This window comes from Micromys minutus (assembly GCF_963924665.1).
Source record: "Micromys minutus genome assembly, chromosome: 12".
In the NCBI taxonomy this organism is placed as follows: Eukaryota; Metazoa; Chordata; class Mammalia; order Rodentia; family Muridae; genus Micromys; species Micromys minutus.
This window is the reverse complement of record NC_137981.1, coordinates 16,375,823-16,447,911: the sequence shown is the minus strand read 5'-3', so window position 1 is coordinate 16,447,911 and position 72,089 is coordinate 16,375,823. Positions and strand designations below refer to the sequence as shown.

The following is a 72,089-nucleotide window of genomic DNA, read 5'->3' as shown; positions in this document are numbered from 1 at the left end:
GTTTTAAGAAGGGCATAGTCTATGGTGCAAGGAAAACATGACAGCAAGCTCCTGGGGTAACAGGACTCTGCAGTCAAAAAGAGTGAAGAGTGCAAGCACCCCATTGGCTGGCTCCTTTCTGTTTAGTTTGTAGGGTGCTCAGTGGGACCCTTTTATCTCACCTAACACAATCAAGAAACACCAGAGGCTTCTCAGTTGATTCCACACCCTGCCAAGCTGACAAAGAATATTGATTGTCAACTGTTTTGTTTCTTCTTCCTCTTCCTCCTCCTCCTCCTCTTCTTCTTTTTCTTCTTCTTCTTCTTCTTCTTCTTCTTCTTCTTCTTCTTCTTCTTCTTCTTCTTCTTCTTCTTCTTCTTCTTCTTCTTCTTCTTCTCCTTCTCCTTCTTCTCTTCTCCTTTTCCTTCTTCTCCTCCTCCTCCTTCTTCTTATTATTATATTTTGACAACAATGATCTTTCCAACTGAGATAATGTGAGGGTTTTTTCCCATTCTAGAGATTATATGGGGAAAAAAAGAAAACATGATTAGAGTATATTTTATGAAAAAAATTCATTTTCAATAAAAAAAAAACACTAGATAAAGGAAATAAGCCTTTTAGAAGAAACAGAGTATTTTTGATACCCTGTGTTTTGCCATGAGACAGCTTAAGGATTTTCTGGACTCATCTTCTATTTACCCATCTGATGCCGGGTAAATAGAAGTCTCAAGATACAGTCTCTTGACCTAACTTTCTGGGGGTAAAAAAAAGGTTAGCAACACAGCATGAAACCTCTGGAAAAATCACGGGTGAAGCAGAAATTTCTGGTTTCTTTGGAGACTCAGTTGTGTCTTGTGATGCTTTTCTGGAAACTATCTTACGAGAGGTTTTACTGAAGCAGACACCTGGAAGATGTTTTCCTGAAAACAGAGATGTGGTGTTTTTCTGGAAGTTGTCTGGAAAAGGGGCATGTGATGTTTTGATGGAGCAGATGCTTGAGAGGTCATGTAATGTTTGGAAAGGATGTAAATGTAACCCAAGTGACAGTGGCACTGGCTCACCTTGCCACTGTTTGCTGGTCTTCCGGCAGCTTCATGACACTTCCGCAAACTCAAGACAATTGGCAGTCTCAAGGTTTCTTTTGGATCCAACTGCTGTCGCTGATCTGTAAATGGTGTTTGCAAGTGGATCCAGCTACTGACGCTAATTCATGTAAACTGAACCGTTGATATCCTGACAATGAAGATTGGAACCCTCCCCCCAAGAACTATTTCTAAACAGGTCCACACCCTCCTTTGCCCTACTAGCCTTTCATTTTCACTACCTCTGATGGGTGGTGGGCTAGAAGAGAGGTCAAAGCATTTAAGAACCCTTAATAAAATAGGTTTATGAAAAAAATAATCTAAGCCTACACATAGGTTGTCTTTTAGTTCTTCGGAAGTCTCGGAGACAGAAACACTTGCCTAGACATAGTCGCATGTCACAGGCAGTAGAGAGAAACAGGCACAATTAGACACCCTGTAAATGACAAGACTGAGTCCTGTACAGAAAACATGGGCCACTCAAATTTATAATACTCAGGAAGTACCTGGAGTCCTAAACCTCTTTGTTTACCGAGCCCAGTAGACTAGGTGCATGTCTTTCTCCTGCTTGCTTGGAAGATGTCTACAATTCTATTCTTAATGCCATAAAAAAGTAATCAACATTTTGGGATGAAGAAATAAGAGTTGAGACTTTCTTTTCATTATTACCGACACCAAATGTTAACACAGTCCTTCAAGAGCCACAATGTCAGCAGTGGGTACAAGGGACAGTACCAGCACTGATTTGAGAAATAAACTGGCTTGAGATTTAAGGCAGGGAGATTTCTTAAAGGGTCTGTTGGGCTTTCAGAAAATAATACCACAGACAAGGCATCTGAAAGTATGTGAAGCAATTCCCTCACAATTTTGGAATCTGGAAGTCCAAGATCAACAAGGCACTGTCAGAATTTGTTTCTTCTGAGGTCTATCCTTGGCTTTATGATGCCCAGATTCAATCTTTCCTCTGTGCATGCTTGTGGCGGGTGTTGGGATTCTGTAAACCCCATCATTCAATTACCTGGCAGTAGCCAGGTATGTTCTGCTCTAGTGACCTGACACTATAAAAGGGACTGCTTGCCCCCTCCTCTCTCTCTTAGGCTTTCTTTCCTTCTGGCTCTCTTGCTCTCCCACCCCATCGCTCCTTTTCCCCTTCCCTTCTCCCCTCCCTCCACGTGTTCATGGCCAGCCTCTACTTTTCTATCCCCCCCCCCCACATCTACTACCCTCTTAACTCTCCCATGACCTGAATAAACTCTATTCTGTAATAAACCATCATCATGTGGCTGGTCCCTCAGGGAGAAGGGATTCCCAACATGGACCCCCAAGAGGCATCTCCCTTGCCCCCAGGCCTTGCCGCACCTCTATAAGCTATATGCCCCCCACTCTCTTCATCCTTCCCCTAACAGTGGTGCTGAAACCTGTGATGTCATCTTTTCACAACATTGGTGCCCCGTGACTTTTCCTTTCAGTGATTTTTTTCTTTCATTGGTGCCCCGTCATCTTTTCCTTTTAGCGGGTACCTCTCTTTGTGTCCTAACTCCCTCCTCTTATCAGACACCATCTGCTTTGATCAGGCCTTCCTCACCTAATTTTAATCTAATCACCTTTTAAAGGCTCTATTTCCAAACACAGTCATATTCTTTGGTACTGTGTGTCAAGGTTTCAACATATGAGCTTTGAAAGACCATGAATTAGCCCACAGTAAAGGGAGTAAGGCAAAGATAGATAAAATAACAATGTTTGCAACAGATTAGAACTACCTTTTTCCAGAGCCAAGAGTATACTGTGAAATGCTTGGGAAGTGAGCTTTGCTTCTTGTGAGAAGAAGAAAAAAAAACATATTTTTCTTCTTTTGAATAAGTTGATCAGTTATATTCTTCCAATCCAGTTAGTTAAAAGAGCCAAGGAAACTGCTCAACTAGACCATCCTTCTGGTTCCTTGCCTCACCCGCTACACCCCATTTATATTGACTTGATTCTTGATATCATATCCCTAATTACCTCAAACGTTCTTTTAATTATGTCTGTTCTTTTATTTACCTGCTCAGTTCGATTCCCAAGGATTCAGTCAGTAGCTGGCCTTAGGTCTTGATGCTGGTCCAGGACTTAGAATCACATTGCAGGACTTTTCACTGTTACAATGCTGCGTATACAAGGGAACTGAGAGGAGGAGGGCAGGAAGAAGAGGAAGAAAAAGAAAAAGAAGAGGAAGAAAGAGGAGGAGAGGAAAAAAGAGGATGAAGAAAAAGAAGAGTAAGAAATAGATGAAGGAGTAGAAAAAGGAGGAAGAGGAGGAGGAGGAGGAGGAGGAGGAGGAGGAGGAGGAGGAGGAGGAGGAGGAGGAAGTCGGAGCCTGTAAGTGTTTCTGCTCAGATAAGAGGGTATCCTGGGACTGGGAAGCCCAGGAACCATACAACTCTGAAGGGAAACGGTATCCCAGTGGAAGAACACCCTGAGACATAGGGGCCCAGGAACCTTACTTACAACTCTGAGGCTGGGACAGTGTCCCAATGGAGAGCATCTTGAGACATAGGTTCCAGGAACTACACAGCTCTGAGGATGCCCCTCAGTAGAAGCGTTGCAGCTCCCTGGTAGGGTGACCCCAGCTGAGCTCAGGAGCTCAGGAGCTGCTGCCCTGGTTCTTCTCTTTGATTCTTCTCTTCCTCTTTGACTTGCTTCTTTTATTCTTGGCTTCTTCCCATGAGAGAGTCACAGCAGCTTTTGTGGTGCAGCGTGTTTTGGGGTGTGTGCCTCAGGGACTACAGAGCCAGTGTCTGGAAGCTTATCATATTTATATATTCAACTGCTTCAACAACAGTATAGTCAAAATGTAAATGCGATAAACAAAACCACTATTCTTCAATTTCACCGTGTGATACTCTTTGAATATTGAAGATAGATCCCTGGAGCAGGGCATAGGAGCACACTCCAGGAATCAACAAGCCTCGCTCTCTTTAGCTCATACCCGATTTCATGCCTCAGTTTACCTATATTTAAGCTCCAGGTTATTTGTTGTCTCACATTAATAACCACGCGCAGCTGGCCATGTGCATACCGTGTGCTCATTTTCCCCATGTAAACTGTTTTCCAAATAGTCCCAGGTCTCCCCTTAAAGAAATCATTTGGGGTGTTTGTGGGATGCAGGCATTGACGCACAAAGGGATGAGTGTAAAAACTCGCATCAGATTGACTTTGTCAACCCGGATCAGAACCGAGGAGTCGGGTGCCACGCAGTTCATTGCCAGCGCATTTAAAACACCGTATGGTTTTGGAAAAAGTCTCCACTCATTCTGGGCGACAAACATCCCAATTCCAGGAGCACAATAGAGCTCAAGGTGTGGGGCGGACTGGAAGGTGGGAATAGAAACCACCCGGTGTGAGCACCATTACAGTGACTCAATGTGTGATAAAGAGGTGGGAAAAATAGAAAAACAGATCGGAAGTGTGGGGGCATGAGAGGATTGGGGGGGTGAGTGGGCATGATGTGAGATTTCCAAATAATCAATGGAAATGTATACATGCTTTAAATGTGCGTGTGACCATGAGGGGGAGTTCCATAGCTCTAGGGTCTAATGTGCTCAATGGTCACCCAACTATGAATTATGTGACATCTCCCCTCAGGATGGGTTCTATGAACTAGGAACTAAAGATAAAGGGGCAGGGGTGGGGGAAGACCTTGGCTAAACATTCTGGAGGATGTGGGTGAGTTCTGCCTCCACAGATAGCAAAAAGGTCACTAGGTCATTTTCGATATCCACTTCCAGCCTTCGGGGCAGAAACTAAGTAATTCCTCCTTTGAGGAGAGGCTTCTGAACGTTGCGTGTTTAACACGTCTGGCTCCCCAGTGTAAACACAAAGACATTGATTGTGTCTCTAAGAGTGGGAGGGTAAGGGAAATGGAAAGGCTGTCAGGCTGGTCTGATCATCTGTTGTCCAATGTGGGACCATGAAAGGCAGCTTGGTTCCTGGTTGAGCAAAGGCTAGAAACCTCACTGACCCTGAAGGGACGGTAGGCATTTCTCCTGACTCCTGGGAAATCAGGCCCCTGTCGCTAGCCACATCATCTATAGATTTGTGGCCATCAGTCATGTAAGGGCAACGCCCCAATCCCTGCCACAGGGAGAGGACATGACCACAAGTCACTTAGGCTTAAGACGGATCTCCTTTCCTCCCCAGACACTCTTCCCTGCAAAAGTTATTTAACCTCAGGCCCACCCTGAGAAGTGGGCTAAGAAGTGAGGTATGGTTTTACTCATTTACTTTCTGCCATGACAATAAATGCCTTAAAACCATGGACTGCCTCCTTTCCTTGGGACCCGCTATGGGGAGTCATGAAGAAGGCCTTTGCCTACAGAGCCGCTGTCTCACCTCCCATAGAAGTCCTTTCTGCACTCCCAGCCATAGCTGCTACCAAGCCCAATCATCAAGCTGCTGAGCCAAAGACTCCACAAGAGGGACCAGCCAGAGCTCCCCTCTCCCACCCCACCCCTGCCTGGTCTTGGGCTAGACCCAGCCCTCAGGCCTCCACTCTGTTCTCAGCTCTTCTGTGGCATCCAATGTCACCTGGGTGTCTGAGAGCCGAGAACCAGCAGACCCTGGCCTCCTTGCAGGCCCTGGGACTCCCGAGCCAGCTCCTGCTGTCCCTAGGACCTCAGGCATGTTTTCTCATTCCCAGAGCACTGTTCCACAGCTTCCCTATAGCCCGACGCCCAGCTGGTGATGGTGTGGGGTAAGAGCTGTCAAATTTCCAGCGTCCTGCCTACGGTGGCCATGCCCTGTGGTAGAGCAGACCAAAAACCCAACAGTCCAGTACCATACCTTCATCAGACATGTTTCCATAAAGCCAAGGAAACTGCTGACCACACTCCAGCAGTTCGTTACTACCCCTGTGCTATCAGCTCCAGGCCCACCGCCTGCTCTGTGCACTCTGAACCAAATGGAACATTGCCCTGGGTTCTGAGGGATCAGGAAGGGACGTGAGTCTGGGAGAAGGTTTACTCTCACAGACCGCTTATGAATTCCAAAAGGAAAAACTTCCTAGGAAGGATACGGGAGTAGGCTAGGATAGTAAAAACCTCTGAAGTGCTTGTGTTGGGGAGGCTCTCTCTGAAGTAGCTCAGATTTCAATTCTGGAACTTTCCTAGAGATGATAATAATGATAACAGTAACAATAACAATCAGAGTCAGACTAAGGAGGCAAGAGAAAGGAGCCCCTGGAAGACAAGACTGGCTGCAACCTTTCCCTCACACTGAGAAAGCAAGTGTGGAATGAAACACTGCAGGAAGACCACTCGAAGGCAGAGGCAAAGGCAACTTTCTTCTGCTTTCTTAATGGAAGGCTCTCTTTAGTGGCTGTGACTGATCGGTGTTGATATGAGGAGCGGATGCACTTGAGAACCAGGGCTGGCTACTGGGTGCTGAAATAGATGTTTGGCTTTATTGTAGAGAAGAACATATGAGAAAAGCGAATAATCACTGGGGAAGCAGAAAATTTTACTTTCAGGAATGGGGATGATCTGAGCCAATGAATGGGGCGACTTGCCCATTGTCCCTATTCCCTGCCCTAAAAGAACACCTCCGAGTGGGCAGCTTATAATGGACAGCGTTTGATGTGGTTCTTAAGAAAGTCTAAGGCTGAAGGGACATGTTCTGGTGAGGACCGTCTGGCTTCACTGGTCTTCACGGCAAGAGAGGGGTCTGGGAGCATGACACAGGCCAGGGACGCATCTTTGTTGGATGGATGTCCTAACATGAGTTATTTCTTTCAGGGAAAAAAGAAAAGAGAGAAGACACGGACTTCTCACTGGTTTGGCCTAAGTGAAGCTTTACGCGGAAGCATCGAAGTGGACCGGGACGGAAGGGTTCCCTTCACAGGCCACAATGATGCGCTTCTCGTGGCGACTGGTCTGGTAGTCGCAATTGGGATACTTGGAGTTGCCCTTGAGACGGCAGTCAGTGATGTGCACGGTGGAGTTGCTCTTGTAGCAGTTGTTCTTGCCGTTCTTGCAGGTGACTTTTTCCTGGGAGCAGACAGCCTGGACATCTTTCAAGGATTCGTGCACGAAGGTGTTCACGGGCTTGCAGGACCCCTCGGTCATCTTCCGGCGCTTCATCATCTGGTTACAGTAGGTGGGCCCGCTGCTGGAGGAGCCAGCAGTGTCCATGTGCTGCCGCTCGAACTTCTGGGCCGAAGACTCCCTGCCCAGGGAAGGCTGGACCCATCCCAGCACCAGGATTAACAGTGGAAACAGAATGAGGGACTTCTCCAGACCCATGGTAGCTTTGCTGCTCCGAGGAGCCCGACAGGAAAGGAAGAGAAAAAAGGACAAATGCTCAGAAGAGCTGCAACACCCACCTCCGACTCCATAGCTGACTCTTAACTCAGGTTCCCCCCTAGCTTCCCCAGCACACTCCTCCCCAACCTCCCCAGCACACTCCCCCCATCCTCCCCAGCACATCTCCCCCACAGCCTTCCCAGCACACTCCCCTCAGTCACCCCAGCACACTTTCCCCAGTCTCCCCAGCACACTCCCCCAGTCTCCCCAGCACACTCCCCCAGTCTCCCCAGCACACTCCCCCCAGTCTCCCCAGCATGCTCCCCCCAGCCTCCCCAGCACACTAACCCCCAGTCTCCCCAGCACATTCCCCCACAGCCTCCCCAGCACATCCCCAGCCTCCCCAGCACACTACCCCCCAGACTCCCCAGCACCCCCCCCCAAGCTTAGGAGTTCTGCTTTCCTTACTCCATTAGTTCTTTATCTCTGACTCTGCTGCCCCTCCACCCCTGCCTCCAGCTGTTTTCAGGGCCCAGCTTTTCTGGAGTTGGTGTCTGTCAGGAGTCACTGGCCTTGACTTTCTCAGGTCTGACTCTCAAGCAGGAAGAGTTACCGAGGCCACCTCTAGACCACTTACCTAAACTTTTAGTTTGAACTCCAGAGCAAATTGGAAGCCAGTTTCTTCAGTAACACAGTCTCTGTGGTGTGGAATTTTAAAGGATTTCAAGAGGGTTGGCTTCCAGAAAAGGGGGCGGAGTAAATCTGGGTCAATATTGTCTGAATGATAAAAACAAGGGCCTTGTAAACTTGGATGGGAAATGCCCCCAGGCTGCCAAGGAAAGAGAGAACTGAACCTCTCTCAGATTTGAACCTCTTGTGCTGATTCCCAAGGGGCAGCAGAGCAGTCACAGGGACAATGACACATACACTTCACATTCCTTCACAAAGCCTTGTAACTTATGAACATGCTGCTTGTACCAGTACAACCTGGAGTGAACAAAGAACTCACAGAGATCCTGGGAATCGTGGAGGAGAGAAACCCTCCTTCTCTATGGTGTTGAATCAAGTTGATGGTAGCCAGAATTCCGTATCTCCCAGCAGTCCCTCTTTTGGAGAGGGAATAAGAGGGCTTCCCATCTGCAGCCCGAAGGGTTCCAGTACTAGTGAAGTGGTTAGGGTAAAAATATGGGTTATGGTCGGTTTACCAAGCCAAACCCAGCCACTCATCCTCAATAGACCAATCCAAAAGGCAAATAATATCAAAAAGCAGAGAAATGCAGGTGGGTAATTGGGGAAAGGAATAAAGAGAGTTCAGTGACCCTAAATCCATCCTCAGAGTCCTGACATGAACTTTAGGCTTAAATGAAGGACAAAAGGCAATACATAAATAAGCAACCCTGATCAAAGTGTGGTTCCAACCATCACTGACCCATCTCTGACTTGGCTCCAGTCTGTCCTGCAAGGTGGTCAAACAAGTTGTCAGACTGGTATGAAGCCTCTTCCTTCCAGGAGACTAGCACAAGGCACCACTCAGCCTTTCTTTCCCCAGCACGAGACTCCTGTGGAAATTCTTTTTGATGTTGTTTGCTCTTGGTTGTTTTTACAGGTTCAGCCTTTAGTTAAACATGTTAACAAAGAGGCTTATCCAAAAGGACCAGAGCCCATGTCATCATTGTCACTGGACTCTTGATTGCTTCCTTCCTTCCTTCCTCTTTCTTCTCAGCTGGTGTAATAATCCTGGAGGGGGCAGGGGCAGCCTACCAGCTCCTACACTGCAGATGAGGCTTCATGTTGACCTTGGCCCGGGCCTTTGCAAAGGAGCCAGACCGGTCAACATGAACACTGGGCGCTTTAATAATGGGGCTGTTGATGTTATCCTGTGACTGTCACCTCATCTCCATGCAGGATGAGAGAGAGAGAAGCCACAGGAGAGCTCAGAGACTCATGTGTGTTGGAATTCTGTAAACCTCACCCCACAGTTACCTGGCAATAGCCAGGTATGCTCTGCCCCAGTTACCTGACATTATAAAGGGGTCTACTTGCCCCCTCATCTCTCTCTTGCTCTCTTGGCCTCTTGCTCTCTCCCTGTGTTTCCCCTCCGCTTTCCACACCCCCTAACTCCAGGTGCTCATGGCTGGCCTCTACTTCTCTATTCTCCTCTTCTCTCTTTCTGCCTCTACTACCCTTTTAACTCTGCCCATGACCTGAATAAACTCTATTCTGTACTATACCATTGTGTGGCTGGTCCCTCAGGAGGAAGGGATTTTTAACATGGGCCCCCCAGAGGCATCTCCCTTGCCCCCAGACCTTGCCGCACCTCCATGGGCCATATCCACTCCCACCCCACTTTCTTCATTTTTTCCCTAACATTGGTGCTGAAACCTAGGACATTATCTTTTCTTTTTTATATGCACATTATTGGTACCCCTTGTGAGGAGGACATTAGATTTCCTCACGACTAGACATCTCTTTTTCCTTTCATTGGTGCTGAGACTCGGAATTAAACGAAGGTTGTTGCAGCCACAGTGCAGAGTACTAACCACTATCTCTGGGGGTAGGAGCTGTCCTAATGCCAACAGTGTGACTATGAGGACCACTAGTGTGGAGCTAGTCTCTGCATTAAGTGAGAGTCTCATCCAAAGGCAGTCTTAGTTTCCCTGAAGCTATGGACTACCTAGGGAAATTCTAGTTCATTGAGGTCTGTATCAGATCATTTTATGCCAACTTGACACACACTAGAGTTATTTAAAAGGAGGCAACCTCAGTTGAGACATTGCCTCCATAAGATCCAACTGAAGGGCACTTTCTTTATGATTGAAGGAGGATCACAATGCAGTCTCCAATGCCCTCTGCTTTAGCTCCTGCCTCCAGGTTTTTGCCCTGTTGAGTTCCTGTCCTGAGTTCCTGCAATGACGACAGTGATATGGATGTGTAAGCCAAATGAACTTTTTCCTCCCCAACTTGTCTCAGTAATAGTAACCTTAACACAGGGTCCATTGTCTCAATAGTTTGGTAGCCAAGGAGTGGGGTACAACTGTTTTTTTTTTTTTTTTTTTTTTTTTTTTTTTTTTTTTTAAGAGTATCTCCCAGAATGGTTACGGGAGGATTGGAAAATGTAGAGAATATGCCTGGCCAGAGAGGAGGCCTCCAGTGTGAGCTCTACCACTTCTGGCCACTTTCTACCATGCCTTCCCTGGAGTATTTAAGGTAGGAACAGAACAGAGCTAAAGATAAACCAAAGCTACAAACGTTTTCTGGAGAAAATACACAATGAAATGGCTTAGGGGAGACAAGGTTACCATGACTGTACACCTCTCCTAGGAAGCCCCATCCCGACCTGTAAAAAAAGTTTCTTGAGGTGTTTATAAGGTTATAGATCAAAGGGTTCCTCTTTCCCAGCTGGGAAGTGATCCCTGGTGTTGGGATTCTGCAAACCCCACCCCTCAGTTACCTGACAATTCCTAGGTATGCTCTGCCCCAGTGACCTGACATAATAAAGAGAACTGCTTGACCCCTCCTCTCTCTCTTGCTCTTGTTCTTTTGCTCATGCTCTCTGCTTACCCCTCCTCTTTCTCTTCCTTTCCCCACTCTCTCTCCACTTGCTCGTAGCCAGCCTTTACTCCTCTACTCCTCTTCCTCTCTCCTCTCTCTGCCTCTACTACCCTCTTAACTCTCCTATGACTTGAATAAACTCTATTCTGTACTATACCGTTGTGTGGCTAGTCCCTCAGGAGGAAGGGATTCCTAACATGGGCCCCTCAGAGGTATCCCCCTTTCCCCCAGGCCTTGTCAAACATCCACAGGCCATACCCCCCCCCACTATCTTCACCCTTTTCCTAACATTGGTGCTGAAACCCGGGACGCCATCTTCTAACAACATTGGTGTCCCGTGACTTTTAACAACAGAAGGTGATTGTTGCTGGGATAGTAATAGGGAGACACTGGGGAGTTCTGTTGTCACAGAACAGATGATCACCATCACCCTCCACAGGCTACATTCTTCTTCTAGCACCAGGCACATAAACTGAGCACTTTGGTACCACATGTAAAGGCCGAGGATGTGACCAGGTATGGGCAAGAGGAGGGTTTTTATTGTAGGTATGAGAACAGCCAGAGACACCTAGAAGTGTCCAGATCAGAGAAAGTAGTAGGGTGAACAGAAGACTGGACTGGGCCATGAGGAGCAGATGAGACAGGAGGAGAAGGAGATAACCAGGAGAGAGGGGTAAGATAGAGGGGCCTAAGAGAGGAAGATAGAGAGCACATGGCCAGAGCTCAGGGGTATATGGGAACGGGATGGGAAGCTCATGAGCTGGAGAAGTTTAGGGTAGGGTGTGGGGTGAGAAGAGCAACAGGTAGTTGTGATACGAAGGGATCCTGGAGGCTACCATGCACTTTGATAGCCATAAGCACCAGAGATAATGATTACTTCCTCCTGATAGTGATGAGTTTTTTGGCAGAGGGGAATGGGGCCCAGACTGCAGGAGAGTAGAGCTTGTGTTGGACCCGACGTTCTGCTGAGGGGATTTTGAGCTACAGGCTGGCTTTTACACATGTCCATTTTTAAAAAGTGTGTGTGCATGTGTGTGCATGTGTATGTGTGTGTGTGTGTGTGTGTGTGTATGTATGCATATGTCAAAACACTTCCTGTCATACACCCTTTCCTATGACATTATTCTAGGCATTGTCATCAGGATTTTCACCAGGGAGATCTTGTCTGGAAGGAAGATCAGAGAAAAAAGTACACTTGAATGTTATTGGAATGGATGTTTATCATGTTCTGTGATCAAACACAGCGGCAAATTGCACAGGGATCAATCCTTAGCATCATGCTTCCCAACCAAGGAATGGTGAGAGTTCTCCATTGTCGGACAGCCGTGTCTTTACCATTGCTAATTCTTTCCGTGGTACTCAGATTAGAAACAAACAAAAAAGGGCTGGAGTGAGAGGGATGGCTCAGAAGTTAATAACACTGGCGGATCTTCCAGAGGGCCAGGTGGGACTTCTATTCCCTGCACCTTCATGGCAGCTCACAACTGTCTGCAACACCAGTCACACATGATCCAAAGCCTTCTTCTAGTCTCTGAGGACACTGCCACATCTGGTGTGCAAAATGCATACTGGCAAAACACATTTATTTGTTTGTTTGTTTACACGTGCACACCTGCATAATAAACTAATAAGCAAGAAAAGTAAAGAAAACTTAAAGAAAGAGTTATTCGTCTAGGCAGGGTGGTTCCCCCCACAATCTCAGCACTGGGAGACAGGAAAAGGAAACTTGACAACTTGATCTATATCATGAAGGAGGTGAGTGGGCATCTCCGTTTTCACAGCCCACCTTCTGAGAATCGACTCCTTTCTTCCCACCACCTCAACAACAATAGAGCTGATTCTCAGTTATATGTGAGTAAATATTGACAAGTTTAATATTTACATCCAGGGGCATGTGAAAAGTAAAGGAGGGGCTGTGAAGGTTGAGGAGGAAGGGAGCCCATTGCAACGATGGGAGGAGTGAGGGAGGTGTCGTAGGGTTTCTGTTGCTTAGACAAAAACACCATGACAAGCAAGATGGGGAGGAGAGGGTGTATTATGCTTGCAGTTCCAGATCATAGTCCCTGACTGGAGGAAGCCAGGACAAGGACCTCCAGCAGGGCTGAAACCTGGATGCAGGAGCTGATGCAGAGGCAATGGAGGAGTGCTGCTTACTGGCCTGCTTCCCATGGCTTGCTCAGCCTGATTTCTTATAGATGCTAGGACCACCAGCCCAGGGATGGCACCACCCACAGTGGGCTGGGTGCTGCTCCACTGATCACTAGCTGAGAAAATGCCTTACAGCTGGAGCTCGAGGAAGCCTTTCCTCAACTCAGGATTCTATCTCTCTGATGACTCTCCTGTGTGTCAAGTAGACAAACAAAACCAGCCAGTATAGAAGGGAACTGTGAAGGTGTAAAGGTTAAAGGGAGGTGTTATGGGGTGTGAGGACTAAGAGGGACATTGTGGGGGTATGAGGGGTAAGAAGGGCATTGTGGGGGTGTGAGGTGTAAGGGTGTAGCTTCAACATAGCTGGGCTTTGTCTTGAGGGTTATGTATCTCCACTCTGAGCTTTTGTCTCAATTCTTCTGAATGTTATGCAAATGGTCTTGCTCTTCCCATCTTCTCCTTCCCTTTCTCTCTCTCCCCTTTTACTCTTTTTTTTAAAAAGTCCAGATGGTTTGTAGCCCAGTCACCTTGAATATTTGTTCTGCCTCTTACTTCCAAGGATAGAATAACATGTTTTTTTGTTTTGTTTTGATTTTTGTTTTGTTTTGTTTTTTCTGTTAAAGACTTTGAGTCACAGACAAGAATAGGAATGAGGTCATTTTCTGTGAAAGTGTGGGAAGCATTTCTGCACGTCCAAAAGCTCTCTGGGGAGACTTGATGAGTCTGAGTGAGACAGGGGGATGAGGGGATTGTATGCTTGTGGGCCCGTGAGAAGCCAGAAGATGGATCTCAGTGGTCCGGAATGGTTCAAACAACCAACTTCAAAATCATGGAGGCCACATCCCTCTTGATCACCCCCATCTCATAACTCCCCACCTCTCCTCTCACCCCTCTCTACCCCTGCATGAACTCTGATGGTTCAAACATGCAGGCCCTGGGTTGAGGTTGAGCAGGCACACAGTCTCTTTTTGCAGATGGTTGTCTGACTTGCCTGTGAGTTCAGCAGGTGCAGTCAACAGCCCAGGATCCAGAACAAACAGGCCATATCTCCTACACTCCCCAGACGACTGACACTATTTTCTTCAGTCCCAGGGACAAGGCTCATTCCCCAGACACCCTTTCCCAATTCGGCAGTTCTAAGTCTCCCTAAATGAATCTGGTGTTGCCCAGTATTCCAGAAGAAAAACATGTGGTACTTCCTCTTCTCCTCCCCCTCCCTCCCTCTCCCCCTCTCTCTTTTTCTTTGTCTCATACACACACACATTCTCTTTGTGTGTGTGGTATTATTGTTGTTGTTGTTACAGCAGACCAAACTATCTTTCAACCTGGTTATTTCCAGGTCTCTTTCAGTCACTGTAGGAAATGTTAGCCCATCTCTGTCAGGATTCCCCTCCAGAGCAGACACCAATGCTCCCAACCCAAAGCTGAGAGGCAATGCATTTGTCTCAGGTCATTCTCTGCAGCCTTCTCCCCCAGGATTTCTGTGTGAAATGACCTCAGGTTAAGAGAAACCAGGAGGAGGGAGGATGCTGGCAGGTGGAACCCCCCTTTCTTTCTCTTGAGAAGCAATTAAATTCTGAATGTAAAACTGATTAAAGTTGAGCATTCTGAACAACAGAGCACAGCTAGACCATGGTGGGGTCTAGAGCAGAATCCAGAACGGTTCTTAAAAGCAGAAATAGGGTGGATCAAGCAGGGGAAATCATAGAGCAAATGGTGTTGAGGAGACTCCCATGAGAAAAAAACAAAACAAAACAAACCCACCCATGCGCCTGAAATAACTTTTAGTGACAAAGACAGGAGAATTTGGACAGCAAAAGTTTAAAGGGGAAGCACCCATGCTGGGCACTGCACACATAACACTCAAGTGTCTGCATGTGACCTCAATAAACGTTAATGTCAAAGAAAAAAGGAAATCTGGTTCAGTGTAGCAAGGTCTTGACTGCCTTAAAAAAACAACTTCCACAGGAAAAAGACAAATAAATGTTGACCTCTAAACTTCTTCCCATGCCAGGGCCACAGAGACTTGGCAGCAGAAGCAAAGCCCAGCTCTGGCTACTTAGCTTTGGGCACACACAGCTTGTCACAGTACTGGGCACCTCGTCCTTGGGACTGAAGAAAACAGATAGTGTCAGTCATCTGGGGAGTGTAGGAGATAAGGCCTGTGTGTTCTGAATTCTGGGCTGTTGACTGCACCTGCTGAACTCACAGGCAAGTCAGACAACCATCTGGAAAAGAAGACCGTGTGCCTGCCCAACCTCAACCCAGGGCCTGGATGTTTGAACCATCTCTTCTCAGAGTACATGCAGGGGTGGGAGGAGAAGTGGGGAGTTATGAGATGCGGGTTATCAAGAGGGATGTGGCCGCCATAACTATGAAGTTGATTGTTTGCTCTCTTCAGGACCACTGAGATCCATCTCCTGGCTTCTCCCAGGCCCACAAGCATACAATCCCCTCATCCCCCTGTCTCACTCAGACTCATAAAGTCTTCCCAGAGAGCTTTTAGATATTCAGAAATACTTCTCACCTGATACAACCTTTCTGGAAATCAGTCTGGCAGTTCCTCAGAAAAATGGACATAGTACTACCTGTAGACCCAGTTATTCCACTTCTGGGCATTTACCCCAGAGATGCTCCAACACACAACAAAGATTCATGCACCACAATGGTCATTGCAGCTCTATTTATAATAGCCAGAAGCTGGAAAGAACCTAGATGTCCTTCAGTGGATGAATGGATACAAAAATTGTGGTACATTTACACAAAGGACTACTACTCAGCTATTAGAAACAATGGCCTAATGAAATTCTTAAGAAAATGGATGCATCTAGAGAATATCATCCTGAGTGAGATAACCCAGTCACAAAAGAACAGACATAATATGAAGTCACTGATAATGGGATACTAACCCCAGAAAGCTCTGAACACCTCAGAAACAACCCACAGACTGTGTGAAGTTCAAGAAGAAAAAAAAAGAATATATTTTAATTCAAATAGAACTGTATCACATCCCCCTTTCTTTCCTACAGCTCCTCCCAGTTTCTCTCCTATCCCCTCAAACTAATAACCTCTTTTCCTATATCATTGTTACATATATACATATGTGTATATATATGTACCCACAAATACTTAATTACAACCTTAAAAATGTATTCGTATACTTTGATGCAAAAATGCTTAAAAATTTGTACATTTATCTTTGCCTTTTAAAATAAAGTATAAAAAAAAGGCAAAAAAAAAAAAAAAGAAAAAGAAATGCTTCTCACACTGCCACAGAAATCATGTATACACACACACATGGGGGGGGGGGAGAAAAATGAAGGAACAAAATGGAAGAAAGGGAGGGAGGGAGGGACTCCTAGGAAGACAACTTCTTCAAGCACACCTCTTTCCTCCCGAGAGGCGGCACAGGATGGTTCCACCCAGGAAGCAGGCTCTGGAGGACCGTGTGCATCCTCTAGTCATGCACACGGTCCAGCAACTGCCTTCAGTTCACCAGTGTTACTTCACTAGCAAATGGAATGGAAGGCTTTGTCGGGGCAGCAGCCACCTGAGGGAGTCAATGAAGAGGCACAGAGAGAGCTCAGCCTGTCACCTTCTCAGAGCAGGACTCCCAGCAGCCAACATGGGTCCTTCTATTAACCAACTTCAGTCTTGGCCGGCTGTCCCCAGACATGCATAGGGCTTTAGAGTCCTGACACTTTCCCGTTTATCTGTCCCTGAGGATGACTCTCACGTCTCTAGAAAGGCCAGCCTTTAACTGCTGTGTAGCTCACTGCTTCTGTTTGAGGAGTGTCTCAAAATCTTCTCTCTCTCCCTCTGCCCTGCTTTAAAAAATGAGTTTGATGTCACAATAGAAGAGACTGCCACTCTACATGACGTTTCTGGACAATGGCAAACTTTCCTCTCTATCAGGGGTGTGCTCTGAAGAACGAGATTGTGGTGACTGTGTGAGGAAAAAAAGTCAGCCTCAGTCCACTCTCACAGGAACTAGGTTCAAAAGTATCATCTGCACAAAGGAAATGAAGGGAAGAGGAAGGCATCAGCTTCTTTAGTGGCTGAAATTCTGAGAATGTACCTGGGATTTTGGGTAAACAGAGGCAGGGTGGGGTTTTACATTAAAGTCTTTAAGCTGGGAGAAAATTAAAAAAATAATTTCCCTGTCATTAAGGTAAGTTTTATAGTGTTTGTTAAAAAAAAAAAAAAAAAAAAACTAATGGTGTCTCTTATACTCTCAACCCCACCTGCCCTCCTCCCTCTCTGACCCTTTCTTCTTCCTGTATTCATTTCTAGTATCTGACAGAGGAATAGGAAAGCAGTGCTCAGCAGGGCTCTGGTTAATTACAGTTAACAGAAGAGAGTTTCCCACACAGAGCAAAGAGGCTCACAGGGCCTTAGTCAGAAGACAGATGTCTTGTAAGGTAATTCTTTAAATGTTATTGTTTGATTGTTTGTATTATTTTAAAAAAATGTTTTGCTTTTGCTTTTGGATTAGCTTTGAGATTTTTGTTGACTTTGTTAGTTTCAGTTTTGTCTTGCTTGCATTTTGATGTAATCTTAGCTGAGCCTCCACCACTAAACAACACTTTCAGCCCCAGAGTTTTCTTCTTCTAAAGGTTTTCCTCTCAGTGATGGTGCCCGGCCTCAGTAGTTAGGTTCTACCTAAGACCCTGACCTGCCAAGACAAAGGAAGAGGGCAAAACCAGAGGAGGCCAGTAAATAACAGTCAAAGTTAGTAAGGACTATTTTTGACAAACCTCTGGGTATTGTTGGGAGCAGATGAAGTCCTGAGCGAATTATAGAAATAGGTATGTTACAGAAATATCCAAGACCCATGGAAACAGAGGAACCTTTGCTAACCTCTGTGTGTGGAAACTGTTAGCCACAGCTTCCTCTTCCAAGTAGACTGCTCCCCTACAGAGACCTCCTACCCAGACTGGCCACCCTGCTCCCTCCTGCAGATGTGCACATCAGTGCATGCTGCTCCAGGTGGCTGCAGGCATTTGCATCAGAGCACAGGGACACTTGAGCCCAGCTTTTCTGTATTGAGTCTGTGAACCTGTTCTTCCTTCATTCCCTTGTGACTACAGTCAGCTCTCCAGGACCAGGCTGTGCAGGTCAAAGCAGGACAAGCCTGAAACCAGGACACACACACACACACAAATATACACACACATCATTTAAAAAATACATTGGGCTAGAGAAATGGTTCAACAATTAAGAACACTGATTGCTCTTCCAATAAGACCCAGGTTTTATTCCTAGTACTCTTGTTGTTAAAAACCATCTATAACTGTAGTTCTAGGGATTCATTTCTCTCTTCTACCCTCTGCTGATTCCAGTCATATATATTGTGAATATATTATGTAGAAAAAACATTGATACATGGAAAATAAAAAATTAAAAATATAAAAGATCTGCACATAAGAAAAAAGACAGGATTGTCTGAGTCTGACTTATCCCATTTGACAGGATAATTTCCACCCTTCCTCACTTTCCTGAAAATGTCAACACTTCATTTTCCTTATGGTTGGTAAAATTCTGCTGTGCATGTTTGATCCATCTGGTGTTCTTAGACATCAGGGTGAACCCTTCCTGACTCTCTACATAGGTCAACAGTAGTTATTGCTGAGCTGACCAAGTATCTCTGTAGTGTGTCCTCAGGGCACAGACACAGGCACACACCAGCTGGGGAATAGAGTTTGTGTTTCTTCACTTCTTTCTGTTGCCCACAGTGCTTCCACAAGTGGGCATTCCCACAAGCGGTGAACACAAGTCCCCCTCTCCCTTCATCATTATCCTTAAACCTTGACAGCAGTAGTATTGGCAGCTTCTTTCCTTCTGACAGGCCTGCCAACTGGGAAAAATTACATTAAGAAAATGTAATTAAGACAACCTTGAGGATCTCTGAGTTGGATCCCAGCCTGACTACAGAGTGAGTTCTAGGACAACCAGGATGACATAGAGATTCTGTTCCAAAAACAAAACAAAGCAAAGCAAAACAATAAACAAAGTAGCTCCTCACACTCAACAGCTTACAGTCCATCCCAGCCCAGTCAGCATGGCTGCATCAAGAAAACACTGACCACAAATGCTGGCAAGGATCCAGGGAAAGCCTAACCCTTGTTTCGTACAGGCAGGAGTGTTGGCTGGTGTGGTCACATAGAATTCAGTGTGGCAGTTTCTCCACCATCTACCATCTACTGTCCAGCATGTGCCCGTTCATCAGTAGATGAATCGAGGGTGAATATAGGACACATTTACAGGACAGAGTTGCTTTAGGTGGAAAGAAGGCAACGATTCAAGAAGTGGTAGGACCTGGACGATATCTTACATAAAGTTCTCCAGGCTCAGTGTGACAAGGGTCATGTGCTCTCTGAGATGGAGCCCTTAGCTTCTCTTGTTAAGTGTGAGGACTTATGTCATTGCATGTGGGTAGACAACGAAAGGCAGAAAATGATCACCAGGAAAGAAGGCTTTGAGAATGAGAGTGCTAGAAAGGTCCTTGTCACCGGAGAGTGCCATTGTCAACAGTGCACTTCTCTAGAGCATGGGGTGTCTGTGGTGCTGACTGGAAGACAACGCAAGTCTTACATGACTGTTTCCAAGGGATGGTGAGCCCAGTCTCAGTGTTCTGATGGCACATTGCCTTCCTAGTTTGGCTCTGAGTCACCCTGCTCCCAGGCAGAAAAGGCTGTGGATATTGTGTCTTGAGGATGTGATGGAGAGTTTAGACATGGCAGAGAGAATGTGATCACAGAATGCAGGAAGGGGAAATGCCATGGCCCACAGTGTTGCTGGTGATGTTAGTTTTGTTTGGTTTTCACTTTTGTGTTTGTAGACAAGGACTCAGGTATTCAGAGCTAGCCTCAGATTCACAGTGTAGCTCAGGCTGGACTCATACTCCCCATTCTCTTGTCTCTACCTCAAGACACTGGGATTATGAGACGCTCTGTCTAGTGCTAGGGACTGGACCTAGGACTCTCTACATGGCAGACAAACGCTGCCAACTGGACAAAAGCTTCAGCATTTGCATGCCTTTGTCACTCAGGACCATCATGCCTGCTCTCCTGTATTGCATGGATCCAGATTTTATTAGGCTTGGAGAGTGAGTTCCTGACTGGAACCCACACATCCAGTCATGCTTCCCAGTAGTCACTTCCTGGTCAGCAGAGTGGGTATCTTAGGTAGCATCAGCCTCTGATATAGCACCTTCCTCTGAGCAGGCCAGAAAATCATTCCTTCTGAACCTCCCTAAGCCAGGGTCTGAACCTCTTGGAGTCCTGTCACTTACCCTGCTGCTTCTGTCAGAGGATGGCCTGGAGGCCTGAGACTGGTCTGCACAAAACACATAGACTCCCCTTTGTGTTAGGATTCTTTCTGTCTCTAAACACTCTGTAGGATGCTTGACTTCTGAATTTCCTGCTGTTTAAGTTTTGATGGTAATTAAATAATTTACTGCACTTTGGATTCCTGTTTCTCCTGTGTTTGTTTTGCTATGTTTGATGGCAAATCTAACCTGGGAGAATTAACGTAAACTTAAGATTTATATCAGCCCTGAAAGATTCCTGAGCAGACAAAAACTTGTTTCTCACCTGATCTTAAAAATAGCCTTGGGCTACAAAATTAATAGCAAAATTTGAAAAGTTTTGTGAGTTCAAAACCAGCTTGCTCTACATAGCAAGTTCCAGGACAGCCAGAGCTACATATGGATTCCTCAGGGTGTACCGAATTTCATCTGAAGTCAGTAGATTATGTCAACCCCTGATAGTCCCTAAATTTAAAATTCATGTGAAAAGTGCAAAGGAATAACCTTTGAGTGGTGAGGGGTTCTGAGAGAAGGGTTTCTGAGAGATGCAAAAACAAACCACTCGAATGTTCTGCTGGACACAGCTTTGCAACCTGTTTTCTCAGTGTTCTACATTCTCTCTCTCTCTCTCTCTCTCTCTCTCTCTCTCTCTCTCTCTCTCTCAGATCTGCTTTTTCTGGAAATCTCTAGACAGCTCTCTAGGATTTCTTTTGATTATTCTATGAATCAGCATCCCATGACCTCAACTTCTTAATTCTTAGGGAAAGACAAGAACATATTTTCTTTTAACATTGAAAAAGAGTTGAGAGATCCTCCTGCCTCTGAGAAGCAGACTTGCTGTGTCCCAGGCTAACTCTGAGCTCAGGAATCTGCATACCATTGTCTCTTGCTGACAATCTGGCCTATAGTGTAGCTGCCTTTGTTTCTTCATCTCCGGAATGACCCATGTTATCCTTAATTTCTACATAGTTGAGACATTATATTTTCTCAAACTCATCTGTTTAGAGTTTTTTTCCACAGCCTACTTGGCAGTCCTGGGGCTCATGCTGTCTCAGATCCTAAAGGAGTCATTGAGGTTAACTGGAGGACATTGCTCTAAGGACTGTGGAAATATGTGCTTTGTTATACAAAGAATCCTATTGCCATGGCAGTCCACATCTGCTGATCCTCTCCTAGAAGTAGGAACCCTGTCATTCTGTCCCCACTAAGGTCATGCCAGACTCTGAAGAATTCCACACCAAGCCAGACGTGCAGAGTCCACAAATAAGCCGATTTGCAGCTCCAGAGGAGTGGCTTCCGTGCAGCCCTGACTGTGTCCACTGAAAGCAAGAAGTACCAAAGTCAAGTTGGGAAAAGAGGCCAAGAATCCCATAAGGGGCCCAGAAAGGAAGAGCAAATTGAAGGTGGGACTGCAGACTAAAACACAGAGGTACAGACCTGAGGAGTCATGTGCCCCTCTGCTCCATTCTGCATCTGACACTGCATGAAGGGTCCCTGCCACATCTGCTGATGCTGGGCTCACCCACATCTTTAAGTGATGGCACCGTCCTGTCTGAAACTGATTCCTGACTACAGTTCTGTCCTCAAGAGTCAGGACAGGACCTCCGATTATTCCTCTGTTTCCTGTGTTGATTCTGGTTCCCTTATCTTGGACTCTGTCCTTCCTGGTTTCTGTTGAAAGGTCTCACAATTGACCCCTGTGGACAGCCATGCAGGGAGAAGGCAAGAAATTGTCTCACTGAGAGATCCCAATTCCCCGGTCTCCTCTGCCAGCCACTTCCTCCCCACAGATAAACATCAGAGAAGATGTCTGTAGGAATGTTCTGGAAAGATGCCCATTTCTTCTCAGATTTATTTGTTTCCAGGGTCTGGGTAGATGCCTCAATTGGTACGAGGCCCTTCCTCAAAATACACACACACTTACATAGACACACACAAATGTGCACACACACAATTCTGTGTGTGTCCCTCCCCCTACATTCACCCCTTTTCTGTCAGACACAGAGATACCAGAGACCTAGATGAGTATGTGGAACTGTTTATTGATTAGAAAATTTCTAAAGGTTAATTAAATGGGATCAGGAACTAGTTTCATGAGGACAGGAGCTGAAGTCAGCGCAGACAGAGGAGCTGGTTCTTCACCACTATGACAATGACCTGGGCAGTAGCAGCTGAGCTGAGGGACAAACTGCTGGCACTGGAGCTAAAATGTCCTGTCCAGGTGCACTGGAACCACTGGGTAACTGGGACTGTCCTGTGGAGATCTGTTGTTACAGCCAACTGAGTAGAACTTCTTCGATGTTGTACTTTGGTATCTGCACTGGGTATAATCAACTCCTACCAATGTGAGTCTACAATCAGTCACAGAAACAGGAGATAAACTATCATGACAATTTGTACTTATCCCATCTCTGCAGGTAGTACTTGCATTGCCACACACACTGACAACATCATCAAAGGTTGTATGAAGGAAAGTATTTAGGTCCTTACAGGTTCCTGTATAACTGTTAACGACACGCATTGCATCATCACATCGGGGATAGGCCATGTTATAGATGTGTTGGATGGCAAACAACTGAGACCGGGTTGGTGGCTGGCACGAAACAGGCTTTAAGACAATTCCCAGCAGCAGCAGGAGACAAAGTCTGGACTCAAGCAGCTTCAGACCCATGTTTCCTGTGAGAACAGAAGAGAAGTGACTACTCCTGCCTTGGCTCAGTTTCCCTATCTCTTCCTGAAGGCCCTTTGATGTCACTATAGCCACTTCTCCTGGACACATTCCCATCACTGCCCCTCCTGTCCCAGGCCTAGACAGGCAGTGTTTTACCCAGTCTGCGTTGTAGCTCCTGTGGAACTGAGTGCTGCTTGTCCTGTAAATCAGGGATAATGTGTGAGCTGCCCTTGGGCCATAGATATAGGGCAGGCTCTGTGGGTGGAGCTGGTGGCTCAAAGTCTTCAACATGAGGATTTTACCGATTGGTACACTGCTTGCTTGTTCAAACAGCCTTCGGATTTCTCACTTGCTGAAACAATGTGCTGCTGCCGCCTCATTGTAAGGGGTGAAATTCAAAGTCCTCTTGTGCAGGGATGTTTGTAGTTCCATTCTGAACTCTACATAGAAATCTCTGCATTGTCTGTGGACTGGCTGCAGACATTATTTTCAGTAATGGGCAGACCACATTTTCTTTTAGCCTGGCTACACACTTAGAAACAAAGCTTTGGAAAGCCAGAATCATAAGGGATATTTACATTTCTGTTCTTCATTTTTAGAATTCTATGGCATTGGCATATGCAGAGATGGCTCAGTGGTTTAGACCACTTGATGCTTTCCCAGAAAACCCAAGTTTTCTTTCAGCATCTTGGCTGGGTGGCTTACCACTGCCTGAAACTCCATTGAGGGCATCTGATGTCTTACAATAGTATCTATTGGCGTGTACACACACATGAACACAGACACAGAGACACATATGTAAAACTAAGTCTTAGACATCCGTGAGATGTCAGTGGTTAAGAGAATTCATTTTCCAGATCTTTCCCTTTTAAAGGATCCCAGTTTGTCACATAAAAGTAACAATTGCAAATAACTTCAGCTCTATGACACCTGTTTGGGTTTGTTAGTACCTGCCCATGTATGACACACGTGAGTGCTGACACATGTGAAAGTTAAAAAATAATAAACATCAAAAATTTCATTTACAAACAATTAAAAAAGCTTTACCAAAGTCATAATGGGTAATACATTTCTGATTGTTTTCTGTATATGATTTTTTTCTACATTTCCAGGTACCCACATTTGTCCCCAGAGCTAGTACCAATGGTCTTGTTTTACACCATAGACCCTCAGGAGAATACCACTTCATCTAACATGCCAGAGTTACTCTAAGCCAATGTTTAGAAAGATACAATAAAGGTAACAGGTTTTTATTTCTGTTGTTCTTTGAGCTGGTATTTGAACCTGGGGACTTGTGCACTCTAGAGAAACTATCTGACACTGAACTACATCCCCAGGGTCTCATAGGTACCGTTGGCTTCAGTTGATTAAATGCCTCTCTGAGTTCTTTGTTCTCAAAACCTCCCCTGCATTCCAATCCAGTGATACGTCCAGACCCATGCACACTGCGGTTATGAAGTACAGCTAGCGTTAGATCCTCGCAGTAAGTACTTGGTTTTTCCCAAACTTGATGAATATCACCAGTTATTGTCTCAAGAAATACGTTTGCAGTTTAGCTGTAAATCACAGTGAGCATTTTCTGTCCCTATTGATAGATATGGTTTTGTGCAGATTCGGTGGGTAAGAGATTTTGTCCAAAATTTGGAATTTCTTCAACCTGAGATCCTCTTGCAATGACCACTCTGATCTATTGACTGACAGATGCCCAGGGTCAGCAAAGTATGTGACCAGCTCTGCCAAGGCTCCAGCTGTCTATGGAAATGACAGACAGTGCACAGCATTTATAAAATTGTCACAGTGACCCATTTTGTAGAGACTGATCTTTAGAGGGTGCAAAGAAGGTTTGAGGCAGGCTGCCACTTTTCAGCCTGAGTTTGGTTTGAAGTTGCTTAGAAACCCAGACTGAATTCAAATTTTCTGTCCTTCTGCCTCAGGCTCAAAGTTCTAGGGTCCTGGACTTGCCCTTGCAGAGCAGCTAATGAGCCAGGTTGTCAGCAGCCTGTGCTGATGTTAGTGGAAGGTCAGCTTTGGGAGGTAAGACTCAGCAGGAAGGAGCTAGGATGCTGTGGGCATGCCCTTGAAGAACATTTTGGGACTCAGTGCCCTTTCCTGCACTCCTTCCTTCTGCCATGACCTTGGGCAGCTTTGCTTTAGCACATACCTCCCATCATGGGTTTTCTCTACCACAGATCCCCAGACAAGAACACCAACTGACTGGATGAGATCTTTCATGCTGGAATCAAATAAATCAGTTTCTTTCAAACATTCATTTGTCACAGGCATTTATCAAGCATTGGAAGTTGATTTGTAGCACAATGCAGGTTAATTTAACTCTGATTCTTTTACAAAAGATCAATGTACAATTGATCTAAGGGCTCTAAGGTTTTCTCTTTCATGTTAGGGGACCTCCTGTGTATCTCTTTGGAAGCCTGTTGAGCAAAAGCAGATCTAGAACCTTTCCATCAGGTTTCTGCAGTTACACAGGAACTTTGGGGACACCTGCCATGCCGACCCTGCTCTGGGGTGGTTGTGTCTTAGAGTGCACTGCAGCTCCTCTTGCACTCAGGATTCTGCAGGGACTCATGCATGTAACTTCAGGTGGACCATGTGGAGCTCTACCTCACCTCCCCCTCCTTACTTGCTAAGCATGACTGGAACCACCTTGCTGCCTGTGGTCTGGTACAGCATGTCTTCATCCCCGGAGCCATGATTGACACCAATAAATATGTTCTTGGGGTACTCATTGAGGGGTCTCAATCACACCCTATGTAGTAGTTACATGTAGAATAGATGGTATGATACTGTGGCCTCAGCTTGCAAGTCAGACCCTGTGTTTGGTATTTTAATTGTAATTATATTGACTCTGTAGGTCAGTGTGAGAAAAGCAATTCCACGTATCTAAGCCCTGAACCTTCCATTCACTTCTTCCAGAGGTTGAATTGTTGGGGTCCAGATGGTCTGCACTTCCTTTCTCAAACCCTGACTGTGGGAAAACTGTAGGTACAAGATCTCAATCCTGGGAATTTGTCCTCCAGGGCACAGCAAGATCACAATCACAAAGATACTGTTTGTTTGTTCAAGCTCTGCGTTCACTGGTGTCTATTAATTAGCTAGACCTCGTATGGACAGCAGCCGGTAAATAAAATTGTTCCTTCATGTCCATCAGAGTTCTGGCTCTGACTGTCATTACCCCTTCCTATGTCCCTGTGATGCCTGCAGCTGTGTCACTGAGCACTAAAAGGATGCCTGACCTTGTGTTTCTGGACATATTCTCTCAGGACTCATGATACTCCTCATAAAGTCACCTCACTAGTTGGGTTACTGATCGTGTAACAGGGCCCTAGACCTTAGTAGGCCTCCTGATCTCAGCAAAACTGACACCATGATGGAAGTAGTTCAGGCTGTAAGACTCAACATGCACACAGCACCTCTTGCCAGAAATGAAATCAAAGACATAGTCCATCAATGTTCATAGTTATGGGCAAGTCTCTGTCTGAGGGTTTTCTTGTTGTGAAGAGACACCGTGATCAATGCAACTCCTGAGAGGAAATCATTTATTTGGGTTCTTTGTCTCTCATGGTCACCAGGAAAGGGAGAGTGTGACATGGTTTCTGTCCCTGTAGTGGGGCCAGTTGCATGTGGTCCTATATGAGTGCTAATGGTTTAATGCTTGTTTGTTGTTTGTGGTTGGTGCTCCCTCTCTCACCCATCCCACACTAAGTTATCTGACACCTGAACTGCTCAAGTGTTAGAAGAAAGAAGTAAGGGCATAACTCCAGCAAAACTGGGCTTTGTGTAGAGGTTCTGGTCTCTCCCCTCTGAGCTTCAATCCTGTCTCATTCTTTCCTAATGTTATGCAAATGGTCTTGCTCCTTCCATTTTCCCCTCCCTTTTCTCTCTCTCCCCTCTTACTCTCCTTTTTAAAAGTCCAGATGATTTGTAGCCCAGTCATCTTGAACATTTGTTCTGACTCTTACTTCCAAGGATAGAATAACATGTTTTATCTCTTATTAAAGTCTTTGAGTCACGGAGAGGAGTAGGAATGGGGCAATTTTCCATGGAAGGGTGAGAAGCATTTCTGCACGTCCAAAAGCTCTCTGGGGAGACTTGATGAGTCTGAGTGAGACAGGGGGATGAGGGGATTGTATGCTTGTGGGCCCGTGAGAAGCCAGGAGATGGATCTCAGTGGTCCTGAAGAGAGCAAACAATCAACTTCATAGTTATGGCGGCCACATCCCTCTTGATCACCCCCATCTCATAACTCCCCACTTCTCCTCCCACCCCTGCATGTACTCTGAGAAGAGATGGTTCAAACATCCAGGCCCTGGGTTGAGGTTGAGCAGGCACACGGTCTCCTTTTCCAGATGGTTGTCTGACTTGCCTGTGAGTTCAGCAGGTGCAGTCAACAGCCCAGGATCCAGAACACACAGGCCGTATCTCCTACACTCCCCAGATGACTGACACTATCTGTTTTCTTCAGTCCCAAGGACGAGGTGCCCAGTGCTGTGACAAGCTCTGTGTGCCCAAAGCTAAGTAGCCAGAGCTGGGCTTTGCTTCTGCTGCCAAGTCTCTGTGGCCCTGGCATGGGAAGAAGTTTAGAGGTCAACATTTATTTGTCTTTTTCCTGTGGAAGTTGTTTTTTTAAGGCAGTCAAGACCTTGCTACACTGAACCAGATTTCCTTTTTCCTTTGACATTAACTTTTATTGAGGTCACATGCAGACACTTGAGTGTTATGTGTGCAGTGCCCAGCATGGGTGCTTCCCCTTTAAACTTTTGCTGTCCAAATTCTCCTGTCTTTGTCACTAAAAGTTATTTCAGGTGCATAGTTGGGTTTGTTTTGTTTTGTTTTGTTTTTTTCTCATGGGAGTCTCCTCAACACCATTTGCTCTATGATTTCCCCTGCTTGATCCACCCTATTTCTGCTTTTAAGAACCGTTCTGGATTCTGCTCTAGACCCCGCCATGGTCTAGCTGTGCTCTGTTGTTCAGAATGCTCAACTTTAATCAGTTTTACATTCAGAATTTAATTGCTTCTCAAGAGAAAGAAAGGGGGGTTCCACCTGCCAGCATCCTCCCTCCTCCTGTTTTCTCCTAACCTGAGGTCATTTCACACAGAAATCCTGGGGGAGTAGGCTGCAGAGAATGACCTGAGACAAATGCATTGCCTCTCAGCTCTGGGTTGGGAGCATTGGTGTCTGCTCTGGAGGGGAATCCTGACAGAGATGGGCTAATATTCCCGACAGTGACTGAAAGAGACCTGGAAATAACCAGGTTGAAAGAGAGTTTGGTCTGCTGTAACAACAACAACAATAATACCACACACACAAAGAGAATGTGTGTGTGTATGAGACAAAGAAAAAGAGAGAGGGGGAGAGGGAGGGAGGGGGAGGAGAAGAGGGAGTACCACATGTTTTTCTTCTGGAATACTGGGCAACACCAGATTCATTTAGGAAGACTTAGAACTGCCGAATTGGGAAAGGGTGTCTGGGGAATGAGCCTTGTCCCTGGGACTGAAGAAAACAGTGTCAGTCTTCTGGGGAGTGTAGGAGATATGGCCTGTGTGTTCTGGATCCTGGGCTGTCGACTGCACCTGCTGAACTCACAGGCAAGTCAGACAACCATCTGGAAAAGGAGACCGTGTGCCTGCTCAACCTCAACCCAGGGCCTTGATGTTTGAACCATCAGAGTTCATGCAGGGGTGGAGAGGGGTGAGAGGAGAGGTGGGGAGTTATGAGATGGGGGTGATCAAGAGGGATGTGGCCTCCATGATTTTGAAGTTGGTTGTTTGCACTATTCAGGACCACTGAGATCCATCTCCTGGCTTCTCACGGGCCCACAAGCATACAATCCCCTCATCCCCCTGTCTCACTCAGACTCATCAAGTCTCCCCAGAGAGCTTTTGGACGTGCAGAAATGCTTCTTAAACTTCCACAGGAAACATGTACACACATACACACACACACACACCCAACACCCCCTCTCCCCCATAGAGAAAGAGAAAGAGACATACAGTCAGACAGGGACAGACAGAGAGAGACAGAGAGACAGAGATAAGAAAGAAATAAAAAGAAAGTCAGAAAGAAAGAAGAAGAAAGAAAATAAAAGGAAGGAAGAAAGGAAGAATGGAAGGGAGGGAGGGAGGGACCCTTAGACAGACAACTTCTTCAATCACACATCTTTCCTCCCGAGAGGCGGCACAGGATGGTTCCACCCAGGAAGCAGGCTCTGGAGGACCGTGTGCATCCTCTAGTCATGCACACGGTCCAGCAACTGCCTTCCGTTCACCAGTGTTACTTCACTAGCAAATGGAATGGAAGGGTTTGTCGGGGCAGCAGCCACCTGAGGGAGTCAATGAAGAGGCACAGAGAGAGCTCAGCCTGTCACCTTCGCAGAGCAGGACTCCCAGCAGCCAACATGGGTCCTTCTATTAACCAACAACTTCAGTCTTGGCCGGCTGTCCCCAGACATGCATAGGGCTTTAGAGTCCTGACACTTTCCCGTTTATCTGTCCCTGAGGATGACTCTCACGTCTCTAGAAAGGCCAGCCTTTAACTGCTGTGTAGCTCACTGCTTCTGTTTGAGGAGTGTCTCAAAATCTTCTCTCTCTCCCTCTGCCCTGCTTTAAAAAATGAGTTTGATGTCACAATAGAAGAGACTATGTCACTCTACATGACGTTTCTGGACAATGGCAAACTTTCCTCTCTATCAGGGGTGTGCTCTGAAGAACGAGATTGTGGTGACTGTGTGAGGAAAAAAATCAGCCTCAGTCCAGTCTCACAGGAACTAGGTTCAAAAGTATCATCTGCACAAAGGAAATGAAGGGAAGAGGAAGGCATCAGCTTCTTTAGTGGCTGAAATTCTGAGAATGTACCTGGGATTTTGGGTAAACAGAGGCAGGGTGGGGTTTTACATTGAAGTGTTTAAGCTGGGGGAAATTTTTTATAAAATTAATTTCCTATCACTAAGGTAAATTTTTCAGTGTTTGTTAAAAAAGACTAATAGTTGGTGTCTCTTATACTCTCAACCCCACCTGCCCTCCTCCTTCTCTGACCCTTTCTTCTTCCTGTATTCATTTCTAGTATCTCACAGAGGAGTAGGAAAACAGCACTCAGCAGGGCTCTGGTTAATTACAGTTAACAGAAGAGAGTTTCCCACACAGAGCAAAGAGGCTCACAGGGCCTTTGTCAGAAGACAGATGTCTTGTAAGGTAATTCTTTAAATGTTATTGTTTGATTGTTTGTATTATCTTAAAAAATGTTTTGCTTTTGCTTTTGGATTAGCTTTGAGATTTTTGTTGACTTTGTTAGTTTTAGTTTTGTCTTGTTTGCATTTTGATGTAATCTTAGCTGAGCCTCCACCACTAAACAACACTTTCAGCCCCAGAGTTTTCTTCTTCTAAAGCTTTTCCTCTAAGTGATGGTGCCTGGCCTCAGTAGTTAGGTTCTACCTAAGACCCTGACTTGCCAAGACAAAGGAAGAGGGCAAAACCAGAGGAGGCCAGTAAATAACAGTCAAAGTTAGTAAGGACTACTTTTTGACAAACCTCTGGGCATTGTTGGGAGCAGATGAAGTCCTGAGCGAATTAGAGAAATAGGTATGTTACAGAAATATCCAAGACCCATGGAAACAGAGGAATCATTGACCTTTCCACACACCTGTGTGTGGAAACTGTTAGCCACAGCTTCCTCTTCCAAGATGACTGCTCCCCTACAGAGACCTCCTACCCAGACTGGCCATCCTGCCTCCTCCTACAGATGTGCACATCAGTGCATGCTGCTCCAGGTGGCTGCAGGCATTTGCATCAGAGCACAGGGACACTTGAGCCCAGCTTTTCTGTATTGAGTCTGTGAACCTGTGCTTCCTTCATTCCCTTGTGACTCCAGTCAGGTCTCCAGGACCGAGCTCTGCAGATCAAAGCAGGACAAGCCTGAAAGGGAGCTTCTGTATAGGGTTGAGGTAAGAAGACCCATTCTAGTTGGTGTGGCTCCATCCCTTGGTTGGTGTCCTGGAATGGACAGGAAGGAGGAAAACAGGAGGCCATTAGCCTTCTCTGCTTCCTGGTTGTGTATGCAATGGGACTCTCTGCCTCAAGTTCCCACCATCAGAGGTGCCCAGAGGGAATCCTGACAGTACTGAGTGCATTAGTATAGTAGTTACTACTATGGCTGGGGGGAAGGCAGACCAAACCAGCAATCAGTGTTGAGTTGGCAGAGAAGAAAGGAGACAGGGAGGTGTTAAAGTAGAAGGGGTAAGGATGAGACTGAAGAAGCCACAATAGAAATTTCCAGCCCGAGTACAGTTGGCCAGGTTACTTCTTTCATAACTAAAAAAGTTGAGTGTGAAAATTCCATCTGTCTGACATAAGGAGATACTGTAGCCTTAGGGGGCCCAACCACTTAAGGTCAAGGATAGGCCTGGTTCTGCCCACAATTCTCAGAAAAACTGCAGAATGTACTGACTGATAGTCACCTGACCTTCTGGTCCCAGATAAAGGTTGAATGCCTGTCACATGCTTGCTAGCCAATAGATTCCAAAGCCAAAATGCTTAGCCAATAAGTTTAAACTGTAACCTTGCTAATGTAACCTGTACCCCTAAAATGTATAAAAACTGCTTGTTACAGTTTTTCCGGGTCATCTCTTCTCAGGGTGTAGGTTGGTCTCGGCGCACCAGAACAATAAACCTCTTGCTTTTACATCAATTGATGCCTCTAAGTCTTTTTGCAGGGGGAGGGGGTGTCTTCCAGATTCAAAGGCTCTCCAAGTCTTTCAAGATAAGGAGGACAGAGCAATGAAGCAGTTTGGGCTAAAAAGAGTGAAGAAATGCAGTTAGATAGTCCAGGGCAATCCCATCTGTCAGGGAACTGAAGCAGAGACCTGAAAGCAGACCAAATGTGTTCTTGGGATAGAAAATGAAAGAGGAGAAAATAAAGAGAAAGGACAGGGACAGACAAGACCAGCAGTGTCCAGAGTTGTCCAGCTAAAGAGAAGGGGCCGACAAGACCAGAGGTGTCCAGCTAAGCTGACATTGCCAGCGAAGCACAGATAAATGCCGCAGGAGAAAGTGCTTGATGGTGTAGCAGGTGCTGAATGGGGTACAGAGTCCTGAGTCCAACAGGGAGTGTGAATTCCTTCTGGGCTTCATGTGAGCTTCAGTCTAGAGTGTTTCAAAGTTCCTGCCTGGGCTCTCAATTATCTGTCCCATTCTCTTAAAATCAAATCACCAGTGATCAGAATGTTCTGGACAGTGCTTCTGGAGACCAATGATGAGTGTTACACCTTCTCCATGGCAGTCCTGTGTGAGGTGTGTACTGTCCTCACAGGCCATTTGTATATGCAGGCCCCAGCCCTATGCAGTCTTTGCAGACACTTAGCGAGCTACTCTTAGCTAATGTGTAAGTTCCCCTTCAGACTTAGGCTCTGACCAGATATGCAGGTGAGTGCTTATTGGATAGTTTTGGCTCTGTCTCTTTCTTGCAGCATTGAGAGTTCTGTTGGCCAAGTTTTAGTGTCTGGTACTGTGACATGCATTCTGAATTCCCAAGTGTCTTAGTCGGGGTTTTTATTTCTGCACAACCATCATAACCAAAAATCAAGGTGTGGCGGAAAGGGTTTACACTTCCACAGTGCTGTTCTGTTTGGTAAAGATAAAGCCTAGCATTAGGGCCTAACAATGCTTAGGATGTTGGGGGTTCAGGAGGAAACTGGGTCCCCTAAATAAATAGCAAAGGGTCACCTGGTCACTTGACCACTTTCATGCTGGCCTTCCAGGTGCGTAGGCATCATTCATTTCCTCCCTTTGAAGGAAGCAGGCGCGGGTAGTTGACAGCCCTGGGTTCTGCACCCTTCCTCTAAGCTGTGCTCCTACCCTTTGTGGCCAGTGTGCGTAGTGTGGAGAGTCTGGTTCATTTGGATAATGGAGGCTTTCTGAGCATTCACTGTTACACTTAGTTCTAAATATAACTTTGTGTATCTCTTATCTTGTGAGAACAGTATGCTCCACTCAGAAGGGTGTGTACTCCACTGAGCTATGGTACCCTCAGATGCAGGCCACATTCCCTGAGATCCTGTACTGGAATGTGAGCCAGTGTTAGCCAGAATGGGAGTTTCCAGTCTGCAGTTATTCTAGTTGTTTGTTTGTTCTACACACTTCTATGTAGGAATTTATATAAGGACTTCCGGGTTTACTCTCCTCCCTACTCTCCTGCCTCAACTGTTTCCTGTGATTTGTGGTCATAGAAATCATTCAAGGAAACTGAAGAACAATACTCAGGCTTCTGTGTCTTCTTTCAATCAGGGAAACTCTCCTTCTCTCTATCTATCTTGTTGAGGGAGGTCTGCATCCCATGTGTTCAGATCTGTCTTGGACACTGCCATCAAAGTTCAGTTTAAACTACTGTAGTCTCTAAGATAAATTTTACCAGGAGGCTAAAAAAACAAAAAAACCAAAACGAAACAAAAAGGATCCAGGCAAGAGTAACATCATTTCACCATCCAATGGCCTCAGACATGGCAAAGCTCAGAAAAGCCATGATGGAGAATCCCAAGAGAGCCGGTATTGTATAGTCAGCATCTGGACTTGAGGCTATTGGCTAATTATTATTTTTAAAGTATTTTGAAATTGTCCTGATATGTTGACCCAGAATCATCATCTCCTTTTGAGCAACAAGCAGATTCCCCTTTGTGCTGCGTATCTAATGTCCTTGTGTTTTGAAAAGCAATTGCTACCAAAGAAGCTGTCATTGTACATCTGGGTTCTGTTGATGGTACGGGCATAGGAGACCACTGAGGAGGTAGTGAATCCTTCTGGTCTTGCACAGTATCACCAGTGATTCCAAGGCTAACAATAAAGGGAACTAGATGGGCATGGCTTTGGGCTCGTGTCTGAGAAGCTCGAAGGGAAATGCCATAAGCAGAAGTAAAGGAAAAGTCAGAAGAGGCATCTTAAGATCAGTATACAGCTTAATAAGTATCTTCCCAACAACAGACAAGGACATCAAAGACCACCTGACCAAAATCCCATTCCTCACTGGGCTCGAACCTCTAATCTCAGAACTCAGGAGGCAAAAGCAGGTAGATCCCTGAGTTCAAAGTCGGGGTTGCAAGAAAAAGCAAACAAACCGCCTCTCACATTTACAGTTGGCTTCGTGGATGATGACATATTACCTCCCATAGTACTTGTGAGTCAATAGGAAAGACTTTTGAAAATGGAGGGTCAGTATCTATAAACAGATTGGTTGTGTTACCCTCTGCTTTAACAGAAACCAAGCTCCCTGTCAGAGATTTAGATGTCAGGAGTTATAGTAACCAGCATACTCCTCAGGAACCCTCAGTCCTGTAAGTAGTCATGGTACCAGGGGTCTGACCTCTTTATCTCCCTCCTTCTGCTCAGGGTAGTCTTCCTCCAGTCCCAGTTGTTGAACACCATAAGCCAGTATCAAATGCTGTGTCTATGGAGACTTGTGTCAGAAGAGCTTGTCCTCAGGGAAAAAGATCTACATTAGAAAATATCCTGAAGGCCTTAGCTATCTTTTTGACAAGAGACAGGATTTTTATCTCTTTCCTGAATGAATTTTATCACAGTTGAAGGTTTCTTAACACACACCTCATGGAAACAAGGTCATCTGTCACCATATCTGTGGGTCCCTGTTGAGTTACTGTAACCCCAAGCAATTGGCTCCTGACCTGGTGAGTCTAGACTCTGGACAGATAAGGGGATTTTGAGCAAACAATTCGTTTTCATGTTTGCTGGCTTTCTCAAGGAGCCTCTGTTTATCTTTAGGAATACAACCAAGGACAGGTCTTTCTATCTTTTGGCTGAGCCTCCATTTTATTGGCTAGTGTTGAAGTCAAATACTTTTTTTTAAAAGACAGGGTCTCACTATGTAGCTCTGGTTGGTCTTGAACTCACAGAGTCCCACCTACCTCTGCCTCCTGAGTGCTGGTATTAGAGGTGTGTACCACCACATTGTGTCATTTATTTTCTTTTATATTATCAGCCTCAAATTAATTCCAACCTTTATGTGTAGTTGGTTATCCACAGGAATTAAAACAAATACTCAGTGAAGAGATGGGCGATGGGGTAGGGCAGATTCAAAGTAGGAGGAAGCACCTCTGTGCAGATCTCTGAAACACACCCCATGAGGTCTTTCTCCAGCTCTTGAAGTCTCTGGTGAACTAATCACAGCCTGCCCCAGGCTTAGAAACACTAGTTTAAAAATCCAACACTTCCGAGGTCCCTCATCCCAAGTCAGGTTTTGAAACAATCATTAGCATTCTCTCTCCAAGAACCGTGCCCCACTATAACTTCCCTAGGACTGGGATGCAGGTGCTACAGATATACCTGAAGCTACTTGTTCCTGCTTCTTGGTAAACAATGTATTCCCACAACCTTGATGAAGGAATGGTAGTTAATGCTGAGACTCATAACTGGTGAAAGTGCCAAATAGAAATAACTCAGGTTGTGGGTGGCTCATCCAAGACTCAGAAAACACCTTGGAAGAAAGAACCAAATAGAAAAGCAGATGAATGAAACCAAGAGCTGAATACTAGATATAACAGCTGTTGTAGACATCAGCTCTCATCAGATAGGATTATCTTTCCCCAAAATCAAGCCAGTCAACATGCCATCATGATCCAGTCAATATACTAAATAACATAAATGTGAGTCAAGATCAAAGGAGTCCTATCAGACCAAAGCACTAGATTACATTAAGGTAAAGACCAAATTTCACAGGGACAAGTGTTTTCCCCTTGGAGACAGAAAACAGTACCCAAGATTTAGACTAGTATTGGGTGGTAATGAAAACCTCAGCATCAGTACCTTCCTTGGCCTTACGTGCTAACTTGGTTAGACATTGGGTATTCAAGAGTGAGATGCTCCTCTGGATTCCAGAGACAGCCACATCTTCTAATGCAGTGCCAGCCTTGTTCCTTAGACAAGATGGTGAAGGTTGGTGTGAATGGATTTGGCTGTTTTGGTTGCCTGTATACCAGGGCTGCCTTCTGCTCTGGATCTGAGAAAGTAGAAATTGTTGACATCCACAACCCCTTCATTGACCTTAACTATACTGTCTACATATTCCAGTATGACTCTACCCATGGCAAATACAAGGGCACATCAAGGCTGAGAATGGGAAGCTTGTCATCAATGGGAAGCCCATCACCATCTTACAGGAGCAAGATTCTGCTAACATCACATGGGGTGATGCTGGTGCTGAGTATGTAGTGGAGTCTACTGGTGTCTTCACCACCATGGAGAAGGCTAGGGCCCAAGTGAAGGGTTGGGCCAAAAGGTCATCATCTCTGCCTGTTAGGCCAGTGTCCCCATGTTTGTGATGGGTGTGAACCATGAGAAATATGACAACTCACTCAAAATTGTCAGCAATGCATCCTGCACCACCAACTGTTTGGCCCCCTGGCTAAGGTCCTCCATGACAACTCTGGCATTGTGGACAGGCTCATGACCACAGTCCATGCCATCACTGCCACTCAGAAGACTATGGATGGCCCCACTGGAAAGCTGTGGCCTGATGGCTGTGGTGCAACCCAAAACATTATCTCTGCATCCACTGGTGCTGCCAAAGCTGTGGGCAAGGTCATTCCAGAGCTGAATAAGAAGCTCACTGGAACGGCCTTCCCTCTTCCTACCCCCAATGTATCTGTTGTGGATCTGACATGCCACCTGAGGAAACCTGCCAAGTATAATGACATCAAGAAGGTGGTGAAGCAGGCAGCTGAGGGCCCACTAAACGGCATCCCCTGCTACACTGAGGACCAGGTTGTCTCTTATGACTTCAACAACTACTCTTCTACTTTTGATGCTGGGGCTGGCATTGCTCTTAATGACAACTTTGTGAAGCTTATTTCCTGGTATGACAATGAATATGGCTACAGCAACAGAGTGAAGTTTCTTCCTGCAACTCCAGAGACCCTCCCTAACAATCAAAGACAAAAAATCCAAAAACCCCAGGTAGAGCAGTAGCTATAGACCACAAAAGACCATAAAAGACCATAAAAGCAGCTGTGAGCCTGCGTTGGCGGAGGGCTTAGTGCTTCTGGATCTCTGAGGAATCCCCCAAAAAGCCACAAGGCTGAGGAAATTTTCCCTATAGAGGAAGCATTTCTTCTCTTTTCTATAATGGGCAGTTCACAATCACGTAAAAACTTTTCCCAAGCCAGAGAGATTCTCGCCTTACTAAAGTCACGTGGGATAAGCTTAGCCAAAAAGCAAGTCTCTTTGTTCTGGGAAGAGGTACCAGAATAGCACCGTTTATGGCAGATGAAGGAATTAGCAGCCCTAAATCATGGGCTCAAGTAGCTTCCCTAGTTAGAAACGGAGATAGCCAAAAGAGAAAACTACCTTCTCGTGAATTTTTACCAATATTAGCTGCAATTAGAAAATGCGTAAAATCACCTAAAACAAACCAGCCTGAAAACAAGGCACCCCTCAGCCCCCCAAATTAGATGAGCCAACAGACCAGGATCCCCAAAGTCATCCCACCTTGGATCTTGCAGTCATCAACCAGTTAATAGCAGAAATTAAATCATCTACCCATCCCTGCCTCCTTACACTCTGGAGGAGATAACAAATATGCTATTGGCTTCTCCTGTCCCTCCTTCCATCCAACAAAAGAGGGAGACCTCTCCTCTCCCTCCCCTGAGCCATAATAATTCCCCAAGTCATAAAAACAACAAGAAGGTAGCAGATAAAGCTCAGCCAGACTCCCTAGTCTCCTGCCTTCAACCATCTATCACCTAACAACTTTGCAACTTTAGGGATTCTCTCGCAGAAACAAATACCACCCCCCCCCCAGGTTACTGAGGAACTTGATACAGAAACAGAACCAAATACTCGAGCTTTCCCTGTAAATGTCAATCCAAGTCCAGCTAGACCACTAAATTGGTATCTACTACAAGCTTCTACTTATGAAGAAAATTATACCCAAGGAAATCCAAAAAATCCTCTCCCAAATCACCCCCAATTCTAAAGGCCTAAAAGTGTAGTCAGTTATACATTGTTCTAAGACGCTCCTCCTTACAAAAGGATTTTTTATTATTTTTTCTTTTTTTTTTTTCAGAGTTGAGGACCGAACCCAGGGCCTCGTGCTTGCTAGGCAAGCGCTCTACCACCGAGCTAAATCCCATTGGTGGTATAGTGGTGAGCATAGCTGCCTTCCAAAAGGATTTTTTAAATCTCTGGCCCATACTGCATAGTCAGGGTAAGGTTTTACTCATTTGCTTTCTGCCTTGACAGTGAATATTTTAAACTCGTGGACCGTTTCTCTTCATCTGGACCTGTCGCCAGGAACTGTAGGAAAGCTTATACCTAAGAAGTCTCCTCTGTATTCCTAGATGCAGCTACTGCCGAACAAAGAGCCTACAGCTAATGGCCATGGGAGCCAGAGTTCCTCTTCCCCCCCTCTCGGCCCTGCTCATGGGTCCTCAGCTCTTCTGCGATATCTAGCAGCACCTGGGTGTCCAGGAGCCTGAGAACCGACAGCTCCGGCCGCCTGTTCCCATGCCACAGACTTTGCTTCTCCACACTCTGAGCGGGGTCTTGCAGCTTCTCACAGTCCTACGCACCCTCTCAGAGTGTGGTACACCTGGACCTTAAATTATTAATAATTCAAGAGCTTCGAATGTAGCCTTGTGATAATTTTTGGTATTCAAAGATCACTATGTTTAATCTATACACACTAAGCAAATTTTGACTGTTTCCATGTTACGTTCTGTTCTACATGTACACTATGCTTATGGTAACTAGTAAGATTTCAATGCATACTATCAAACTTCTAAAAGAATTAAGTACTGACAAAAATATATTCATATGGTGTTATGCCAAAATACCTTTAAAAATCTGTACATCTCTCTCTCTTTTTTAATAAAGATGTAAAAGAAAGAAAGAAAGAAAGGAAGGAAGGAAGGAAGGAAGGAAGAAAGAAAGAAAGAAAGAAAGAAAGAAAGAAAGAAAGAAAGAAAGAAAGAAAGAAAGAAAACGCCCAGTATACCAAATCTGCCTCACGACTATGGTAGTAACCTCCTATCTGGTACACTGTATGCTGAGACTATCTCATCAACAATGCCAGCCAGGCGACTTAGGATCAACCAATGAATAAGCGCGGGGCAAAAAGTTTTCCAAAGGGCAGTTTAAGCTCTAATATGGAGACTCATTCTAGGGAAAGATAAAGAGGAGATTAATATTTACATTGCTTTCTAGTATGCCTCCATGATGTCACATGACTCTGCTGCCCTCTTTGGAAACTTGAAGATGGTTAACAGACAACATCTCACACGTAAAACATAAACAAGAGAGGTTCTAAATCTATAGAGGGCTCTCTAAGACCTTGTTCATGTGGTCATCTACTGAAACTCCCATCAGGATGGTGTGCATGTCCTAAGAGAACAGGACAGCACTGAGAAGAGCAATGAAGGAGCTTTACAGAGAGATCCCCATGAGAGCACTGGTCCTTCCAAAGACAGATGATACAAAAACCAATATGCACAGCATTCTTCCAGTCTGGCCATGGGTCAATATGGGAAATCAGTTACTTTCCCATCTATGTCCTGTGACGAAAAATATCAGGGGACACACACCTCATCCGTCCACAGAGGGGTGCTACTTTATAAACAGTAACTTGACCTTTCTTGGGTAGAGACTTAGCCACAGTCAAACAAGAACATCAGGCCTACAGCCTTCACAATGCTGCTGCTATTCTCAACCTCTACACTCCTCAGAACAACCCAGAGGAGGGCCTCCTCTCCCACTGAGGTCTGCCAGGTAGAATGTACTCTTTTGTCTCCTTTTCGCAGCTTCAAATACATGATAGTGTTTGTACACACCCACTCTGTCTCAACAGAAACTTTAGTCACCGGGGCTGAAGACTCTACAGAGGACTCAGTTACATGTGCCCCTAAAGGACACTATTCCTGGTCATTAAAGACTCATGAATGAACTTCACTTTACATCACAGGTGACTCAATCTCTGTCCACAACTCTAGGGATAAAATATTACCTGAACTCTGAATGGAAGCTTCACACTACAGGTAGTATTGAGAGGATTAACCAAGCTCTTAAATAAATTGTGCAAAATTTGCCAAAAAACCTCTGAAAATGACTGGATCTGTTCTCATTGCCCTGAGAAGTGTTAGAATAGCTCCACAAATCACAACAAGTACAGCCCTGGTTTGTTGCATGGAAGGCTTTTCCTCACATGATTTCTGGTTAGACTCTGAGGTCAATCAGATGATTCAGTGTGATACACTATGAAACTTGTGGCAAGTCCAACAAGTCCTACGGGAATACGGGAACAAAGTTGTACACACCCAGTCTAGAAGGAACTGAATTCTTCTGGTAAGATCCACAGAGTAGTTGGACCCTCTGTGGGAGGGACCCTACTAGGTGATCTGAGAATCACAATGACTGTCACATTGCTTGATGTTAACAGCTGGAGTTATGTTTTCAAGTTAAAACCAGTGCCCTCAAGGCAAAGACCCACTTGAGGCCACAAAGGAATACATTCCCATCTGTGATTCAAGGACAGCACTCAAATTTCTCTTAATGGACCAGTGAGTTGTCTCAGCAAATAAAAGCACTGTTGATGACCCTAGTTTGAGCTGCAGAGTTCATATGGCAGAAGGATAGAACCAAATTCTGCAAATTGTCCTTTGACCTCCAGATACATGACCTCTAGATACATGACCTCTAGATACATGACCTTCACATATATGACCTCCACAAATGTTCTCTGGTATGTGTATACCCACCCACACAATAAATGTAAATCATTAAAACCAAATAGCAAACAAAAATCCTGGACAATAAACCATCAACCCCCACAAACTTCTGCAACCCCATCAGCTATGGTCCAGATTCAGACCATTGCTTCTCAAAGAGATGATTATGTAGAAGAACATAAGCCACCCTAGCGACAGAGAGAAGAGACCATAAAGAGAAAAGTGCCAACGAATGTTCAAGGTCATGAAAGACCACCAGGATAAACATGAGAAGGAATGCCTCTGACTTCATTTCCAATGAAATCTGCTAGCTAAAGGGGCGAGGAATACAGAGGCAGGGTGCTAAGCCACTGCCTTCTCAGATGGATGGGCCACACCAGAAAGTACAGTTTAAAGAATCAATTCCTGGTTTTTGTCTATGTAAAGCTTAGATATAAAATAGTGGTGATTAACATGAGAATTTCACTCATTTGTGTAACCATAACTTGTTCTCATTCACTCCTGTGCCCCTCTGCACTTCTTGCACTTCCTCACCCTGTGTGGCTCTGGCTCTCTTGCTCTAGACAGTTCCAATTTCTGCTTCCCTACTTCATGTATTCCACTGCCCTATTGTACACTTTCCTCTAGATTTCTTCCTCACTTCTCATCTAATTTCATGTCGGCTTACATACAGAAACACAGACAGATACCACACACACAGAGACATACCATTTTTAAAAATCCATTGAGGTAGAGACACAGTTCGGCAGTTAAGAACACTGACATTTTCCAGAGGACCTGGGTTTCATTCCTAATTCCCATGTAGGGAACAATCATCGGTAACTCCAGTTCCAGGGATTCAACTCCCTCTTCTGCCCTGTGCTGATGTCAGGCACATATACGATACAGAAACATTCATATAAAAAAAAAACCCATCTACATAAAATACAAATAATGAATTAAAAATCAACGTTCTGCATATGAGAGAAAATGTGGCATTTGGCTTTTTGGGCCTGGCTTATTCCAGTTAACATGATGGTTTTCAATTTTATATCTACTTTCCTGCAAATGCCAATGTTGGGGGTTGGTACTAATGGTTGGATTTAACCAGGAATCTCTGTGTCCGAATGCAAAAATTTCTTGTTCCCAATTGGTTTTTGATTGATCAATAAAGAGCCGAGAGCCAATGGCTGGACAGAGAGAGGGAGGACTTCTAGGATTCTGGGAAAGGGGGCAGACTGGGTAGGGGACCAACTAGAAAGGAGGAGATATAAAATCACCACGATGCTGTGTAACATGGATCAGACTTAGAGGTGCAGTAGAGAGAAACAACAAGCTGTAAAAGATTGCAGGTGAGTGACTACTTGCCACTTTCCCCTTCTGGCCTCGGGTAGCAGATGGAGGATTAGAAATGCCCAGCCATTGAGGTAGGCAGAGCATAATTGAAATTAAGTTGAAGTGGGTGTTTCCTTAACTCACAGATCCAAATAATTCCTCGGGTGGGTGGCTGGAGGCAAGCGACCCACCAGGAACACAAGGCAGTTAGATAAACCAGCTATTCATGTCAACATTTCATTTTCATTATGGTTGGTAAAGTTCTGCTGTGCATGTTTGATCCACAGTCTTTATCCATCTGGTGCTCTTACACATCAGGGTGAACCCTTCCTGACTCTCTGCCTAGGTCAGCAGTCATTATGGCTGAGCTGAGCAAGTATCTCTGTAGTGTGTCCTCAGGGCACAGACCCGGGCACACACTAGCTGGGGAATAGAGTTTGCCTGTCTTCACTTCTTTCTGTTGCCCACAGTGCTTCCACATGTGGGCATTCCCACAAGTGGTGAACACAAGTCCCCCTCTCCCTTCATCATTATCCTCAAACCCTGTCAGCAGTAGTATTTGCAGGTTCTTTCCTTCTGACAGGGCTGCCGACTGGGAAAAATTACATTAAGAAAAAGTAATTAAAACAACCTTGAGGATCTCTGAGTTGGATCCCAGCCTGACTACAGAGTGAGTTCCAGGAAAACCAGGATGACATAGAGACCCTGTTCCAAAAACAAAGCAAAGCAAAACAATAAACAAAATAACTCCTCACACTCAACAGCTTACAGTACATCCCAGCCCAGTCAGCATGGATGCATCAAGAAAACACTTACCACAAATGCTGGCAAGGATCCAGGGAAAGCCTAACCCTTGTTTCCTACTGGCAGGAGTGTTGGCTGGTGTGGTCACATAAAATTCAGTGTGGCAGTTTCTCCACCATCTACCATTTACTGTCTAGCATGTGCCTGTTCATCAGTAGATGACTCGAGGGTGAATATGGGACACATTTTCAGGATGGAGTTGCATTCAGGTGGAAAGAAGGCAACTTTACAAGACGTGGTTGGTCCTGGACAATAGCTTACATGAAGTTTTCTATGCCCAGTGTGACAAGGGTCATGTGCTCTCTGAGATGGAGCCCTTAGCTTCTCTTGTTAAGTGTGAGGACTTATGTCATTGAATGTGAGTAGACAAGAAGAGACAGAAAACGATCACCAGGAGAGAAGGCTTTGAGGGTGAGAGTGCTAGAAAGGTCCCTGTCCCAGGAGAATGCCATTGTCAACAGTGCACTTCTCTAGAGCATGGGGTGTCTGTGGTGCTGACTGGAAGACAATGGAAGTCTTAGATGACTGTTTCCAAGGGATGGTGAGCCCAGTCTCAGTGTTCTGATGGCACATTGCCTTCCTAGTTTGGCTCTGAGTCACCCTGCTCCCAGGTAGAAAAGGCTGTGGATATTGTGTCTGGAGCATGTGATGGAGTGGTTAGAAATGGCAGAGAGAACTTAATCCCATAATGCAGGACGGGGAAATGCCATGACCCACAATGTTGGTGGTGGTGTTTGTTTGGTTTGGTTTTTGCTTTTGTGTTTGTAGACAAGGACTCAGGTATTCAGAGCTAGCCTCAGATTCACAGTGTAGCTCAGGCTGGCCTCACACTCACCATCCTCTTGTCTCTACCTGAAGACACTGGGATTATGGGATGCTCTGTCTAGTATTAGGGACTGGACCTAGGACTCTCTACATGGCAGGCAAACACTGCTAACTGGACTACAGCCTCAGCCCCATCATGCCTGTTGTCACTCAGAACCATCATGCCTGCTCTCCTGTATTGCATGGATCCAGGTTTTATTAGGCTTGGAGAGGGAGTTCCTGACTGGAACCCACACATCCAGTTGTGCTTGTCACTAGTCACTTGCTGCTCAGCAGAATGGAGATCTTAGGTTGCATCAGTCTCTCATGTAGCACCTTTCTCTGAGCACGCCAGGAGATCATCCCTCTTAACCTCCCTAAGCCAGGGTCTGAACCTCTTGGAGTCCTGTCATTTACCCTGCTGCTTCTGTTTTAGGATGGCCTGGGGGATGTCAGACTGGTGTGCACAAAACACACAGACTCCCCTTTATGTTAGGATTCTTTCTGTCCCTGCACACTCTGCAGGAAGCTTTTCTTCTAAATTTCCTGCTGTTTAAGTTTTGCACATAATTAGATAATTTAGCACACCTTGAGAGCTGTGTCCTCTTGTGTTAGCTTTGCTATGATTGATGGTAAATATAACTCTTACCAATCAGAGAGTTCAAGCAAATTTAATATTTATACCAGAGTTCGAAGATTCCTGAAGAGACAAAACTTGTTTTTTATTAGGTCTTAAAAACAGCCTTAGCCTATTAAAGTTGAAGTAAAGCTTACAAACAGTTTTTTGAGCTCAACCCCAGCCTGGTCTACATACTAAGTTCCAGGACTGCTAGAGAGCCTGACATAGTGAGACCCTGACTCTGGCTGTACACAATTTTACCTGAAGTCAGTGAATTTTGTTAACCCATGAAGTTTCCCAAACTTAGCATTGGTATGTTAAGTGTAGATTCCATAATCCAGTCAGGGAAATAGAATGTACATTTACTGCTGCAGAGAAGTGGCTTCCCTGCAGCCTTGAGTGTGGTCCACTGAGAGCAAGAAGTACCAATGTCAAGTAGAGAATAGAGGCTAGAATCTCATGTGGGGCCCAGAAAGGAAGAGAAAACAGAAGCTGGGAATGCAGACTGAAAGACAGAGGTACAGATATGAGGACTTACTTGCCCCTACTCTCAATTCTGCATGTGACACTGCATGAAGGGTCCCTGCCACATCTGCTGATGCCGGTCTCACCCACATCTTTAAGTGATGGCACCTTCCCATCTGAAACTGATTCCTGACTACAGTTCTGTCCTCAGGAGGCATGGCAGGTCCTCTGATTATTCATCTCTTTTTTGTGTGGATCTTGGTTCCCTTATCTTAGACTCTGTCCTTCTTGGTTTCTGTTAAATGGTCTCACAATGACCCCTGTGGACAGCCATGCAGGAAGAGAGCAAGAAATTGTCTCACTGTGAGATCCCAATTCTCTAGTCTCTGCCAGCCACTTCTTCCCCACAGATAAACATTAGGAAAGATGTCCTGTAGGAATGTTCTGGAGAGATGACCATTCCTTCTCAGATTGATTTGTTTTCAGGGACTGGGTAGATGCCTCAATTGATATACGGTTTTGCCTCAAAACACACACACACACACACACACACACACACACACACACACACACACACAGACACACAGACACACAGACACACAGACACAGACACAGACACAAACACACACACACACACACACACACACACACACACACACACACACACACACTTCTGTGTGTATGTTTCTTCTCTTTTTCCTCTCTCACCATCCCTGTCAGACACAGAGATACCAGAGACCTACATGAGTATGCTAAGGTGTTTATTGATTAGAAAAGATTTAAAGCTAAATTAAAGAGATTCGGGGACCAGTTTCATGAGGACAGAGGCTGAAGTCAGCGCAGACAGAGGAGCTGGTTCTTCACCACTATGAAAATGACCTGGGCAGTAGCAGCTGAGCTGAGGGACAAACTGCTGGCACTGGAGCTAAAATGTCCCGTCCAGGTGCACTGGAACAAATGTATAGTTGGGATTGTTCCATGGATGTCTGTAGTTACAGGCAACTGTGTAGAACTTCACCGATGTTGTAGTTTGATATCTGCACTGGGTATAATAGCTTCCTCGACTTGTGAGGCTACAGACAGTTATAGGTACCGCAGATGAACTATCATGACAATTTGTACTTATCCCATCTCTGCAGGTGGTACTGGGATTGCCACACACACTGACAACATCATCAAAGGTTGTATGAAGGAAAGTATTTAGGTCCTTACAGGTTCCTGTAAAACTGTTAACGACACGCATTGCATCATCACATCGGGGATAGGCCATGTTATAGATATGTTGGATGGCAAACCACTGGGAAGGGATTGGTGGCTAGCATTAGGACAAGTCCAAGCAGCAGCAGGAGACAAAGTCTGGACTCAAGCAGCTTCACACCCATGTTTCCTGTGAGAACAGAAGAGAAGTGACTACTCCTGCCTTAGACCAGTTTCTCTATCTCTCCCTGAAGGCCCTTTGATGTCACTATAGCCACTTCTCCTGGACACATTCCCATCATTGCCCCTCCTGTGCCAGGCCTAGACAGGCAGTGTCTTACCCAGTCTGCGTTGTAGCTCCTGTGGAACTGAGTGCTGCTTGTCCTGGAAATCAGGGATAATGTGTGAGCTGCCCTTGGGCCGTAGATATAGGGCCGGCTCTGTGGGTGGAGCTGGTGGCTCAGAGTCTTCAACATGCAGAACCCACAGATTGGTTCATTGCCTGCTTGTGAAACCAGCCTTTGGTTTCCTCACTTGGCCTAGCCATGTGCTGCAGATTCCATTGTAAGGGGTGAAATTCTAAACCCTCTGAAGCAGGGCGGTTTGCAGTCTGTATCTGAACTCCACATAGAAATCTTTGCATTGCATGTGGATGGGCTGAAGATTTTGTGACTTTTTCAGAAATGGGCAGATCACGTTTTCTATTAGCCTGTCTTCAGACTTAGAAACAAAGCTTGGAAAGTCATAATCATAAGAGATAATTACATTTCTCCCTTCATGTTTAGAATTCTATGATATTGATGTATGCAGAGATGGCTCAGAGGTTAAGACCACTTGGTGCTCTTCCAGAAGACCCAAGTTTTCTTTCAGCATCTCTGCTGGGTGGCTTAGCACTGCTTGTAATTCCATTGCAGGACATCTGATGTCTTCTAAGAGCAACTGTTGGAATGTACACACATGTACAGAGACACCTAGAGACAAATATGTAAAACTACATCTTAGAGGTCTGTGAGATGTCAATGGTTAAGAGAACTCCCCCTCTTCCAGATCCTTCCCTTCCTGAGGACCACAGTTTGTCACATAGAAGTCACAAGTGTAGATACCTCCAGCTTCAGGACACCTGTTTTGATTTTCGTAGTTCCTGTAGATGTATAGAATATATGAGTGGAGGCACATGAGAAGGTTAAATAATAATAAACTTGAAAATTGCACTTAGGAACAATAACGAAAAATCTTTACTCAAGACATAATGAATAATATTTCTATGATTGTTTGCTGAGTAAGATTGTTTTCTACATTTCCAGTTATCCACGTTTGTCTCCAGAGCTAGTATCAATGGTCTAGTTTTACACCGTGGACTATCAGGAGAATACCACTTTATCTAAGATGCCAGATTATTCTACATCAATGTTTAGAAAGATACAATAAAGATAAAAGAATTTTGATTTCAGTTCTTCTTTGTTCTGGGGTTTGAAGCTGGGGCCTCATGAACACTAGAGAAAATATCTGCCACATAGCTACATCACCAGTGTCTCATAGGTACCATTGGCTTCAGTAGATTAAATGCCTCTCTGAGTTCTTTGTTATCAAAACCTCCCCTGCATTCCAATCCAGTGACACGCCCAGACCCATGCACACTGAGGTTATGAAGTACAGCTAGGGTTAGATCCTCGAAGTAAGCACTTAGTTTTTTCAAAACTTGATGAATATCACCAGGTATTATCTCAAGAAATATGTCCTCAGTTTACCTGTAAACCACAGTGAGTATTTTCTGTCCCTATTGATAGATGTGGTTTTGTGCAGATGCTGTTGGAGAGAGTGTGTCTAAAACTTGGAATTTCTTCAACCTGAGATCCTCTTGCAATGACCACTCTGATCTATTGACTGACAGATGCCCAGGGTCAGCAAAGTATGTGACAAGCTCTGCCAAGGCTCCAGCTGTCTATAGAAATGACAGTGCACAGCATTTATAAAATTGTCTCAGTGACCTGTTTAGTAGGGACTGATATCTTGTGGGTCTAAGAAGGGTAGAGGCAGGCTGCAACTCTTCAGTCTGGTTTGGTTTGAACTTGCTTAGAAACCCAGACTGAATTCAAATTTTCTGTCCTTCTGCCTCAGGCTCAAAGTTCTAGGGTCCTGGACTTGACCTTGCAGAGCAGCTAATGAGCCAGGTTGTCAGCAGCCTGTGCTGATGTTAGTGGAAGGTCAGCTTTGGGAGGTAAGACTCAGCAGGAAGGAGCTAGGATGCTGTGGGCATGCCCTTGAAGGACATTTCGGGACTCAGTGCCCTTTCCTGCACTCCTTCCTTCTGCTGTGACATTGGGCAGCTTTGCTTTAGCACATGCCTCTTTCATGGGCTTTTCTCTACCACAGATTACCAGACAGGAACACCAACTTACTGGATGAGATCTTTCATGCTGAAATCAAATAAATCAGTTTCTTTCAAACATTCATTTGTCACAGGCATTTATCAAGCATTGGAAGTTGATTTCTAGCGCATGCAGGTTAATTTAACTCTGATTCTTTTACAAAAGCTCAAAGTACCTTTGGTCTAAGGGCTCTAAGGTTTTCTCTTTCATGTTAGGAGACCTCCTGTGTATCTCTTTGGAAGCCTAATGACCAAAGACAGATCTGGAACCTTTCCATCAGGTTTCTGCAGTTACACAGGAACTTGCTGACACCTGCCATGCTGACCCGACTCTGGGGTGGTGGTGTCTTAGAGGGCACTGCAGCTCCTCTTGCAGTCAGGATTCTGCAGTGACTCATGCATATAACTTCAGGTGGGCACTGTGGGGCTCTACCTCACCTCCCCCTCCTTACGTGCTAAGCATGACTGGAACCACCTTGTTGCCTGTGGTCTGATACAGCATGTCTTCATCCCCGGAGCCATGATTGACAGCAATATATATGTTCTTGGGGTACTCATTGAGGGGTCTCAATCACACCCCATGTAGTAGTTACATGTAGAATGATGGTATGATACTGTGGCCTCAGCTTGCAAGTCAGACCCTGTGTTTGGTACTTTAATTGTATTTACATTGACTCTGTAGGTCAGTGTGATAAAAGCAATTCCATGTATCTAGGCCCTGAACCTTCCATTCACTTCTTCCAGAGGTTGAATTGTTGGGGTCTGGATGGTCTGCACTTCCTTTCTCAAACCCTGATTGTGGGAAAATGTAGGTACAAGATTTCAATCCTGGGAGTTGGTACTCCAGGGCACAGCAAGGTCACAATCACAAAGATACTGTGTGTTTAAGCTCTGCGTTCACTGGTGTCTATTAATTAGTTAGACCTCGTATGGACAGCAGGGGGTAAATAAAATTGTTCCTTCATGAAGGGACATGAGAGTTCTGACTCTGACTGTCATTACCCCTTCCTATGTCCCTGTGATGCCTGCAGCTGTGTCACTGAGCACTAAAAGGATGCCTGACCTTGTGTTTCTGGACATATTCTCTCAGGACTCATGACTCTCCTCATAAAGTCACCTCACTAATTGGGTAACTGATCCTGTAACAGGGCCCTAGACCTTAGTATGCCTCCTGATCTCAGCACAACTGACCCCATGATGGAAGGAGTTCAGGCTGTAAGACTCAGCATGCACACAGCACCCCCTGCCAAAAATGAAAAGAAAGACCTAGTCCATCAATGTTCATAGTTACAGGCAAGTCTCTGTTTGAGGGTTTTCTTGTTGTGAGGAGACACTGTGATTAAGGCAACTCCTGAGAGGAAATAATTTATTTGGGTTCTTTGTCTCTCATGGTCACCAGGAAAGGGAGATTGTGACATGGTTTCTGTCCCTGTAGTGAGATGGGCTGCTTGTGGTCCTCTATGAATGCTAAGGGTGTAATGCTTGTTTATTGTTAGTGGTTGGTGCTCCCTCCCTCACCCATCCACAGTGAGTTTTCTGACAGCTGCTCTGCTCAAGTGTTAGAAGCAAGGAGGATGGGCATACCCACAGCAAAACTGGGCTTTGTCTAGAGGGTATGGTCACTCCTCTCTGAGCTTCACTCCTGTCCCTTTTGACTCCAGTCAGGTCTCCAGGACCGAGCTTTGCAGGTCAAAGCAGGACAAGCCTGAAAGGGAGCTTCTGTATAGGGTTGAGGTAAGAAGATCCATTCTAGTTGGCGTGGCTCCATCCCTTGGTTGGTGTCCCGGAATGCACTGGAAGGAGGAAAAACGGGAGGCCATTAACCTTCTCTGCTTCCTGGTTGTGTATGCAATGGGACTCGCTGCCTCAAGTTCCCACCATCAGAGGTGCCCAGAGGGAATCCTGACAGTACTGAGTGCATTAGTATAGTAGTTATTGTTATAGCTGGGGGAGGGCAGACCACACCAGCAATCAGTATTGAGTTGGCAGAGAAGTAAGGAGACAGGGAGGTGTGTAAGCAGAAGGGGTAAGGATGAGACTGATGAAGCCACAGTAAAACATTAAAGCCCAAGTACAGGTGGTCAGGTTCCTCATTTCAGGACCCAAAAACGTTGAGCCTGGAAATTACCCCATTTTTCTGACCTAAGGAGATAACAGGCACAGTAGCCTTAGGGGTTCCAACCACTTAGGGTCAAGGATGGGCCTGCTTCTGCCCACAGTTCTCAGAAAACTGCAGAATGTACATGACCAAGAATCGAGTTGATGAGGAAAGGGTTTATTCAGCTATTATTTGCACCTTGCTGTTCCTCACCAAAGGAAGTCAGGACTGGGACACGAGCAGGCCATGAAGCAGGAGCTGGTGCAGAGGCCATGGAGGGATGTTTCTTATTGGCTTGGTCCTCGTGGCTTGACCAGCTTGCTTTCTTATAGAACCCAGGTCTATCAGCCCAGACATGGCACCACCCACAATGGGCTGGGCTTCCCCCTTGATCAATAGTTTAGAAAATTCCTTACAGCTGGATCTCATGGAGGTATTTCAAAAGGAAGGCTCCTTTCTCTGTGATAACTCCAGCTTGTGTCAAGTTGACACAAAACCAGTCAATACATTCAGGAGTCCTGTTTGTGGAAAACCTGAGGTCACACTTAACTCCCAGTCAACAGATTCTTTTAGAATGATGTTCCTTAAGCATTCAGGTGTGTGCTGAGTAGAGAGTATTGTTCCAGCCTCTGTTCTTCTCTCTGTGTTGACGCCCCACCTTTCTCCCTCCAGTCTGTTTCTCTACCATGTAGGGGGCTTATTCCTGAGTATTCAGGACTTTGCCTCTGTAAGGGTGATAGCAAATCCATAGCAAATCAAACCAGAAGAGAAGTTCAGCAGGGCAGGTGCTGTACACTAGGTGCTGGATAAATGTTAATGGTAACTTTTGTTTTGCTCAGTTATGTTTGTTTGGGACAAGGTCTCACTCGATAGACCAGTCTGGCGTGGAAGTCACAGAGATCTCCTCTCCTGCCTCCTGTGCTGGGACTCAAGAGCACGTGCCACCATCTAAGGATGACACTGACTGTTTAGACACAAGTGAAAATGGCAATAAACCACAGTCAGTACAGATGGTGTAGATCATGCTGGATTAATCCAGTCTCCCGCCATGACTGGGAGAATTAGAAATGGAGAGAATACTTTTTACTCCAGCATGAGAGTTGACAGAGTCCTTCAGTGTATTGCTACTTCCATCGATAATTAACCGGGATCTTGAAATGGAGAGGTAAAGCAGGTGGTAGGATGCTTGGCTAACATGTGTAGACCGCCACATTCAATTTGCCTGCAATCACAGTATTTGGGAGGTAAAGTTAGCTGATAAAAAATTGAAGTCATCCTCTGATACCCAGCAATTTCAAGGCCAGCGTAGGCTATATGAGAGACCCAGTCACAACAAATCCAAATACAAAAGAAACTATATTTTATGATGTGATGACAGTTTCCTTCAAACCCTGGCTTGGTTATAATCTTTTCAGACAATCTTTCCAGAAAGACCTTCTTTCTCTGTTGGCATATATTTTTCACAACTGTCACGCGCCCACGCTTCCCGCCGCTAGGAACAGGCGTGCAACAAACAAATTCTTCTGCGGATAACCTTTATTGAACAGCACTTTGAGCAGGGGGCTTCTTGAGCAGGAAACTTCTCTCTGAGCCAGGAACTCCCTAGCGAGTCCTACTGTCTAGGCGACCTCTCATGTGCAGTCCCCCACGAGCAGCCTCTCTGTCCAGTCTCTGTCCACGCTGGACCTCCCGCAATCTCTTTTACAGAGTCTCTCTCCACGTGGCACCTCTCCGCCATCCCTCCACGTGGGGTCTCCCGCAATCCCCCCACTGTCTTCTTCTTCTCCTCACGTGGGGGAGAAAATGCACTGCTATATATGCCTAGGAGACTCGTGTTGCTACCTGATTGGTGCATCCTCCTGTAGCTCAATCATGTGCCCCGGGGGTCGGCTGTGACTATGTGGTTGCCAAGCAACACGAGGGGAAAGGTCTTTGTAGGCTGAACAATGGGCGGGAAGCTGGCGCCATCTATTGGTGCCAAAGGCTTCCTACACACAACCATTTTTAATAAGGGTTCAACCTTCCCTCTAGCAAACCACAAACCAGAGCTAGTGAAGAAAAAAGGTTTGGATACCAGGGAAATGGACCTGTTCAGAAACAGTCCTTATGGCGATTCCGACCTTCCTTGTTCTCAGTCTAGTCCTCTAGCAAACATCAAACACAAATCAATAGCTATGTCCAGTCTACTCAGCAGACACCACACATGAATCAGCAAGGGAAGTTCAATCAGGAAGAAACTGTAAGTCTCACCTACGGGCCCGCAGGGATCTCATGGGAAGTTCTTTGGTGAGTTTTTGTCTATAAAATAACGACAGGTGAAGCTCAGCAATACAATGTAAGGTGACCTACACATGCATGGCCTCAGCGAAGACTAGAAAGGCAGAACAAAGCAAACCAATGCTCAGGCTCCCAGTGTCGGTAGGGTCTTATTTATATTCTTCCTAAACACCAGATCTTTTCACACATTTGCTACAGCAAAACATCCTTTCATCTGTGTCTGCTCCAGCCAAGCATCATTATAACCTAACTGAGTCTCCAACAAAACCTCAATTTCACTTTACATCTTCCTGAGAATTTTCAGATTCCTGTTTCGTGAAAGAATTGGGTTGGAACATTTAATTGTAGCAGAATCAGGAACAGTTTTCTAAGAAAAGATATTTTCAAGGAGAAAGCATGCCAAAGCAAACAGCTCAAGGTACCACAGATGGAAGAATGGGGCTTTCCTGACCAGGATTCTACAAGCCTTGCAGTTCATGGGGAGACGTCCATGCGAGGTGAAGAAGGAGGTGAAGAATGAAAGTTCACTACTATACTCGAAGGCACCGGGTCAAAACTTTCCGAATCTTACTTTGTAGTTTGTTGTCCTTCATTTTTTTTTTAAGTTAATTTTTTTTGGGCGGGGCCTGGAATAAAAGACTAGCATTTCCAACTTTGAATGGATGTAAAATATAATTTCCTGAACAGCAATGTTGATGGTGAGCTCAAGTCCACAGAGCCTACTCTGCTGGCTCTTAGTCATGGTTCACAAGGTTTTAAAAATGAGAGTCCAAAGACGCTCCCTTAGTAAACGTTTCTTATTTAAATGTGTGTGATTTGGTGACAGCCCTGTTCACCTCACTTTAATTCAATGTGCACAGATATTTACCATCACACTCGGCTCTCCACCAGGTGTCTCTGTCACTATGGGATTGGGGCACTCAAAGAGGTCTGTCTATTTCTAGGGCTGTGTGTCAAAGTTTAGCCCTCACCCATTATCTGCATACCATCCTGAGATAAACCAAATTTAAATGTTTGTTTGCACTAAACTGGCTGCTGACAAATTTATCTGAACAGATTGAACTACAAGCAATGTGAGATCTTAAATTTGTTTTTTTTTTTTTTTCTGTTTTTCAGTTTTAATACAAATGCCTGACTGTGCTCAATCATCAAGCTGCATGCGTGAGAAACTGGCCAGCCCAAAGAGACTATTAATCAGTAGCAAATGGAACTTAAAGGAGTCCACTAAGTGTTCCTTATAAGGTAGTCTGAGTATTTACTGTAAAACTGATGTAGGGCCTTGATCTTTAGGGGGCAGGACCACCAGCCAACACCTGCAGATTTGTTTTGTGTGTGGTCAGAAGGAACTTTTGACATTCAGTTCTGTTAGATACAAAATGATAGAAGAAATTAACTTTTTTCTTTTTTCTTTTTCTTTTTTTTGTAAGAGGTAAGTAAAAGATTTCAATTGGATTCTTCTAGAGGGGAAAGTACTTAAAAGTAGGTCTTCATTTTGCAGTCATCACCTGCACGAATTCTTCATAGTTGACCTGTCCATCCCCATCAGTATCTGCTTCTCTGATCATTGCATCTACTTCTTCATCTGTGAGCTTTTCTTTTAAGGTCGTCATGACATGGCGGAACTCTGCCGTGCTGATGAAACCACTTCCATCCTTGTCAAAGACTCGGAAAGCCTCACAGATATCTTCTGGGCTATCTGTGTCTTTCATTTTTCCAGCCATCATTGTCAAGAACTCCGGGAACTCAATAGTGCCGTTCCCATCGGCATCCACTTCGTTGATCATCTCCTGTAGTTCAGCTTCTGTTGGGTTCTTACCCAGTAACCGCATGGCTGTCCACAGGAGACCCAGTGATCTCATTGCTGTCCCCAGCTCCTGTGTTGTGATGGCGCCATCACCATCTTTATCAAATAGGGAGAAAGCTTCCTTGAATTCAGCGATCTGTTCTTCGGTCAGCTGATCAGCCATGGCGCTAGCGAAGGAAGGAAGAGCAGATCAGGCCAGGGTGGCTCCACCAACGCAGGGGATGTGACCGACTAGGTGCCTCCTCTGCTGCTGCTACAAGATTCCATTGTGCGGTTCTCAGCCGCCACCTGACCCTGAGTAACGGCACCACAGACACGAGACTCCCAGCTCCACTCGTGGTTTATTCTTCTGACCCGTATAAGAGTAGTATGTTTATGGAGAGGTTTTCATGGGACGATAAACAAACATAGCTTTAGGCATAGCTACTCAGAAACTCTTTAGCGAAGAAGCAAAGCATCCGTGGCTTTTACAAGGATGAGTTCTACTGGGTGGCACAGGGAGCTCTGGGTTGGGCCTAGAGAGGAAGAAGCAGTGGTAAGCCTAGGGATAGATTCTATTGGTGGAGGATGCAAACGTACATGGAATCTCTTTCACAGGGATAGATTCTGTTTGGTAAAGGTAAAGCCTAGCATTAGAGCCTAACAATGCTTAGGATGTTGGAGGTTCAGGAGGAGACTGGGTCCCCTAAATAAATAGCAAAGGGTCACCTGGTCACTTGACCACTTTCTCGTTGGCCTTCCAGGTGCGCAGGCATCATTCATTTCCTCCCTTTGAAGGAAGCAGGTGCGGGTAGTTGACGGTCCTGGGTTCTGTAACCTTCCTCTAAGCTGTGCTCCTACCCTTCTGTCCGTTTGTGTAGTGTGGAGAGTCTTGTTCATTTGCATAATGGAGGCTCTCTGAGCATCCACGGTTACACATAGTTCTAAATATAACTTTGTGCATCTCTTGTCTTGTGAGAACACTATGCTCAACCCAAGAGGGTGTGTACTCCAGTGAGCTGTGGTACCCTCAGATGCATGCCACATTCCCTGAGATCCTGTACTGGAATGTGAGCTAGTGTTAGCCAGAATGGGAGTTTCCAGTCTGCCCTTATTCAAGTTGTTTGTTTGTTCTACCCACTTCTATGTACGACTTTATATAAAGACTTCCAGGGTTTACTCTCCTCCCTACTCTCCTGCCTCAACTCCTTCCTGAGATCTGTGGTCATAGAAATCATTCAAGAAACTAAAGAACAGTACTTAGGCTTCTGTGACTTCTTTCAAACAGGGAAACTCTACTTCTCTCTATCTATCTTCTTGAGGAAGGTCTGCATCCCATGTGTTCAGATCTGTCTGGGACACTACCATCAAAATTCAGTTAAAACTACAGTAGTCTCTAAGATAAATCCTACCAGGAGGCTAAAAAAACAAAAAACCAAATGGAAACAAAAAGGATCCAAGCAAGAGTAACATCATTTCACCAACCAATGGCCCAAGACAGTGCAAAGCGCAGAAAACTCGTGATGGTGTGTCCCAAGAGTGCTGTTATTACATAGCCAGTGTCTGGACATAAGGCTATTGGCTAAATATTATTTTTAAAGTATTTTGACATTGTCCTGATGTGTTGACCCAGAACCATCTCTTTTTGAGCAACAAGCAGAATCCCCTTTGGGCTGCATATCTAATGCCCTTGTGGTTTGAATAGCAATTGCTACTAAAGATGCTGTCATTGTACATTGGCTACAGTCCTGGCTGAGGAATCTGGGCTCTGTTGATGGTACTGGCATAGGAGACCACTGAGGAGGTAGTGAATCCTTCTGGTCTTGCACAGCATCACCAGTGATTCCAAGGCTAACAATAAAGGGAACTAGATGGGCATGGCTTTGGGCTCGTGTCTGAGAAGCTCGAAGGGAAATGCCATAAGCAGAAGTAATGGAAAAGTCAGAAGAGGCATCTTAAGATTAGTATATGGCTTAGAAAGTCTCTTCCCAACAACAGACAAGGACATCAAAGACCACCTGACCAAAATCCCATTCCTCACTGGGCTCGAACCTCTAATCTCAGAACTCAGAAGGCAAAAGCAGGTAGATCAGTGAGTTTAAGGTACTGGTTTCAAGAATAAGCAAACAAATAAAAAAAAAAAAAAACCACCTTTTACATTTACAGTTGGCTTTGTGATTGATGACATATTACCTCCCATTGTACCTGTGGGACAGTAGGAAAGGCTTCTGAAAATGGAGGGTCAGTATCTATAAGGTTGTGTTACCCTCCATTTTGAGAGGACCCAAGCTCCCCTGTCAGAGATTTAGATATCAGGAGTTATAGTAACCAGCCTCCTCCTCAGGATGCCTCAGTCCTGTAAGTAGTCATGGTACCAGGGGTCTGACCTCTTTATCTCCCTCCCTCTGACAGTGTAGTCTTCCTCCAGACCCAGTTGTTGAACACCATAAGTCAGTATCAAATGCTATATCTATGGAGACTGTTGTGTCAGAAGAGTTTATCCTCATGGAAGAGATCTACATTAGAAAATATCCTGAAGGCCTCAGCTATCTTGTTGACAAAAGACAGGGTTTTTTAAATCTCTTTCCTGAATGAATTTTATCACAGTTGAAGGTTTCTTAACACACACCTCATGGAAACAAGGTCATCTGTCACCATATCTTTGGGTCCCTGTTGAGTTACTGTAACCCCAAGCAATTGTCTCCTGACCTGGTGAGTCTAGACTCTGGACAGATAAGGGGATTTTGAGCAAACAATTCGTTTTCATGTCTGCTGGCTTCTTCAAGGAGCCACTGTTTATCTTTAAGGATATAACCAAGGACAAGTCCTTCTATCTTTTGGCTGAGCCTCCATCTTTTATTGGATAGTATTGAAGTCAGATACTTTTTTTTTTTTAAAGACAGGGTCTCACTATGTTGGTGTTGAACTCACAGAGTTACACCAACCTCTTCCATTTGAGTGCTGGTATTAGAGGTGTGTACCACCACATTGTGTCGTTTATTTTCCTTTAGATAATCAGCATCAAATTAATCCCAACCCTTATGTGTTATTGGTTGTTCACAGGAATTAAAACAAATACCCAGGGAAGAAATGGGGGATGGGGTGGGGGATTCAGAGTGGGAGGAAGCACCTTTGTGCAGATCTCTTAAGCATGCTTGATGGGGTCTTTCTCCAGCTCTGACGTCCCTGGTGAACCAATCAGAGCCTGCCTCTGGCTTGGAAACACTAGTTAAAAAAACCAACACTTCTGGGGTCACTCATTCCAAGCCAGGCTTTGAAACAAGTATGAACATTCTCTCTCCAAGAACCGTGCCCTACTATCACTTCCCCAGGACTGGGATGCAGATTCTACAGATATACCTGAAGCTACTTGTTCCTGTTCCTTGGTAAACAATGTATGCCCACAACCTTGATGAGGGAATGGTAGTTAATGCTGAGACTCATAACTGGTGAAAGTGCCAAGTAGAAATAACTCAGGTTGTGGGTGGGTCATCCAAGACTGAGAGAAGACCTTAGAAGAAAGAACCAAATGGAAAAGCAGGTGAATGAAACCAAGAGCTGAATACTAGATATAACAGCTGTTGTAAACATCAGCTCACAACAGATAGGATTATCTTTCCCCAAAATCAAGCCAGTCAACATGCCATCATGATACTGTCAATATAATAAATAACATGAATATGAGTCAAGATCTAAAGAGTCCTATCAGACCAAAGTACTAGATTACATTAAGATAAAGACCAAATTTCACAGGGACAAGTGTTTTCCCTTGGAGACAGAAAACAGTACCCAAGTTTAAAAGTAGTATTGGGTACTAGTCTTCCTTGGCCTTGAGTGCTTACTTAGTTAGACTTTGGGTATTCAAGAGTGAGAGGGCCCCTCCCTGTTCCAGAGACAGCCACATCTTCTCATGCAGTGCCAGGCTCGTCCCTTAGACAAGATGGTGAAGGTCAGTATGAACTGATTTGACCATATTGGGCACCTGGTTACCAGGGCTGCCTTCTGCTCTGTATCTGACAAAGTAGAAATTGTTGCCAACCATGACCCCTTCATTGACCTCAACTACATGGTCTTCATGTTCCAGTATGACTCTATCCATGGCAAATACAAGGGCATATCAAGGCTGAGAATGGGAAGCTTGTCATCAACAGGAAGCTCATCACCATCTTCCAGGAGCAAGATCACATGGGGGGATGCTGGTGCTGAGTATGTAGTGGAGTCTACTGGCATCTTCACCACCATGGAGAAGCCGGAGGCCCACTTGAGGGGTTAGGCCAAAACGTCATCATCTCTGCCCGTTAGGCCAGTGTCCCCATGTTTGTGATGGGTGTGAAACATGAAAAATATGACAACTCACTCAAGATTGTCAGCAATGTATCCTGCACCACCAACTACTTAGCCCTCCTGCTAAGGTCATTCATGACAACTTTGACATCATGGAAGGTTTCATGATCACAGTTCATGCCATCACTGTTACTCAGAAGACTATGGATGGCCCCACTGGAAAGCTGTGGCATGATGGCTGTAGTGCAGCCCAGAACATCCTCCCTGCATCCACTGATGCTGCTAAGGTTGTGGGCAAGGTCATCCCAGAGCTGAATGAGAAGATCACTGGCATGGCCTTCTGTCTTACTACTTCCGAAGTATCCACTGTAAATCTGACATTCTGCCTGGAGAAATCTGCCAAGTATGATGACATCAAGAAGATAGTGAAGCAGGCAGCAAAAGTCACAAAAAAGGGAATCCTCGGCTGAGGACCAGGTTGTCTCTTGTGACTTCAATAACTACTCTTCCACCTTTGATGCTGGTGCTGAAATTGCTCTTAATGACAACTTTGCGAATCTTGTTTTCTGCTATGGCAATGACTATGTCTACAGCAACAGTGTAGTGGACCTCATGACCTCCATAGCCTCTAAAGTGTAAGAAAACTTGGACTATGTATCCCTCACACAACAAGGACACTGAGAGCAAAAGGGAGGCCCTCAGTTGCTTAGGAGCTTCATCCCAACTAGGCCCCCTACACTGAGTATCTTCTTTGTAATTTCCATCCCAGACCCCCATAATAACAAGAGGGGCCTAGGGATCCCTTACTACTCTCTTAAATATCCTCAATAAAGTTTTACTGCCGTGTCCCCATCCAATAGAAAAAAAAAAAAAAAAAAAAAAAAAACGATTGAGATAGTTTCTTCATTCAGGGACTTCAAAATCCAGTGAGGGACAAACCAGGAAGCAAGAAATCAGAATGTGATCTGACATGAGGAACGTGTCTCCATATTGGAATTCAGAACCAGTCACAGCTGAGTGGACACCTAAAGGATGAGTGGGTGCTGGACAAATTAAATTGAGAGAAAGAGCTCTCCAAGCAGATGCAGTAGCGCTGCCTTTCTCAGTGACCATCCATGAGAGCAGGCACTGCTGGCCAGCCCTGGGAGCCCCAGGGGACATTGTGACATGAGTAGGGTCACTGGAGAAGTCAGAGACAAGAGAAGCCAAGAGCCCAGATCAAGAAGCAGCGTGAGTTTAATCTTGACGATGAAAACCTTTTAATTACAGCGTCAATCACTCAGTCAGTAAGGCAGGACAGAAACATGTGTGAGTTCGCCTGAGAGCAGGGAGATTATATGAGATGCAGTTATAGTGAGAAAGCTGGGGGAAATTATAACCATGTAAGCCATGAACTGGGAATGAATAGCAGGAGAAAGCCAAAACTGCAAAAGAAGCAAAGACACCAGAACCTGTCTGACCGGTTCAGGGAAGCAGAAGATGAGGATCTATCAGAGCAGGGAGACTCTTCTGCAGCGACTCTGCCTCATTTACTCTCAACAACACTGTGGTGAGTTGATGTGCGCTGGGCAGATGAACAGACTCAGAAGAGATGACTTGTCTGAGCTGATGCTAGGAAGACATCTATCTGATATTTAACCCAGGTCATCTAACCAGAATGGTCTGGGCACTTACTGTCACAGGTCAATATTAGGTATTAAAGTATCCAGGGGATAATATAAGGAAGACGCATCTTAAGATATCGAGGCACAGTGTGGCGGTGCATGCCATAATCCTGAAACTCTGTGAGGCTGGACTCAGGCCAGAGCTACAGAGTGTGTTCCAGGAAAGTAATCAAACCTTACTTAAAGGTATAAGACTGTTTTCTGAGTCTGTACACAGAAGTTCATACGCATCCAAACATGCTGACGTTTGAATCACAGGGCAAAGGTGGGACAGTGGTTTATTCGTCCTGTAATGCCTGCAGCAGAGGAGGGAGGAGTCTTTGGAAGGAGTCCTGCTGACTCATGTGCACAAAGGACACTGGAGCACTTGCTGCATAATGAGAAATGGGTTCCTAGGAAGCACTCTTTTCTGGATTTGCAGCAAATCTCAAAGCAAAACTGAGAGAGATGTTGACTCTTCACCTCCTACTTCCTCCTTCACTGGGTCACTGCTTTCTGCTGCAGGTGGGACCCAGTGCCTGTCTCTAATTCAGAAACAGCAAACTGCTCTTCTTCCCCTTGGAGGCCAAAGTCATTCTCTCTGATCAGCAGCCACCTCGGGACCGAGCCTCCACTGTGAACGAGGGCTGGGGCTGGAATGGGGAGGCTGCAGCCTGAGGCAGGATCATCTTTTGGGAACCAGACCTCCCCATTTGAAGAATAACAGCCTAAGAAACTTCCTTGGGCCACCTTGAAGGACCAGAAGTGTTTGATGATTTATACTTCTTGTCCCCTACTCTTCCTCTGATCATACCTAAAGTTCACATTCATGCCCTGAAGACAGACTTGAGGTCATGGGACCCTTCGTACAATTCTCTATCCAAGGCGGCACACTGCTCAAATCTTTCTCTTTTTCATCATCAAGGGCCACTTTACATGGCTCTTTGGGACCCATAACAAATGACTGGGGGTGGTTCTATGGTTAAGGCATTTGCCATACAAATGTAAAACATTGTACCACTTGTAGGCATAGTGAACTGTGCCCTGGTTATCCTTGTGTTATTCATATGTTCATTTCTCTGCCCTCATACCTTATTTCAACCCTGACACAGCATTGCAATGCTTATATCGAGAATGTCCAGTCTCAAGTGTGTGTAAACAATACTAACCATTTATTCTCTACCCTGTCAATAAATGCTGATCACAGAGAACAGGACAAGACATCTGCCATCATGGGGAAAGAGCAAGGGAGAAAGAGAGAGAGAGAGAGAGAGAGAGAGAGAGAGAGAGAGAGAGAGAGAGACAGAGACAGAGACAGAGACAGACAGAGAGACAGAGACACAGACAGAGAGACAGAGACACAGAGACACAGAGAGACAGAGAGAGAAGGAAGGAGGGAGAGAAGAAGAGTAGAGTAGGATTTTGGAGTTCGAGCTGCAAGGAAGAGGTCCCTAGAGTGTTTATGGAACCAAACCTGAAGCCCAAAGATTCAGACCAATAACAAAACTCTAGCATTACAGAAATTTGGCTGGAAGGGAGTCAGTCTAGTTTAGGGGTTAATATAAATTATTAAACTGCCCAGATAGTGGAGTGAAGCCTTAAAATAAATCTTGCTTTTTCATGTGGTTATTGGAACCTAGTTAGGATAAAGTAATACAGTCGCCATAGTAACTCGCTGTTCCATTTATAGTGAAAAAAATGCATCTTACAGCCTCTACTCCTCCAGCCCTGACATGGATACTAAGTGGGACTGGAACTCTGGTACCCCTGTTACAGCCCCAGTGTTCCCTCAGCCTTGAAGAGGGTGAGCTTTTTGTGAGTCTTTTTTGAGCACCGGGTAACCATGGTAACCATGCTCACCTCAGCAGTCACTTTATCTCCCAATGAGTCATTCCAGCAGCAGGCAGCATCCATGTAAGTTTTTCTCCATAACGAAGGCAGGCAGAAACAGTACTGGCAGCAATGCTCTGTGTGCCTGAGAAGTAGAAATGCTCAGAAGGTAACTAGACAAACTGATCACATCAATCTATTGGGAAAGACAACCACAGTTGTTTACCTAGTGGGTCCCTGTGAGCGTTCTAGCCTGAGGTTTTCCTACTGGCTTAGAGCACATGAAATGAATTTCTTCCTATGGAGAGGACCTTACATCCAACTGTAAAGATATTGGCTGTTCCTATAGTCCACGCCATTCTTGTATCGGCTGGTACATCTTACCTGATATGCTGATAGTGTAGCACACGGGGTCCACAGTTCAGCTGGATTGCTGGGAACAATTCTCCTCCAGCAGTCAGAATAGATAGCATCTCTGGTGCTTTGAGTATCAGCCAGGAAGGAAGGAACTTCTAGCTTAGTCCCATTTTTCCCCTTGTCCTATACCCAAAGTATGTGGCAACTTCAGCAGTAAGGGCCTTCCATCTACTTATGGTATCCAACTGTATCAGAAATAGTCTTTACTGTTGGGGGGGCATTTGGTACACCCCTGACCAACAATTCATAAGGAGTTAACTCGCTGCTAACACTGACATTATCAATTAAAAATTACATGGCTTTTTGGCACTTCTTTTCCTTGCCCAATGTCAAAATGCCTTCTTTTAAACTCTTTTGTTTTTACTATTAATTTTAGATGTCTTTCCAATGATGTAAGACATTCAAAAGTGAAAACTGAAAGAATCATGTAATGAGATAATTTTTTTGAAAAAAGAAGCAAGATCTCTAGACACCCACTGTCATCTATTCCAGTCAAGGGTGAGTTGATCTCAGGAGTTTGGTCACTTACTATGGCTTACATTAATCTGTGAGATATTATATGATGAGCTAGAGGTGAGACATGTAACAGCTCCAAGCATAGAGCTCAGGAGAGAAGAAAGCTGCCTTGCCCACTGTGATCCATGTGTGCTGTTCTCACATTACCTTAGCACACACAAACCCCAGGCATTATCTAATGAGAATTTTAAGTTCTGGGTATAATCCCATCCTGTGGGATATAGGAGCCGGAGGATGTCATGTTCCTGACCAGCCTGACTCACTTAGCAAGACCCTGTCACAAAAACAAACAAACAAACAAATAAATAAATAAGAGGATATATCTTACAAAACCAAGCAGAGTTCATCACTAGACTAAGCATCAGCATTCTCTGGTGTTTATACAAGTAAGTGGGAAACATGTCTACATGCTTATGTTTGCATAGACACCATCACATGTTTGCCTCAGTGTATCAAGGACCCAAGCAAACAGCCTAAAGGAGGAGGTGTTATTTCACCCAGTTTCTGAGATTCTGCTCACAGCCCATGTCTCTGCTGGTTCTGTGCTCATAGTCAGTGGTGACAGCAGGTAGATGTGGCTGTGACCTCATCGTTGACAGGAAGCACAGCAGGCCAGAAGGGGCAGAGGGAATAGTCCACAAGGACACAACTTCAGTGACGTAGTCCTCTCACTAGGTACAGTCCACATCCTCCTTTGTACCACCAGATAATGAATTCATCAAGGGATTAATCTACTCAACATATCAGAGCCTCAAAATCTGAGACTCTCTAGAGATGCCCTGACAGACACTCCCCCCAGGTATCTTTTTCCTAATGTCTGAGGTATTCTTCAATCTTATTAAGTTGACAATCAAGATTTGCTATCACTGGCTGCTTTATTTGTAACTGTCAACATCTGAAAGAAATCAAGACAGTCTTAAGAAATTAACTATGGTACATCAGCAGAAAAATAAAAGAGCCACCAAGCTATGAAAACAAAAGGGAATCTTAAATGGACATCAAGTGTTTAAAAATATCTCAAAAAGCAAAGTGTAACCATATTTTGGCTACTTCATCAGGTTTGTTCTCCTTCTACCATTCTCTACCCTTATCCCTTTCAACCCCCCAACACTAGTTAGAAAAGAGAAAAGATCTGATGGAAAAGAGGACATCAATATCCTTTGACTACTTCCTGCTGATTAGGGACATTGAGTTCCTTGGGGCAAATCCAATCTGGCCCCACATCAGGATATTTCCAACCAACAGCCAGCGACACAGAGCAACAGCAGGGGCAGCAGCTTCAAGGGGGAGCAGCAGCCAAGACCCCTTCTCAGGGCTCTGACATTCTTCTTCCTTCTCAAGTGTCCCCAGAATTCCAAATGCAAACTATCTTCAGCTGCAAAGCCATGCTCCTGGCAGAGTTCAAGACAAATCCTGGTTAGCTGCTGTGGGTAATCTAATGCAACCCCACATCTCACAAATGGGATTCAAACAAAAAGCATATCCACATAACACTTCTGTGTCCTTAAAGAAACCAAAAATTCTCACTACAAAACTCCTGGATGATTTCTACTCTATGCCATTGTGGGAAAGAGCAAAGCTAAGGCGATAATAAACACATTCGTGGGTGTAGACTCGTTTGTGGGGAAACAGAGCGGAGAATCTTTAAAGCCATGAGATGATTCCATGAATACAGTCATAAGAGCATCACACATCCATCAAAGTGACCCGTGACACCGAGAATGAGCATAGATGGCAAAGGCAACCATGGCTCCCTGGTTTTAACACGTCCCCTCCCTCTGGGATACACTGAACGGGGCAGACATCTGCACTTTCTACTGAGTTTAGTTCTGAACCTAAAACTGCCGTTTAAAAAATACAAAGCCCAGACTGGAGAGATGGCTCAGAGGTTAAGAGCAAAGGTTGCTGTCTGAGATGACCCAGGTTTGGTTCCCAGCATCTGCGAAGCAGCGTACAACCATCTGTAACTCCACTTCCTTCTTCTGGCCTGTGGGGTACCAGGCAAGCACAGGAACACACAGGTTAAATATCCATAAACATAAAATGAAGACAATCTTTTAAAAGAGCTACTTAAAGGAGGAATGTTTCTTCCGGCAGTGTATGCGGGCTGGTTAGTGTAGCGATCACCTATCTCGCCAGCAAGAAAGACACGCCACAACAGGATCCTTCTACAGGCGTTTATTATGGGTTTGATTGCAGCAGCGAAAGACCCCAAGCCCAGACATCAACCCTCCTCATATATGCTTAGGAGGAATGTGTCACTACCTGATTGGTGCATTCTGTGCGCCCGAATTAGCATAGTCGGGACTAGAGAACGAGTCATCATGAGTCAGCAAAACAGGCATATTCACACGCACACTTAGGTTGTTTATCTCAAAACTGGCCAACCTCCCTTCGGGCTGGGCGCCATCTTGTAATGGCGAATGCGGTGGCTTCCCACAGGTTAGCTTTCCCATTTTGTTTTTATTACTCTTTACATGTTTACAGTTCTGTGTGTGTGATTTAGGGTTACCATGCTTGTCCATACTACCTAACCCGGTCTCCCATTCCTCTAACCTCTTCCCACTTCCAGCTCTAATAATCTTTCCACCAGGTTTTCCGTGTTGCCTCATGAGCACTGGAGGAAAGATATAGATGCCTCATTTAGCCTGAGAGGTTTGTTTGCTTGCTTTTTTGTTTTCTTATGAGTCAACTATGTAGTCCTGGCTTGCCTAGAACTTGCAATGTAAGCCAATCTAAGACTGGAATCAAACTCACAGCAATCCTCCTGCCTCTGCCTCCCAAGTGCTGAGGTTACAGGTTTATCCCAACATAGCTAAGTCTCCTTTTTTACAACTTCTTTACCAAGGGTCTGTAAACATGGCTCAGCAGGTAAGAGCACTTGCTGCTCTTCCAGAGGATTGGAGTTTCCCTCCCAGATCCCACATGATGGTTCACAATTGTCTTTAAGGCCAGTTGTAGAGGATCTGACACCTTCTTCTGGCCTTATTGGGTACTTGTATGCATTTCCTACACAGATATACATGGAGCCAAAATTCCCGCACACACACACATACACAGTATTAATAATACACACTAACAACAACAACAGTAATAAAAACCTTAACAAAACAAAAAAGACCTTTTTCACCAAAAGGCTGTGGACATATTCCAGGTTAAACGCAGCTGAAGAGACCCGGTAGCCAAATGCAGTACTGGGCATTTGACTTGACCCTGACTAGAAGGGGGATATGCCATTGCTCAGCCAGCTTTCAGGATAGAACAAAAAATACATTCAGAACAATATTGCACCAGTCTTACTCTTGCCTTTTCCACCAAATCTTCCTGTTTACTGCTGGCTAAAGTTTTTTTTTTTTTTTTTTTTTTTTTTTTTTTTTTTTTTTTTTTTGAGCAACTTTTCCCCACAGCACAGACCCTCTTTTTCCACCATCCAAGCTCTACAACTTCCAAGCTTCAGAAATATACTCAGGGCCTTCCAGAAAATCTGCCCAGGCACTGGGCTCCTGCCTGTCACTGAAGTGATCCTCCTGCCTCCAGGTGTGTGCTGTCTGCTTGCCTAGCTTGCATTCTCAGAGCTCTCTCTATACAACGTGTCATGTCACAGAGACCTGTCTGCCTCGAAAAGGTGTTTCCGATAATGTGTGTGGCTAATAAATCTTCCTGGATCAGCTACACTGTACTATTAATACACAAAGATAAATCAAACATAGCTTCTGCCTTCAAGAGACTTCTGGTTCTATGGTAGGAAGGTCGGTTGTAAGGCTTTAAGTGTGCAGAAGTACAAAGGCACAGGAACTGTTCCAAAGCACATTGCACTGCTGGTTTTAAACTGAGGCCTGAGACGTGAATGTACAAGAAGCTACAGCAAAGGCTCGCTGTGACACCCATCCCAGGGAGTGGATTACACAGACAGCAGCTGCAGACCTCGTGTGGATGTGTGTGTGAAAGCCACGCTCCTTACTTTGCCCTGTTCCTACAGCTGGAAGAAAGAAAGTGAAGGGCGAGCTCAGGAGATTCCAGCCTCTGCTGTAAATAGAGGAAGCTAGAGTAGAGATACGGAAGGTTCAGAGTTTGCCAAGATCAGATAACCAAGACAGAGACTTTGGTACACTCGGGCATGCGTGCCATCTGCGAAAGTGGAACATACTGTCGGAGGGTCATCCAGGGATCACGGGCCCTCAGTGTGGGTTGCAAGTTCTCTAATCAGCTCAAGCTGATCATGATAAGGGATGGGAAGGCTTGACCCTTTCCCTCACTCAACAGTCTCTGTTTCAAAAGGAACACCAAGTCTTCTGTCAGAGGAAGAGAACATTTTCGTGCTTAGCCTGGGGAAACAGACCTGGAAGAATTTTCTCCACCTCATTATACCATGGAAATAAACCACCCCATGACCCTATGGCTTACTTGACATCTAGCAAGGTGCTTTTGGCCCTAAGAATCAGGTCACAGTCCCACTCAGAATTGTGTGTCCCACCTTGTGTCACACAAACATTACATTGACACCAAGAGAAATACACAAAGATACAGGATGCTCAGGGACATGATACAAATGGTTCAAGAGCATTTCTCAAAGTTTGTGAGGCATTATGGGAAAAACAGACCGTAGGCCCAGACATCTAGAATAAAGACTGAAGCAGAGTGAACAGAACTTACTGCAGAGTTTGCATGGTCTAAGACATGTTGCAAATATCTTAGAACAATGTAGCAGACAGATCTCCTAACACTTGACTCATAGAAGACATTCTTACTCCTCACTATAGCATCTCAGAGGATCTTGTTCACACTGTACTAAAGCTCTCAGACCTCTTAAGAAACCCTCAAAAGTCACTTAAAGGCAAAGAAATAATAGTAAGAAAGAGGAGACAAGCTCACCTCCTCTGACTAGATTCAACAAAAGCAATTTGATCTGCCTTCCTTCCTTCCTTCCTTCCTTCCTTTCTTTTTCTTTCTTCCTTTCTTTGCTTCTCTTTTTCTTTCTTTTTTAAGCCTTCTCAAAGGTGGTAGCTTTTGACTAATGTAAAAGCATATTATCTTCTTTCTCTCCTTCTAGATCAGTGGTCAGGCTTCCTGATGCTGTGATCCTTTAATATAGTTCTTCATGATGTGAAAACCTGCAACTATAAAATCATTTACTGCTACTTCATAACTGTAATTTTACTACTATTGAGAATTGTAATGTAATTCTGATGTGCAGGATATTTGACTCCCAAAGAACTGTGACACAGAGGTTGAGGACCTCTGCTCTGGACCCCTGGTAGGAACAAGGGTCCTGCCATATTGATGTTCTAAGACAACAAAGATTGGAGAGCATTGAGAATGTACCGAGTGTGACTGTGAGCCTGCATTTGGGTTGTGGAGACAGGAGAACCAGGAGTTCAAGGCTATTTTCAGTCTAGATACCTGGGCTAGGTAAGACCTTGTCTCAAAAATGATTGAAGTAAAAAACACAAAGAACTGGGAAATTTTTCTTTCAAAGGAGAGAGATGCAGACCAAACCAGATGGTTTTCCGACTTTCCAAATGGCCCTCGAGGCTGTTGAAATTGCTGTTGTAAAGCCTTCCTGACGGTAGCAGCTGTACACCGTGTGGATTGGCGGTTAATGCTCCTTCATATCTCCTCCGCACAGGATTTATCAGGACTCCTCACACACTCCAGAATGTATTTCAGCCCTCCTGCCCTGCCCCCACTGGAATCGAGGTGCCCTGGATAGTTCAGGATGGAATGTCATAGCTTACATGGGAGAACACTTCTGCTTTCACACACAGCTCGTGGTAGTAATGATAGCCAGAGTCTGCTCATTTGAAGATGTTATCGTACGTGTACAGGTGTCTTTGAACCACACGTGTGCAGTATCCTCAGGGGCCAGAACAAGGCAGCAAATGCTCTTGAGCTGAAGTAAAAACAATTGTAAACTGTCATGTGGATGCTGGAAATGGAGCTGGAACTCTCTGGAAGAGCAACCAGTGGCATTAACCTCTGTGTAATTAATTTTCTAATTAGCGAAACAGTACACATTCAATGTAGACATTTGAAAAAACAGAAAATGAATTGCACTTTTAAATCTCTTTGCATGTTTTTTGTCAGGGGGTTTCCCTGTGTAGCCCTGGCTGACCTGGAACTTATTCCATAGTGGCCTTGTATTTAAAGATCTGCCTGCCTCTCTCTCCTGAGTATTGAAAACATATTATTACCATCAAGAGAGGAAAACACATGGTGTTTCCACTGAAGATCCTTTCTTATTAATCACTGAAAGGCAGTTAGAGCAGCCCAAATAGTGAGTCACATTTCACAGCTGAGAAACTGAGAGAAGGGAGGGGACCCGAGGGAAGAACATCCTTGATTCACCCACTGCAGAGGTTTTTCTTATATAACCTTAGTTGTCCTGAAACTCACTGTGTAGACCAGGCTGGCCTCTGCCTCCTTGGAGCTGGGACTAAAGATTTACAGCTCCACACACTGCACAAATTTTGTTTTAAATCTGTTTTCAAGGTAAGCATAAAATAAGAGAGATATTATGTTTTGTGAATCTTCCTTTACCTCCTCTTTTATAGAAATGCCATTGTCTTTTTGTCCTTCTAGCTTCCAGAAAATGCCACTGTGCCTTCCTCTGTAGGAAATGCCTTTGGTAAGGGAATGCTCACTGTTCAAAGGCACACACCACACTACTGTTAGCCAAAAATCCTTCTGAAGGGTTTCCTGTAAGCTGATGGCTAGGATCCGTCCTTAAAGGAATCTGGCTATCCCAGGCTGTGGTCCTCAGTAGGCAGATAGACTCAATAGAACAGGGTATTGTTTGCAGCATGAAGGCAGAGTGAGATAAAGGGGGAGAGTCATTGTACATGATGTATGTGGTCTGTCTGTTTGGAACAGTCTCATTCCCCACAGAAGTGAAATTACTCCAGCAGTTTTCACATGAGTTTGTTGATCGCTTCCCCAAGAACCATGCAAAGAGTTTGTTTTTATACAACACTTTTTGAGATGACATCCTTAAAGTGTACACTGAGCAAAATAATCATGTTTTGTTGAGTGCTGAGAGAAAGTAAAGAAGACCGGGCCACTGTAGTGACCCACAATTCCTAGTGAGAGTTTCAGCAGAAATCCAGGTCATCGGAGTCACCAGTGAACTGTCAGTTCTGAACACCCATATTTCAGCATCTCTAAAGTACAATGCTGAATGACATCGCCTCAGATTGAGGCTCTCACCCTCCCAGTGACTGCAGCTGCCGTGTACAGAAACGAGGAAGAAAAACTTGCAGATGGAAATAGTTAAAGACCAGTGGGCAGGAGGTATTGGTCAGCATCTAAAAGCACTTATTTCATAATCATGAGGATCAGAGTTCAGATCCAAGCACACATGGAAAGACTCAGATATTTCCCCCAGGCCTGGAAACTCAGATCCAAGTATCGGGGGACAGAGGCCCCTTGGGTTTGCTGGCTTCTGGCCCAGTCAAGATATCATGAGTGTCCAGTTCAAGAGACCTTGCCTCAGAGAAATCTGTAGAAACACCCAATGTCTCCTACATATGACAGACACAAGAACTTGCACAGGCACACACACACACACACACACACACACACACACACACACACAATTTTATAAATCCATATGTCTAGAGAGATGAACAGTTAAGAAAACTGACTGTTCTTTCATGAGGACCCAGGTTTGATTTCTAGCACTGCTGTTGTTAACAACCATCTATAATTCTAGTTCCAGGGATTCAAATCTCTCTTGTACCCTCTGCTGATTCCAGTCACATAAACTGTGAATATATCAAGTAGGAAATACATTAACATATGGAAAATAAAAATTAAAAATATAAAAATCTGCATATGAGAAAAAAGTCAGAATTGTCTGAATCTGGCTTATCTCAGTTGACAAAGTGATTTCCAAACTTCCTCACTTTCCTGCAAATGTCAACACTTCATTTTCCTTATGGTTGATAAAGTTCTGCTGTGCATGTTTGATCCACAGTCTTTATCCATCTGGTGCTCTTACACATCAGGGTGAACCCTTCCTGACTCTCTGCCTAGGTCAGCAGTCATTATGGCTGAGCTGAGCAAGTATCTCTGTAGTGTGTCCTCAGGGCACAGACCCGGGCACACACTAGCTGGGGAATAGAGTTTGCCTGTCTTCACTTCTTTCTGTTGCCCACAGTGCTTCCACAAGTGGGCGTTCCCACAAGCGGTGAGCACAAGTCCCCCTCTCCCTTTGTGACTATCCTCAAACCCTGACAGTAGTAGTATTTGCAGGTTCTTTCCTTCTGACAGGGCTGCCGACTGGGAAAAATTACATTTAGAAAATGTAATTACAACAACCTTGAGGATCTCTGAGTTGGATCCCAGCCTGACTACAGAGTGAGTTCCAGGACAACCAGAACGACATAGAGACCCTGTTCCAAAAACAAAACAAAGCAAAGCAAAACAATAAACAAAATAACTCCTCACACTCAACAGCTTACAGTTTATCCCCACCCAGTCAGCATGGCTGCATCAAGAAAACACTGACCACAAATGCTGGCAAGGATCCAGGGAAAACCTAACCCTTGTTTCCTACAGGCAGGAGTGTTGGCTGGTGTGGTCACATAGAATTCAGTGTGGCAGTTTCTCCACCATCTACCATCTACTGTCCAGCATGTGCCCGTTCATCAGTAGATGAATCGAGGGTGAATATAGGACACATTTGCAGGACAGAGTTGTATTAGGTGGAAAGAAGGCAATGTTGCAAGAAGTGGTTGGATCTGGACAATATCTTACATAAAGTTCTCCAGGCTCAGTGTGACAAGGGTCATGTGCTCTCTGAGATGGAGCCCTTAGCTTCTCTTGTTAAGTTTGAGGACTTATGTTAGTGCATGTGGGTAGACAACAAAAGGCAGAAAATGATCACCAGGAAAGAAGGCTTTGAGGGTGAGAGTTCTAAAAA

The 72,089-nt window shown here is 45.0% G+C and overlaps 3 protein-coding genes and 1 pseudogene across 4 annotated transcripts; all 4 read right to left on the bottom strand.

The window, feature by feature from the left end:
* Positions 1–6,886: 6,886 nt before the first annotated feature.
* Positions 6,887–7,336, bottom strand: RNASE1 (ribonuclease A family member 1, pancreatic; the record flags this gene model as incomplete). Its single annotated transcript, XM_080926338.1, has 1 exon — positions 6,887–7,336. One exon carries the CDS (start codon positions 7,334–7,336, stop codon positions 6,887–6,889), a length of 450 nt encoding a protein of 149 aa, XP_080782464.1.
* A 15,212-nt stretch (positions 7,337–22,548) lies between these two features.
* On the bottom strand, positions 22,549–45,656 carry LOC308427735 (ribonuclease 2B-like; the record flags this gene model as incomplete). The annotated part of the gene is made up of 2 exons (XM_080925928.1): positions 45,636–45,656; positions 22,549–23,021 (listed from the first exon to the last, which is right to left on the bottom strand). The coding sequence occupies exon 2, from the start codon at positions 23,014–23,016 to the stop codon at positions 22,549–22,551; it is 468 nt and encodes a 155-aa protein (XP_080782054.1). The 5' UTR covers positions 23,017–23,021; positions 45,636–45,656.
* Positions 45,582–46,138, bottom strand: LOC308427736 (ribonuclease 2B-like; annotated as a pseudogene). The gene has a single exon. The product of its transcript is annotated as a ribonuclease 2B-like (transcript).
* An 8,045-nt stretch (positions 46,139–54,183) lies between these two features.
* On the bottom strand, positions 54,184–54,663 carry LOC308428489 (calmodulin-alpha-like; the record flags this gene model as incomplete). Its single annotated transcript, XM_080926969.1, has 1 exon — positions 54,184–54,663. One exon carries the CDS (start codon positions 54,661–54,663, stop codon positions 54,184–54,186), a length of 480 nt encoding a protein of 159 aa, XP_080783095.1.
* Positions 54,664–72,089: the final 17,426 nt, after the last annotated feature.